The 72,089-nt window shown below is 35.9% G+C and overlaps 4 protein-coding genes across 8 annotated transcripts in view; 1 reads left to right on the forward strand and 3 right to left on the reverse strand.

The window, feature by feature from the left end:
• Window positions 1-10,242: 10,242 nt before the first annotated feature.
• On the reverse strand, window positions 10,243-20,329 carry LOC135615119 (protein PAT1 homolog 2-like). Of its 2 annotated transcripts, none has more exons than XM_065113209.1 (5): window positions 19,748-20,329; window positions 18,841-18,958; window positions 18,123-18,179; window positions 13,985-14,054; window positions 10,243-12,907 (listed from the first exon to the last, which is right to left on the reverse strand). In XM_065113209.1, the coding sequence occupies exons 2-5, from the start codon at window positions 18,952-18,954 to the stop codon at window positions 10,875-10,877; spliced, it is 2,274 nt and encodes a 757-aa protein (XP_064969281.1). In that variant the 5' UTR covers window positions 18,955-18,958; window positions 19,748-20,329; the 3' UTR covers window positions 10,243-10,874. The 2 variants fall into 2 exon arrangements, with proteins under 2 accessions (XP_064969281.1, XP_064969280.1); XM_065113208.1 differs by having other exon boundaries at window positions 18,841-19,004.
• A 5,300-nt stretch (window positions 20,330-25,629) lies between these two features.
• On the forward strand, window positions 25,630-27,004 carry LOC135615120 (protein G1-like1). Its single transcript, XM_065113210.1, has one exon. The coding sequence runs from the start codon at window positions 26,127-26,129 to the stop codon at window positions 26,823-26,825; it is 699 nt and encodes a 232-aa protein (XP_064969282.1). The 5' UTR covers window positions 25,630-26,126; the 3' UTR covers window positions 26,826-27,004.
• Window positions 27,005-57,651: 30,647 nt separating this feature from the next.
• LOC103988550 (tubulin beta chain) lies at window positions 57,652-63,444 on the reverse strand. Of its 4 annotated transcripts, none has more exons than XR_010487854.1 (6): window positions 62,960-63,444; window positions 61,127-61,396; window positions 59,747-60,489; window positions 59,326-59,471; window positions 58,850-58,964; window positions 57,652-58,384 (listed from the first exon to the last, which is right to left on the reverse strand). XR_010487854.1 is itself a non-coding variant. In XM_009407109.3 (3 exons), exons 1-3 carry the CDS (start codon window positions 63,351-63,353, stop codon window positions 59,816-59,818), a joined length of 1,338 nt encoding a protein of 445 aa, XP_009405384.1. In that variant the 5' UTR covers window positions 63,354-63,444; the 3' UTR covers window positions 59,645-59,815. The 4 variants fall into 4 exon arrangements, 1 of the variants encoding a protein (XP_009405384.1); XR_010487852.1 differs by having other exon boundaries at window positions 57,652-58,052; window positions 58,201-58,964; XR_010487851.1 differs by having other exon boundaries at window positions 57,652-58,964.
• Window positions 63,445-65,575: 2,131 nt separating this feature from the next.
• LOC103988551 (imidazoleglycerol-phosphate dehydratase 3, chloroplastic) overlaps window positions 65,576-72,089 on the reverse strand; it is a 6,693-nt gene continuing 179 nt past the window's right edge. Inside the window, exons 1-8 of the mRNA XM_009407110.3 lie at window positions 71,958-72,089; window positions 71,277-71,401; window positions 70,487-70,591; window positions 70,268-70,360; window positions 68,624-68,698; window positions 67,845-67,907; window positions 67,482-67,591; window positions 65,576-66,062 (exon numbers count right to left, since the gene is read on the reverse strand). The exon at window positions 71,958-72,089 is cut by the window's right edge and continues 179 nt beyond it. Coding sequence (XP_009405385.2) covers window positions 66,035-66,062; window positions 67,482-67,591; window positions 67,845-67,907; window positions 68,624-68,698; window positions 70,268-70,360; window positions 70,487-70,591; window positions 71,277-71,401; window positions 71,958-72,089 — 731 coding nt within the window. The 3' untranslated portion in view covers window positions 65,576-66,034. The remainder of the gene's footprint in view (window positions 66,063-67,481; window positions 67,592-67,844; window positions 67,908-68,623; window positions 68,699-70,267; window positions 70,361-70,486; window positions 70,592-71,276; window positions 71,402-71,957) is intronic.

Below are 72,089 nucleotides of genomic sequence, written 5' to 3' on the forward strand. Positions count from 1 at the left end.
GTGTCTAGATGAACATATGTTAGTGTTTCTCTATTTTAGAAAAAAAATTTCTATACTTTTCAGAAATTTTCACTTCTTGCACAGTATGTCATTTTTTAATTTTAAAAAATTTTAATTTTAAAAAAAATCATGTAGTCATGCAATAATTTTTGATATTTGAGCTTCTAAAAAAGTCATAATCATCTAGTAAAAGCTTGACCTTCAGAAAACATTTCCTTATATTCAATGCACTTTTTTTTTTGGGTCAAAATCCAAAAACAGTAAATCAGATAGCAGGACTTATTAGAATATCTTGAAATTTTAGGGATATCTTTCAATTTGATCCAAATGGAGATATGTCAGTGTCATTGTGTCATTTTTTTATTTTTTTTATTTTTTATTTTAAATTTTTAATTTTTTTTTACAAAAATATCATGCACTTACGTAAGTCTTTTGACATTTGACCTTTTAATTAGATCCCACACACCAAGTAAATATTTGGCGATGCATTATTTTTAGTCAAAATTATAAAATAGTAAATCTTATAAGGATTTGTCAAAATGTTTTGAAAGTTTTTAGATACCTTTTAATGGGATATGGATGGACAAATATTTGTTTTTTTCTTTTTCAGGAATCTTTTTCCTATAAATTTCAGAATTTTTCAGTTCTTACATAATGTTTCATTTTTATTTATTTATTTTTTTTTAATTTCTAACAAAAATATCATGCACTCATATAATATTTTTTAACATCTAACCTTCAAATTATATCCTAAACACTTGATAAAAATTTGGTCACAGAAAAAGGTTTTACTAACTAATATGCAATATATTATTTTTTAGTCAAAATACAAATATAGTGCATTGCATAGTAGGACTTATCAAAATGAATATTTTGGATACCTTTGAATTAGATCCAAATGGGCATATGTCAGTGTTTTTCTATTTTAATTTTTTTTAGTATTTTTCAGAATTATTCAGGTCCTTCACAATATGTCATTTTCTAATTTTCAAATAAATTTTCAAATTTCATCAAAAATATGATGCACTCGTGTAATTTTTTTTGTGCATTTAACCTTCTAATTAGGTTATAAATACTTGGTAAAGATTTTACTAATATGCAATGTACTATTTTTAGCCAAAATTCAAAGACAGTACATTGCATAGCAAGACATCCCAAAATGTTTTGAAAGTTTTAAGATACCTTTGAATTGGAATTGAAAATATGTTAGTGTTTTTCTTCTTTTATGAATTTTTTTTTTATTTTTTCAGAATTATTCAAGTCCTATATTTTATGTCATTTTTATAATTTTTAAATTTGTTTAAAAAAATATCATGCACTCATGCAATGTTTTTTGACATTTGACCTTAGAAGTTATGTCTCAAACACCTACTAAAAATTTGACTATCATAAATTTTTCACTAATATATGATACATTGTTTTAAAAATAATAATAATAAATAGTAATAAAGATATATGCAATGTTTTTATTGTAAAGCTCATTATTTTTTGCTTAAATGAAAGTATAATATAAAAATTGTTAAAACCATTCTCAAAAACAAGGCTAGAAGAGATGGGGAAATATAATAATACAAGATAAACAACTTACTTATAAGAGCTGGAATTTCTAATCACCTTAAAATTAGGGATCAACCATAAAACCAAATATTACTAGGAGAAAAGGGAATTTTGATATTTTTGTTATAGAATATGTACTTAAATGAAAAAAATAGAAGAGGGAATTCTAAATGCTCTGAACCTTTTGATAGAAAGAGGAAACCGAATAAGATCGGAAGGGCAAAGAATTTTTTTTCGTTTCGGAAAGATTTAATAGAAAGAAAGAAACCTACTCGCTATAAATGCGGGCAAAAGATTCATTACGCTATAAAAGTTTCGAAATAAACTATATTTATTTCAAATTTAAAGATGATGACAAAGAAAAGCTTGAACGAGTAATCCAAATTTAAAGAGTGCTTCCTCTAAAAGTCTACATCAGGGCTATTTTAAAATATGACTATAAGCCTATCTTTGCCCATTTAACTTTGTAATTTTAAGAAAAGCTATTCTGAAAAAGACTATATATGTAAGTAAAATTTAAGATTTTTTATGCTCATTTAATAGGTTTTTATTTAGGACTTTTTTTTTGTTAATCTAGATAAATAAAAAAATTTAATATTAGATTTTTGATGCCCATTTAATTGGTTTTTATTTAGGACTTTTTTTTGTTAATATAGATAAATAAATAAAAAAATAATAAGTGTGTATAATTCAGTAATTAAGTCAACTCAATCTTTTTGTTAAATCTTATATTTTAATTATCAAATCAATTGATAATCTTGATGAACTAACGTGCTTTTGAGATAATTGACACAAGAAATACTTCGATCGTAGACTCGAATCACCGAATGACTAAATATTAAGCTAGAGAGACTGATATAGTACCAAAAGGTTATCGTGTCAGAATTGGACGTTAAGTCAAAATATTAGTCAACATGTTCGAGGTAAGACTTTTTGTTATAGATTTGGGCATCGTATCGAAAAGATCAGATGTTATGTCAAAAGATTAGATATCATAAGAAAGCCAACATGTCGATGGAAGATCGACATATAGGAGGTTTGGGTAAAGTCCTAGAAGATTAGATGATATGTTAGAAGAGTTAACAATATATCGAAAACTTCAAAGATGTACCGAATGAGTAGTTGATAAGTCAATATATTGATCGAGGTCATTTTGGAAGGTCTGAATTGGTTTAAAATAGAGCCCATTTATCGGGAAAACTATTAGATTTAAAAAAGGGTTGAATTGAGGTCGTCAAAAGAAGGCCAAACAATATTTTGCTGTCTTAGTTACTACGCTATGCTGGGAACTCCACTATCAAGACATCCTACTAAAGCTAGGATAGAGGGTTAGGGAGTTATTGAGGCCATCGATTTGTTGGAAGGATCAAGGATGAGGCCTGCACTAGTTGGCAGCCCAAAATAGAGATGTTGGCGACTTGATTCTGGGCAACAATGCCTCGTCTACCTTCTCCTCTTGTTCTCCGGGGTAGAGCAGCCTCTAAACTGGTTGGTGGTCGAGGGAACTTGCTGGAAACACTTGAGGTAGAGTCCTTTATGACCGTCAACGAAAAGTATCTCTCGTTACTGTAGAATTTTGTTGTTGTAGGGTGTTAACAAGAGGTTTCTCCGATGATATAGCTTCTCACAGGGTTGGGTTTCTCTTCCATATGTTTAAGGTTACAATTCCCTTCCTTGAGTAGCTATGATTGGTTGGAATCCCGAAGAAATTGGGACTCCTTTGAGATTGGGTGAAGAGATAATCCTAAGCATGCAAGGAGCTCCATGAGCACGTCTCCTACGACACAACGCAACTTTGTTCTAGGCATATATATATATATATCTTTATTGGGTTCCAAGTCCTACTTGGATTAGGACTTGGCCAAGTGGTGTGCCGATATGGATAAGTCACCCCTTACTTCAATGGTTGAGATTTGCCTTGGTTTGAATGAGTTGCATCTTGCTTAAATGGTTGAGATTGATCTTGATCTAGACTCGACAAGATCATCGCTGATTACTACTCCCCCAATTAGGTGATTCACATCCCATTGTATCTTGTTTCGAGGCTTCTTATCTCTTTATCTATAGGGAGGAGGTTTTTCTTTGATCTGACGACGTGGTATGTGTCGCTATGCTCAATTATACTATCTATGTATGTTATTTTAATGGGATTCTCCTTATTATCAATCATCGTTAACTTGAGGACTTTCTTTTTGCTATTGTACCTCTTGGTTTTTCTTTCTCTTTTCTTATGTTTGAGGTAGACTTTAGTTTTCTGTATGCTAAAGTGAGAGCCATGAGCTTTCAACAAGCACTCACCATCCTTTTTGCTTGGCTGGCGATTGTCAAGTCTTCTGTTGAACCAATTGAATCTTGAATAATGAAAAACTTTCTTCTATCCTTTTGAAGTTAATACTTATGGGGTCAAAAAGTAAATAATATCTCGATTCAGGGCTCTCAAGAACGACTTAGCATATGTCAAACGGGACCATCTCACATGTCACTCGTCAATAAATTCTTTTGTGATGGTGAAGTATATCTTGTATTGCTTATCGATCTTTATTTTCACATCATCATAAAGCCGTCTAAGATGATATGGTTGCAAATGTGATGTTATCCCTACGCAGAGCTTCTTGATTGGGCTCACCGAGATGAGATTCTTTTGACACTTAGTGTTAAAAATCACACAAGTGATTTCTTTTTTCACTTGAATCTTTCTAGTGAAGAACTCTTCTTGAATATTTAGAGTGGGGTCAAACTCAAGTTTGTACCTTTGGTTTAGCCACGAATGATAGTATCAAATTCATATAAGGAATCGATGAAAGGTTGATGGAGTCATTGTCTATAATTGTGGCCACGATTTGCCAACTTTAATTGTTCTTCAACTATTTCCTCAGGAAGTGTTCTAGATGACCCTTCTAACACTTATGTATGGAGTGACATACAATTTTATAATGTTTATAAAAAAATATTTTACTTTGATGAAGAACTTTTTACTATTCTTAAAATTCTCTTGAACTTTCGGGTGGCTCCATTTGACCTTCTCCATACGCTTCTCACTACGGGTAAAATTCTCTCTCAATTATTATCATCGTGTTAGCTATCAAAACATCATATATATATATATATATATATATATATATATATATATATATATATATATATATATATATATATATATATATATATATATATATATATATATATATATATATATATATATATATATATATATATATATACTTTAAAGAAGCTCAACTCTATATAAATTTATATGCGGAGGCTATCGGTATATTTTATCGTCATCAAAGGAGATTTCTATTATCACCTCTTGTCATCAAAACTTGATAATGTATTTTATTTATCATTGACTGATCGTTTCCTTTGCGTTAGTAATGCTACTTCCTCCATTTGACTTTTCTTCTATATGTTCAACACTATGATTCCCTTCCTTAAATAGTTGTGATTGGTTGGAGTCACGAAGAAATCGAGACTCTTTTGAGATTGCGTGAAGAGGCATTCCTAGACGCGCAAGGAGTTCCACGTGTCTCCTACCGTACAGCATTGATCTGGCCATGCATCTTTGTTGGGGCCCAAGTCCTTCTTGGATTAGGACTCGGCCAAGTGGCATGCTGATGTGGGATAAGTTATCCCTTGCTTCCATCGGTGCCTCAATAGTTAAGATTTGTCTCGATTTGGATATTGCATTTCACTTCAATGGTGAAATATTACATTATGGACAAAATCATCATTCATGCAGACTTTTCACAGAATTGGCAACCATATATGATTTTGTGCTTTATGATGTAATTTTGAAATATTACATTGTGACAATGTATTTTTTGTTCTTTTTTATTTGCATTTTATCATCAAATTGAATAAAAAAACCTCAAAGCCATAATATGCAAATATTTTTGTAAATCATGCTTTAATTTGTAAATTTTTTAAAATTTCAGACTTTGAAGCTTATAAAAAAAAAATGGTATAACTGAGGTTAAAAACTATAATTTTCTAAAAAATACATTTCTAATGATACAAGAGTTGTCTTTAAAAAAAAATAAAAATCTCATCTTGAGTCCTCAAAATAAGGCCTAAAGTAGAAATTGCAAAATATTTCAGCCTATTTATGGCTGAATTTTTTTCCGAATTGATATACCAATATTTAAAAAAATAAAAAATATGATTATTTAAGTGTCCACAACTCATTTTCAAAATGTGCAACTTTAGTTATATTAATTTTTGAAGGGGGGGTTATATTATTTTTGGATCTCATTCAAAAATAGTATAATTAGGGTGATTTTTATTTTTATTTTTCACGTGAAGACTTTACGCAGAATCTATGATCATATTAAAGGGGTCTATGAAAGAATATTCGCTTGAATCCTTAAAATAAGGCATAAATAGGAAATTTTAGAAAAATTTCAACTTAATTTTCTCAAATTGATCTATTAATCTTTGAAAAAAATAGAAAGATGGTCATTTATAACTCTCTTTTTTTCACAACTGCTTTATCCCTCTCAAAATTTTAATTAGTTTTATCCGACTCAATCTTCCTCTTACTGTGAACACTCTTTATATTATTCTTTCGTTTTCTTCCTCATTTTACAAGGATTGCGATCTTTAGCCAACTTGTTGAATATCCATTTAGTTTCTGTTCTAATTTTTCTTTGCGACTAAGGAATTCAAATACAATATCCATTTTACAGGGATGCAGTTACTAATTCATGATCTAGCATGTATAGAATGAAAACTTTTATGAGAATTTTTATGAAAGTGTTTCATTTGCTTCTCTTCCATGGAAGTTTCATTTTCCCATAATGTATCCTAATTTTTGACCTAATTCTTCTTCTTCTGATGATCGATTCAACCTCTGATCAAAAGGATAGACCTTGGTTATATTTCATCTCTTCAACAAGTTTAGTAATAAACATAACGGTCCTATTATTCCGATGGAGAGAAGAATCTATAATTAGCTTTTTAGAAAATTTTCAAATGAATAATTTCAACGAAATCTTTCAACTGTATGTATTTCTCTATCCGTAGAGTACATTGAATGTACAGAAATGACTATAACAGAGTTTATGTATTCGACAATATCATTGTATCATTGAATGACCTACCTCCCAAAGCTTCTTATAATATCAATGAGATTGTTGTATCATTTGGAAGGTATTGTTGTATCACATAAAGTTGGCTTTGCTATGGTGACATCTTCGAGTGCAACATAAAAAAGGTGGATAATCAAGAGATGTTAAGATAATATACGAACACATATCGTATTGATATTTACGTGTTCAGGTGGGATCATAAATACTAGTTTGTTGATTGCTTTCCGATGCCATATTTAGATTGACCATTTCGATAATCATGAAGATTCTACATCAATTATCAACTTAAAGCTTGGCACATATGCTCACAAAATCACCTCTATCGAAAGCAAATGCAAATGCTAATATACTTGATGGAACCGATAGGGATCATATCATTTCACTTCAATAAATTTATCATACAAAATAATTCATTCATTATACCCATGATAGGCGTAAGCAACTTCTTAAATAATAATCGATAGACATCAATTCTTCCATGTCCTCGGATGAAGAAGAATAGAAACATTGAATACCAAGAATGATAAATTGACCCCATTGATCGGAAACATGTCATCTTCAAGAATGCATGATAAAAAGTATTCGAGAAAGAGAAAAATAAAATATCTATGAAATATTCAAATGGGGTATTTATTATCTTAGTAACATTATTGACACAAAAAAAATCTCTATTGTACTTAGTTGGTATTATTGATAGAAGATAAGATTTCCTCAACTATATAAGGAAATCTTATTTATTCTGTTAAGAAAAATTCTCTATTTTATTGACGAAAATCCTTCCTCTTAATCCTTATAAATAGCAGAGTGTAGGAGAGCGTTTAAGTGAAGTAGTTTGAATATATAAGTATGTCCCTCTCCTATTTATAGGGATTAGGAGGGAGGATTTCCTCAATAGAATAGAGAATTTTCCTCAACAGAATAAATAAGATGACCGGGTTACCATCCTGTTTGGATAAGATTTTTTTTTTCTTCTTTTATTTCTCTTCCACATATGATAATTTAGGTGGACATATGTACTACAAATATATGTTTTAAAAAAATTATAATAATATATACATATAAATATATATATATATATATATATATATATATATATATATATTTATATGTATATATATAAGAAAGAGTCAAATAATCAGATTATTTTATTATGATTGATAATATTAAATGATCAAATTATTTACTATCATTGTCAATAATCAGATCAATATTAAAAACTGGTCCACTGAGCTAATCAGCAATGGAAAGAGGAGGTTGGCTAATAAGTATCAACCAAAGTCAATTGGTCAATCAAGGGGGTATTTTCGTCTTTTAATAAAAAGGACACTGAGCTTTTGTGGGAGAAATTGCTGGCATCGTCCTAATTATTATGGAACTTATTATTTAAAATTCCTTCTTATTATTCACAAATTTTATGATTTATAATTTTTAAAATTCATTTATTATTTTATTATTTTATTATTTATAACTCCTCTAATTTAGTTTTTTATTTTTATTTTTTCCTATTAGGTAATTAGTAAAAGTTTGAAACATTATGAGTATAATATCTTCTGAATTATTACAAAATATATATAACTCTAAAAATATTAAATTATTATAATAAATATAAAAAATTATTTCTTATCTTCCCTTTTTCGATCTTCAATTTATCTTATTTTATTAATATTTTTTAAATTATATTACATAACTTTAGGTGATTAAAAGGAGGAAGAGGAGGAGAAGAAGAAGATGAGGCATAGATAAGAAGTAAAAATATTTTATTAAAATTAAATTATAAATTAAGAATATACATCTCTTTTTGCAAAGGATAACTAAGCATATTCAAAATGAATTCTAAACCTCGAAAGAAACTGGATTGCAATTGACTATCGCCTTCCGATTGCATTATATTCACCAACTTCATCTTTTAGCCAAAGGCATTGGCTTGTCTACCCAAACCTCCAAAGAGGAAGCAGTCGGATGAGCTATTAAGCTAAAATCTCATATGTAGTTCGAAAAAACTATTTGGATGTTCAATTCTCTTCTAAAACAAATAATGATCACTTTAGAATTAGGCCTTATTGCCTAGAAGTATTGCTCCACGTTTAAAGAAAATTTTTTAGTTCCTTTACATCCTTAGCAGTGACATCGGAGTTATCCCCTGTCACATATAGAGCTCATTTGAGCATTGTAATTCTTGTTATGAGATCAGCACTACTTTTTATATGTGTTGCATGGACTCTTTAATATCTTCTATCAGCCGATCGACTCAGGACTACATCTTGTTGATATAAGATTTTGTCTATTCTTATGGGTTCTCTACCTCAAAGAGTTGTCAATGGTGTTGGTAATATTTCTCTAAGCTTGTTTCGAAGAACTTGCATTGAGTTTCTCTAACTTTGTATTAGGCAAATCTGTGCACACTTTGTATATAAACTTATGCAGGGCCTAATACTACCTCAAAGCCCTATTCAAGGGTTTGAGATAACTAATGTTTTGCATAGAATCATAGAATATTTTTAGCCTAAAAATATAAAAACTGTAAAGGCTTAAAAGAGAAAACATAAAAACTAGGGGCTGAACAATTGTATAGGCAAAATGAAATGATAAATAGTCTGTGAAAACATTGTGGATGCGATAATTGATGACAATCAACATGGATATCATTAATTATATTACGTGGCTATGTCACAATCGGATTAATCAATATGGATATCATAAATATACACAAATAAAAAGAAAAGAGATTATTTAATTCTTTCTGAAATTATTCTGTAATTTTAATTGTGACATCTTCTAATTAAGATCGGGCAATGTAGGATTTGTGTGTGCATTATTATGACGAGGGAGGAGAATGAAACTTGCATAAGTGGAGAATGGACTCAAAATAAAAGGAAAGCGGTTCCTTGTTGATCTATATCTTCTTTTTTTTTTTTATTGCTAATATTACTATTATTCTTTCTTGCAATCGGGGGAATGAGGCCATTTGATGAGAGCTATATCTTCCTTTTTATTACTATTATTCTTTTAACATAGAACGCCAAGTCCAGATTGATCTTTTAATATAATATATGAGATCCAATTCATAAAGGCTATGAATTATTATGATACAAATTCTCCTTCGATACTGAATTCAGCATAAATAAAAAAATATAATATTAAAAAAAACTTTTACGTAATTGGAGAATATGGACAGAACCAACCAAATAAGTGTTTGGTTCAATTTATCTTATCAAACAAGACCAATTTAGATTGATCAGCAGGCTTGCTCATTTTTCATTTATATTTTACTAAGGTATAAACATCTAGTGATGAATTCTACTCTCAATTTATTTCTTTACTCATCAAAATAAATAAAAAATCATACAAAATTCCAAAAATATAATATATAATAATGATAATAAATAACTTAGTCTGGTAGCAATAGTAGGGATAGCTGAGGTAACATAAAGATGATAACCAGGATACAAGGAAAGCTTCTTGCAAGTCAACCAAATAAGCTTCATCCACCAGGAATGAACACACATCTTAAATATGTGATGCAAGTGGCAAGATTTGGATCAATGTGTGCAGCTGATATCCAAAACCAAGTGCAGTAAAAACCTGACCAAATGCCATCTAACCAGCCACTCAAAACCAATTAAATTCATATGGGAAAACAGGTAAATTATTCATGGTTTTCTCCGAACTCGAAGAACAACAAATGATCAAAAGCAATTTATGCAGATAAAACATAAAACAGTAGCATGGTTTTCACAACTCCCTCACGAGTACAGCTGAAGGCTAACTCCTCCAAAACAAGCAATTAAACAAGAAAAGAAGAAAAGGTTTACACGCCTCGCCTACGTCTACCAGAACCAACCTTGGACAACACAACGGCCGATGAGGAAATGCTTCCGAATGCAACAGAATCTGTACAATTTCCTATCCCTACTTATCTGGAGTTCCAATCCAGAGCACCAAAATAAGCTCCCCAGAAGAAGTCTTCCAGTCAAAACTCCAACAATGTTTTGGTTCATAAAAGCAAGTGCAATATACGAAGTAGTTCTACGGGTTTCTAAAAACAGCAGCGAAAGTGGAAGTTAAAAATAATAATAGGATAATAACACCGTGCGAATCTGCCCAACAGTCTTTTCCCCTTCCCCAGGCAACAGCTTGTCTTGGTTGTTTGGAGGGAGAAGAATGTCAAATAACCAACTGCTTTTTCTTCAAAGCATTATGTGGCACATGAACCCTGAACTAATTGATAAGTTAATGCCCATTGTTCCCCCCATCAGCATTGTGTTCGGTAGCAGGGATCGTTCTTTGAGCAAAATCAAGCAGTAGCTTACGCTGATGATCGTTAGTATGAGGGAGACTAGCTCGTAACAACTCCACAGGCATCTCCCTGCGTATAGCTCCGGTGACTTCTGGCCCAGCAATAGCAGCATTTGGAGCCTGGAGAGGTACAGACAGCATTATACTGTCATATTTACTAAGACAGTACTTTGTGAGAAGCCCAAAGAAGGCATCAAATGATGCCTGCCACATATTACGGCTAGGTATGCTATGGTTGGTAGCAGTATTACGGTCTGTCAGCAGCTCAGTCGCCTTATCAAGAAGGGATTTTATGATGACGGTGGCACAATCACCAGCAGAGCTTCCAAGTGGACGAAGAGGTGGCTGTTCCGAGGAACAAACAATGGCAGCTAGGCAAGCACTGAGAGCACTAAGGTCCATGCCATTTATGCATAAAGAAATAGTCTTTGCAAGATTAACTGTGCTTTCAGGTGAACTAGAATCCAATGGCAGGACCCCAAATAGAAATCTCAGGTGGCGGAATATAGCCATGCAAATGACACGGATTAGCTCACTACTGCTTGGGATTAGGAGTTGAAGGTACCGGGAAAGAAGCTTCTGGCCCTTTGGCAGAAAGACTAGGCGAAGAAACACAATATCATCATTTGGGGTTAGCCCAGAGTGGCCAGATTTACCAGGGCTAAATGGATCAACTAGCTGAAGTGATGCAACAAGCTCTTGTAAGAGGAATTCCCTTTTCCTCCTAAGTTGGGAGCCACCATCCTGTGGCTGGCTGAATTTTAAGAGGCGATCGATGTCATCTACAGCAAGCAGAAGGCAAAAGCCGTCCTCAATGGTGATTCTAGCAGCCAACATAGGTTCCTGCTCTAGAGGCTTTATAGGTGATTTCTGGTCGTAGATGTTATCCACTGTTGCTGATTGTGATTCAACTTCAAGAAGCGGACGAGGTCTACGGATTGAGGAGAAGGAAAGTCTTCCAAGAGCATCCACCCGGAGATACGCATGTGGCTCGTCCTTTGACCGTGCTCTAAAAGACAGATCCTTGGTGACATTTGGGCAGAAATGGTGCTTCATACTTGATCCAGCAGATTTTTTTGCTAGGCAAGCTTGGTGATAATAATCATCTATGTAGGGGTCATTGCAATGAGTTGCAGCGTGTTGCATTCTCAAAATATTTTCAAGCTCTTCAGTTGTCATGTACTTTGAACGAAATTTTGGCCACCCATTATCTAACTTCTGGCTGCCAATATCAGAAGACTGTTGAGAAAAACCAAAGCTCTGTCTCCCCCTGGACATTGGTCTCAATCTCGGGTCTCTAAACTCAGCTTCAAACCTATTCATCATCTGTGATGGGGAATGACCAGGGTGGAACTGCTGAGGCTGCATGTGGGGAAAATGTGAGATTGGAGGCAAAAGTTGGTGAATTCCATGTTGTTGTTGTTGTTGTTGTGTCAGCAGTTGAGAAGGAACTGAATTGTTTAACTGAGGCCTGTGATGCTGGGTGACATCAGATAACATATTTGAATTGTCCCATGAAAGGAAACTAGGTCGTTCTGACCAATGATTCTGTTGCCTGATATTACCGGGGAGCCCAGGTGGACAAAACTGAGCCAGTGCTGCTGAAGGACGAAGTTGGGATAAAGGATAGGGATTTGGCGGAGAGAAAGGCACCTGGACACCAGGAGGAGATGAAACCATTCCATGGTGTGTGTGATGTGGGAAAAACTGTGAGGGTGCACCAGGTGGAGGAAAGGAAATGTGATGAGATTTTGGTATATGGATTGGTTCACTAGGTTGGAATTGTTGTTGCTGCTGAGGAGAGGAGGATGTTCTGTACAGAGGTCTGGAGTCCGTAAAATGCCCTGAATGAGGATGTGGATGTGACCACCACCTTCTACCATCCTGGACATTTTCGACATCTAATATATGCTGATCTTGCCAGTTTGAGAATCCTGGCTCCTGTGCCCAGTTTGCTGTTGATGAACCTAAACAGAGAATATTAGTCAAAAAGTGTTCATTGACCAAGTTGTCGGACAGGTCAACAAGCTTGGAATATCAAATTCATTAAGAATTATGTTACCAAATTAAGTCCTAACAGGTATATGAAACAATTTAATTCACACAGAAAGTAAATCAACAATTTAACTTGATGCAAAGAAAAGGAGATCATAAGCAAGCAAACGAGTCGCAAATATGACACTATATATGCAAGGAGAGAGAATTTAATCATTACATCTTGGATGATACTCATTACATCTTATGTAGTTTCTAGGAACTTCTTCAGAAACTTACAAAATCTGAAAACACAGGTCTCAAGAGATGTGCCTGAAACTTATACAGGAAAATTTTGCTAAAGATCTTCAAAAGGAGGGGACTTCATGTAAAAAGTTACATCTTAGTTCTAGCATGCAAAAACCAGATATTGAAGGTTTCAAAGACAAGTCGTACATATCAAGCCAAGACAGGAAGCATAAGCATGTATCAGGTATTATGCCTCTATACAAAAGGCAATCACAAGACCCCTTAACATCATAACATTACTATTTTTCTACCAATCTTAACTGGAGTAGCAATTGGAAGCCTTGCTGTTACCCTTGTGAAATTGTAGTCACGGAATATACAGTCATCAAAAGAAGTTGAGAAGATGATGACTAAATGGGCAAGTTCCATTGCAATTGATATAACTCTAGAAGACACCTCTCAATAAGGAAAGAGGTAGCACAAATAGAATTATAGTCACGTTGTACCATTTATAACATCAATCATGCTCGTCCAAAAATTTGAAAACAATCAGATCCAGTGAAAAATTACTGCCATATATCTTTCAGCATGCAGTTTCCAATGAACCACAGCCATATATTTTTAACATGCAGTTTTCAACAGACCACCATGTTAATTAAGAATCATCAAGAAGTTTAGCCTATGACTTCTTATATTCTAATAAACCATGGCACACACAACTATAAACTGATGTTCCCCTTTGCATATATCTTCACAAAACAAATTTTTTTCAAACAAACACTCTACTTATTGGAATATCTTATTAACAGAAATAACCTTACCTTCCCTAGATAAAGAACCCCTATCACCAATTACCCCCGTGCTCCTCAGTTCAACAGTATTCTTGTTCAACTAAAAGAAACCAAAAATAAATATAATTAACAAAATATGGTGCAGCAGCATATAACCATGAGCATATGATACATGGACCAATAAATTTCCAGGTTTAACAGCTATAACAACAAATATAGCACAATAATAGACTACTTATGATCATGCACAGTGAACATATTTTCTACAAACAAAGTGTCAACCCATTGAAACTTGCAATATCAAGATGCTTAGAGTATTGCCAGAACAAACAATGTGTTTCTTAAACAGCTGCCTTTGCAAAAGTAATCATTCGAATGAAATGCATATATCTCATTGGTCTTCAAATCCAAGACAACTGAATGTAATGAATCGTAGCCTATCTGAACATGCCTAAGTTGTGCTAACTATATGGCACTAAAGAAACAAAAAAAAGGAACCAAAATCCACCAGTCATAACCATCAATTAGAACTAAACAAGGGGAAGAAACTTACAAGATAAAAATTTGTAGCAAATGTAGAAGTGGAGTACCATAATGCATAGTCTTTTTAAACCCATCACAATATTTTGCTAATATCCAATCATAGAAAAATTACCCACAATAGGCCTCCAAGGAACATAAATGCTTCCATTTTGAACATAGAAGAGTTGGAAGTACATGCATTGTTGCTTGTTTCAACATAGAATAGGTACATAGTTCTACATTTCTCCTAGACTGGTATGTCCTGTACGATAGACGGCATGGACCATGGCACATACCTCTTCAAATGTTCTCGAATCTTAAAAAAAGTTCTGTGGCATGTGCAGCATATCGTGTATCAGTATGCTGGCACATGCCGAACCTGTATCGGTCCATTTGGGGACAGGCATGGGCCTGATACCCAAAACATCAAACCATGATAGGTGGTGCCTTCTCATCCTCATAAAACAGTCATTTAAGCAAATATATAGCAAAAGAGGTTGTTCGTACAGTTTAATCTATAAAAAAAGCAAAAAAATTTATACAGATTATGTTGAAAAAACATTCCTCCTTCCTGCTGTGGAGAGCAAAATCTTTCAACATATTCCAGCTGTATTATCATATAATGGCCGCATGTTGTCATATAGGAAAGTCAACCACAGAAAACAATTCTAAAAAAGAGGATGGCCAAGGTATCACATCCAGTCTCTTGATAAGGTGAGATCTATGTCTTAAGCCCCAAACTCGTACAGTCTTTGAAAATTATATAAGATCATGTTAATAGAAAAATAACAGAGCTACATAAATTGCATGCTTAAGCTTATTTAATGACAAGAGCTTCTATAGCAAAAATTCAGAAAGCTTGGCATTTCAGTCCATAACAAGAAAGAAAAGAAATCAAACTTTCCCTCTACTGGTTGTGGAAGGACTATGTAACATATTTGTGTTCCATTTAAGGCATGAGATCATGCACCAGGCACACATCTAATGTAAGCATCAAGCAGATGCGTCAGGCCCTTGACTAATATGACATATTCATGAACGCCAATACATGAAAAATTTAAATCTTAAAGCTTTAGGAGAAGCAATATCTAAGGAGCCTTTAGTTGGAAGTCATAGATTCTAGAAACCTAGACCAAATTTTGGTCAACTGACAAAGCCTTAAGGTGTTAATTTTTAGGAAACACGTTACAAAAAATCGATGCCCTCAAGGTGAAATCTTGTAACTCTCAACTAGTCATCGATATTTCAAAGTCTGGTTTACAACAACACTAAGGCATGCTGAAAGCATCAGACTGCACCAGGTTATACGCAATCTTCACTTTATTAATTTTCGTTTACCAAAAGTTGCATAAGAATGAACCAATCATGAGAACTAAATATGGATGCATATGTGAGCATCTAATGCGGCAAGAAGAATAAAACAGAAGATACAACGACACTAAGGTACAATAACAACAATAGCAACAACAACAAAGCTATAAATCACAACTATTAGGGTCTCCTACATGGATCTTTTGCCACCGTTGAGATCTATAAAAAGTCATATGTTAACTTTAGAATACTTAATCTTTATTTATAATTTCTATTAAGCTCTTTTTAGGTCTTCCTCTACCTTTCCTCGTACCACTAATATTAATCATTTCACCTCTTCTGATTATGACATCCATATGCCTCCTAAGCACATGTCTATACCATCTTAAATAATTTTCTCTCATCTTATCCTCTATTAATACAATACAATGATACCTAATTATTCACGGATAAAAATATTTTCTTTATTATCTTTCCTAGTAACTTCACACATCCATCTCAGCAACACTAACTTTTTGTATATATTGTTTCTTAACTACCCAACACTCAAATCCATAAAGCATTGTTGGTCTCACAACTGTCTTCTTTCTTTTAATCTGAAAGGTATCTATCCAATGATCACACAAAACTCCTTACGTCCCTCGTCATCTTAATCATCCTATTTTACTCTATGAATAATATTTTATCGATCTCTTCATCTTGTTGAATAATTGATTCAAAATGCCTAAAGTCTTTACTTGAAGAAACTTCTTGTTCATCCAACTTAACCATATTCTCCTGTCCAAGGTCCGCAATACCGTACCGTACCGGAGTTTCGACCTGGGCTCGGTACCGGTACGGTACGGTATACCGAGCGATACACCCAGGTGTACCGCTCGGTATATTTAGGCGTGCCTAGCACTGTAGCATTGCTACAGTGCTACAGTGTCGAACCGGTAACAGACGGTCCACGTACCGGAAGCCTGTCGGACCGGTACGTACCGCCCATATCGGGTGGTACGGTCCGGTACTGCAGACCATGCTCCTGTCTATTCCTAATATTACTAAAATTATGTCTCATATATTCAGTTTTAGTCCTACTTAATCTAAAACCTTTAGTTTATAAGAATCATCTCCATAACTGAAGTTTATAATTAATTTCACCTAGACTCTCATCAACTAAGACAATTTCATCAGCAAATAACATATACCAAAGAGGTCTATTATGTAAATAACTAGAAAAGTCATCCATTATCAATGTGAAAAGGTAGGGACTTAATGCGAAACATTGATGTAATCTTATGCTAATAGGAAACTCACTAGACACACTCCCTTTAGTTCTAACACTAATGGTTCCATTATTATGCATATCCTTAATAACATTAATATAATTGATGGATATATCTTTTTTAAAAACCGATCATAATAAATCTCTATGAACTCCATCATAGGTTTTCTCTAAATCAATAAAAATCATATACAAATCTTTCTTTTTTTCCCTATACTTTTTCGTTAAGTATCTTAATAAATAAATAAATTCTATGGTTGATCTTCGTGTCATAAAACCAAATTGACTTTCAGAGATATTTGTTTCAAGTCTTATCCTGTTTTCAATAACTCTTTCCTAAAGCTTAATGATAGAGTTATCAGAATGCCAAATAATACCAAGAAACCAAGGTATATAGGAATTTTCAAGCTATTAATATGATACCAGCTAATGGCAGAATGTGAAATAATAGAAGATATAATAAGCCTCAAAATCCAAAATAACTTACTTCATGTCATGATGATAGGGAAAGCCACTGTAAGTTAATAGTAGATATTCTATAGGCAAACAGTCTAGCAAGCATTTGACTCAAGAATATGTAAATTCAGATAGCACTATATATGTCAATTATCCAGCAGAAAGATAGCACCTGTATTAAACCAAATGAGACAAATATGTGCCTCAGATTGGTACTTTATCATATTCTACCAAGACATTAACTGGACAATTTTCACTTATTGCTACTCCAATACTGTCATGAAATCATTAGTCATCACCAACTAACCTCATTAAAAGTCCTAAAATAAAATGATAAAAGAAAATATCTCAACTCCAAGAGGCATTAGCATGGCGGTCGATCAAGAACATGTATTTGATTCTTAAAGTTCAAGATAACATAGGTAACATGATGCATATGTCTTATGCATACTCCACACCTTCAAGCTTCAATTACTTCCCGTACCATCAAGGAAGCTAATAGCTTCCAGGCCCATTAGGTCTTTACTATATCTAGTAATTCTATAGACTTGTGATCCATAACACTTTACTGGAAAATATCTATATGAATAAAACATGGGGAAAAAAACTAACCTTTGAAAAGGTACTTGCAAGGTCATCAATATCAGTGATGGATCCAATGCCTTCCCCCTGTAAATATGGTAAGATTGTTTTATTAAGAACAGGGCTTCATAAAACCACTTCCATACTGTCAGAGCAAGATATGTGCTCAAATGAACCAACATCATAGGTGCAAAACTCATATATGCGATATTAGCATAAAAAAGTATATTCATGCATCTTTGCATGCAAGAACAATAATTCAGAAGAACAAGATAGGAAAAAGATGAATAGCTGCTTAATAGAGATTAATGGTTAAAAGGGAACAGCACAAGAAACAGGAAAGTTTGCTGATTAGAATGACTTTAACCAAAATATAACAAATTTAATACTCTGTCAGTTTTGATCATAATGTATCCAATGTTGACATAATAAAGATAAGCTAATATTGTATATTAAAGTTGCACACAAAACTATGGAGTGGAGCAGCAGCAAGCTTGAAAGCATGTACAAAGCAAAATATCAATATCAAGACATTCATGGTAAACATAAGAATCCAGATTGGTATCAAAGTGTTAACAGACGAAACCAAGCTACCAGATACAATGGAATAGATATGAGTGAAAATCAGTAGTGAAGATTGACTCCAGCAATGTTGATATAAACCAAATTAAAATAAACTAGGAAGCATAATTAGGATATGAATGATGACAATATCAAGTAATTGTGTATTCCTGTTGAAGAGACTTACTTCTACTCTATCCCCCAGGTAAGAAAATTGATAATCCTCATCATCAATCCCAAGAAAGCCAGAATCGTCACCAACATCATCATCTTCCAATCCCCCTAGCTCAACTTCCTCCATGACACTATTTCCAAAAAATGCATATTGTGAAGCATCAAATTGAGCTATATCTGCATCGAGAGTAAGAAGGCATGAGATGAAGTTAAATACGAACCAAGATTTATTAGCTAAACATAGCAATTTCAGTACCATCATCCTTGCTTAACAGCTGACGTAGAGTAAGGAACAGAATTCATGGAGGCATTACACATGCAAACATTGAAACTCAATGAAATCGTCAAAAATACGGGAAGACCGTGTCGCATGTGCCTTGTTTGAAAGATCTCGTACCTAGTCACAACTAAACGTTCTAAGTTTGAACAATTAGCTTAGTTTAATCACCATATACAAGAAGTCAGGTTTTCATGTCCAGGTGCCCACTAAGAGGGCTAGCTGACCATTTCAAATCCAAGGCCACGTAGACCAACAAGATCAGAGAGCAAGTACCCAGAGAAAGAAGAAACAGAAATCAACATCCGACTAAAAATAATAATATAGGCATCGTTTTCCTGATCCGATAAAAAAAAGAACAAGTTCGTCATTTTGGCATTAAGACAAAAGATGGATCCGCCACTAGAAGGCCAACCACTTGTCCAAGTCACTTTACGATCACCTGAAGACCTCATGCAAAAGATACAGAAGAAAAACCCGACGAGAAAGCGGCATCCCACATCCCTTAAACCCAATTCAACAGTACGACTCCATCAAGAACCAATCTTTCCACCAAATCAACCCACAAAACCAAATCTACAGCGCCATATAGTCCGAGATCTCGATGAAAAACGAGAAGAGAAAAAGAAAAGAGAGATCTCACCAGAGACACCGCCGCCGTGTCCTCCAATCCCATCACCGGCGCCTGCGTCCTCCGAGCCCCCGCCTTCTCCATCGATCACCGCCATAAACGAGAGCCCTAGTATCGGAAATCACGACCACAAAGACAAGGAAAAAAAAAAGCAAGGCCCCGAATTCGAATCTACCCTAAGGTTGTCTGGCGAGAACTGAGATCTGGCAGCAAAAAAGATCCAACCTCGATGGCCGGAAGACTTAAAAAAGAAGTCCGATGAAAAGAAATAATAACAGAATAAGAACCTAATACTACTCCAAAAGAAATATTTATAAGGAGAGTGAAGGTGAGAGGGTTTTAATGGGTATATAATTCTATGATCGTCTTTATGCAGCTTGTAATGTCCATCGACGGATGAACAGATATAAGGCCGTGGCGGTGGTGAAAGAGAGAGAAAGAGAAAAATATTCTTAATTTTTATTCATGTTAATTTAGACTAATGACATCGATCTTTGGATTAAACTCTGCCTCCCCAACAATCATAAGCCAACACTTGTGGTTTTAGCAGTAGGATTAATGATCGGATCCCAGAGAGAGAGAGATGTGGGATTATGTGGCGGAGAGGGTGAGGAAATCGAGTGGGCATGAGGCGTGAGGACAAAAAACCTGGTATAAATAATAATAATAATAATAATAATAATAATAATAATAGTCTTTTTTTTTTGGCTTTTTTGTTTTTTAGAGGTAAAGGAAAAAAGTGAGAAAATTGGGTTGTCCTATTACAAAACTTTTATGATTCCTTTTTTTTAAGGTCCTATAACAGTTTTCTATGTATATTCTTTTATATGTCATATATTCCTATATAATAAATTTTAACTACTATGGTAGCATGATATATATATATATATATATATATATATATATATATATATATATATATATATATATATATATATATATATAATTTTAAGTACCTAATTACATAATAATATATTAAAAATGGATTTATTTATAAAATAGGTATGATGGGTTACTAATTCCACCTAAGTTCTTTCTTATCATATCTCATATGTATTTTTAGATAATCATTATTGCGTCACCAAATTCGTTCAATTTTTGAATTCCTAAAACTAGTGTTTTTGGAAGAGAAGAAATTAAAGTATGATTTTTTTTAAGGAAATAAATCATAAAAATTAAGATACCATTATTTTATAAAATATTTTATATATCTCTAGATGAAGAGAAAAATAGTCTTGGATTTTCTCTACAGAAAGTGAGAGAAAAGATATAAAAGAATATGTATAAGCATATTTATTTATATTAATTGAATGAAATTTATAATTTAATATTCTCCTATGGGTATAATCTTGCACAGACTTTTTCAATTTAAATTTAATTATTAATTTCAATAACATAAATTTAAGATTTAATCAGTAGGATTATTTTATGAGACATGAGATAATCCACCAACCCAAGTATGGCCCTCTGCATCAGTCACTGAATTGGCTGCTGGCTTGGATCCAATCACTGGACAGATCCTACAGAATGTTTCGCTTGAAACCTAAATGTCAGATCCCAAAGTAAATGCCACTTGCTAAATAATTGCCTCTTGCCTACCTCTACTATTAGAAATGCATGCTTATGGAAGAAGAAGAAGAAGACAGATAAATCTTGTGGGCTTCATGGACTGGAAGAGGACAAGTCTATATATATTGGGTCGGTGCACTCAATGTTCTCCTGATGTCGCAGCTCAGGTCAACCTCCTGTCCACGACTCGTCCAGCGCAGGAATTGAGTACGGAAATTAAAGGAGATGCTCGGGAAGGAGGGCCCGAAAAGCAAACACCTGCTGCTCTAATCAACGATCATCGAGGTCTTCTCTCTTTCTTTAATACAGCTGAAGAAGAATGAATGATGGTTGAAGCAACCTTTTCTTCTCAGACTTTGCAGCAGCAGTCCATGGATATGAGACTTGGATTCATGGCCATTTGTCAACGATGGATCACATAAACTCTCTGACGACACGACTCATTGCATTTGGCAGATCGAGAGACGGAAGACTGGAGAAACTGTAGAGGAATCAGGTTCACCATCTCCTCCAGGGTCCATGCAAGATACACGCCACTGAACTCGGAACCACCATTTGGTGCCAAGTCGATCCGTTCGCCATTCTATTCAGCATGGATCGGCATGGTCGTGGTCCACTGCATGCATTCACGCGAGCTGAGCCCCATGGAGATATTGTCTTCAGCTAGTGATTTCATGCTCTATAAATTAATGGAAATTTAATATTATCATGTCAAACGAATCATAACAAATGACATCAAAACCGATCTAATATCAGAGGAGCCTGATTGAATCCTTGTGTCCAGAGGAATGAGAGTGAAACCAAAGAGAAAAGAAGCTACTTTCGTATTCTTGTTTGACTCGAAAAGTGATGCATGCTTCACAAGCCTAATGTCAAACCTTCCGACTTTTTGTCATGTTAGTATTTTTAGAAAAATAATTGATGTGGTAACATGAGCTAAATAGTCAACTTTACTAAAAGAGTCGAATGAATTTTATATTATATATATATATATATATATATAATAGTATGGCAAAAAAAATTATTAAATGGTTGTTAAACTCAAAGAGGATGATTTTGTTTCAACACAATAATTTCAGACAATCATGTGATCTTGTAATCTGAAACTTGGCTGTTGATGATCCATTGGTCAGCATCCATACTATTAATGTCAAATTTGATCCACATCTTCAATCCGATATATCAAAATCGATATGATCTTTTGTCCAAAACTTTTCGTGTTTGGTGGAATTCTAATCTTGATGGGTGATTCGGTCTCCGGACCTTAGATCCACTCTCAACCCAGTCTCAGAGCATTTATCTTTTCCTCCCTTCCTCCCTTGCAGTTTCTCCATTCTCTGAGTCGATGCTCTCACTATATTGCCATTGGCACGTTTAGATTGTTTATGACTGTGTTTGTTGGAGCATTGTGCAATCTATCATTCGATACGGAGTCTGTCTTTTGTGTTTCGTTAAGCAGAAAAAGACATGGATTGATAAAGCAGTGGATCCTCCTGCATGATTAAAGGGACCTGCGGCCCATGGAGATCATGCAGGCTTGCTCGGAAGAGTTAAAAGAAAGACGTTCAGAGCAAGTGCATGTCCACATGAAGTGAATGCTACAACTCATCCCTTCTCATGGTTGGGAGCCCCACCCAGAAACAAGATGTCTCTTTCAAGACACCACCTCACCTTGTTCACATCCCATCAGCTTTAATTATACGAGAACCATCCAGAAAGCAGCCAATGTAGTCTTGAGACTCGTGGGTTTATTATTATGTTCAGCGAGCTGCGGCGCTTATTTGACTCAGATTTTGCCCCATATGACGAATTTGATTTGATATAATCCTTTTTTTTTTTGGGATACTATCCCTTTCATGATTGAGAATCGAATGCCTCTGGATAAGATGGAATTGATTTTTTTTCTACTATCACTTTCTTAATGACACACCTTTTCAAGGTCGAATAATCCTACAAAACTACACTTGTATGCTTGTTTAGTTTGAATATTTTTTTTTAAGAAAATTATATTCTAGTAATGAGATATCCATGAAGGAGTGATTTTTCCTGTTATAGGATATAAAAATAAAACTAAAACTAGCAACATTTAGGTTTTATGTTATAGTGTATATATATCTGGAGAGACTCTTAGTTTGTAGGGCCTCAGGTGTAACCCCTATGTGTTAGCGCAGAATGATCTCCTTTTACATGTTAGGTTGATCGGGCACCCTTGTTAGGTGGCATCAAAACATCACCATACTAATAATTATACTTCTTAGATGGTGTTACGTCAGTGTCCTGACTAAGTGAACTCTCATAACCAACTTGACAAGACATGTCAACTCTTGATTGGTCGCTGTCAAATCTAACAATATTAGCTATTTGAATTGCTACATCAAAGGCGACGGAAAGAACAATTGATGGTCACAAGTGCAATGTACCATTTCTTCATATTACTGTGGACAACGTAATTAAAGCTGCATAAAAGCATACACTGCATGCAATTACAGAGGTAAGTCCTGTAGAACTTTGCGTTAGTCTTTTTTGGAGCTTTTCATGCGTTAAGATTAGTTAATTCTGATCTGATGGTGTGTGGATGAGACGATGATGATAAGATCTCGGATCAAGAGAAGATGATAGAACTGAGGCTTCCTTGCAGACTTTGATTGGTGTTCGAGCTGTTGGTAGTCATCGAACATATTTGCCCAGTTAAAATGATAAAGAATTATGAGAGCTGGGTTTCTGAAACAACTGCTAGTTGTGGAAGAATTTAAGGAGTGGCGAATGCCGTGGTCCTGTGGAGCTGAGCTTTGCGGGGAGAGTGATTGGGCTTGTCATTCTTCTACACTTTCTAACCTTTGTTACTACATGTCTTACACTTCCAGTTCTGCAAGTGTTCCCACAAATCTGTCTACATGCAACATAACCTGCATGCCGCTATGTGTTAAGATTCTGAAGAGATGTTATGGTGATGTTATGATGGAGCACCCTGGTTAAGTGGTATCATAACATCACCCTAGAATTCTGGAGGAGGTAGTTACTACCAGTCCAACTTTGGAGCTGCACTTGTAGCAGTCATGTTCATCCTGCTTAATTATAGCAGTTCTGCGAGTTACAGATACCAAATTCAGGGACATGTTCTAAATATATATTAGTAAACATACATCTTTTGGATTCCTATTGATGCACAGTAATGCATCAGTGGTTGAGCCAATTGCCTAATCAACCAGTTTGGCAGATTCTATCAACAAGAATGATTGGTGTTCGTGGATGATATATACTGTTATCACAGGATTTCTTGGGGGGGGTGAAAGCCACAGGAGTAGAGAGAGAGAGAGAGAGAGAGAGAGAGAGAGAGAGAGAGAGAGAGAAGTTGGCTATAGACAAAGAGAAAATAGCTTGGATCGAGCAAGGAGAAAAGGCCAAAGAGAGGTTCACGAGAGTTGGAGCTTGTGGGGGGGTTCTCCCACTCTGAGCATTCTCTGATGAATTGAGTGCAGCATGCATGTATATATATACGCACATTTATATGTCAACGTACGTACGTGCATTAACGTACATGCATGTAGGTGCATATATGTTTACGTATGTGTGCTGCGCCATCAGCATTTGGCTTATTCTACCAAAATAGAGGGTTAATTAATTTGGACTTCAATTATTTAACAGGCTAATCTTGACTATTCATTAAGATTAAGAACCTAACTGCCAGCCGTGCTTGATTGATTTCTACCTCTAGCTAACATATCAACTTTGATCTTTCCCAGTAATCTCCATGAGTATTCATATTATAACCTAAATTGCATCGTACCCTCGATATCTAGTAAGTGAATTGGGCACATTATTATTAGATTAATAGTTCCTAACACCCATTAATCAGAGCAAAAAGTGGGTTAGGCTCGGGGATGTCATAAATGCATCTACTTAACGGTTGGGCCGAGGAAGAAGATGCGACTGCACACCCAATGCGGGGAAGGGAAGGGAAGGGAGAAGACGACCTTTTTTCTCTTTGTGAAGTGAATCATCGAAATGCCATCACACCCCATCAGTTGTTGTCTCCGTTGAAGCCCCCACCACTTGTCTCCTCTCTCTCTCTCTCTCTCTCTCTCTCTCTCACAATTCATCCTTCAGCTTCCACACATTATTCCCCATCTTTTCCTTCACTCTCAGTAACTCTTTCCTTAAAAGCATTTGGTTATTTCCATGTTTTGGCATCAAAATAAGGAGGTTTTGCTTAACCATAACTTGGTATTTTAAGAGCATATCAGTTCAACATGTTGAATGGTTTCTACAGGTCCCATGTTTTGTTAGGGGCTGCACAGTGTTTGGTGTCTCTTTCTCAAGTCTCAAATGGCTACATCATCTGCCTGATGTACCCTCCCCACTTGCCCACGACCCCTTCTTCCTACCTCCCCTAAAAGCTCATGGTTCTCCTCATCGAATCAACTCTTTCTGGCTTTAGTTAGTTTCTAGCCATTTCCTCTTCCGGTGGCAAGAGAGCTTGAGCGAATTCTCAGATCTCTCCAGCTCTTTGAAGCTCTTCCTCTCTGCACCTTCAACAAAGCTTCTTCTCCCTTCTTTCTCTTTCGAGATTCTCTCTTACTATGAAGTAAGCTTAGATTTCTGTGTGTGCATCATCTGATCTAGGGTTCGCGACTTAGGTTTTTCTTCAGGACATCCATATCTATCTGAAACTAGAGATTGAGAAGAGAGGTTGTTGGCTTAGATCAAAGCACGTCTGCACAAACAAGAAGACCTAGGAACCTTGGTTAAGTTTTGTGTGTCGGAAGTCCTTGTGTTCTTCCTGTTGCTGACTTTCTGTAAGATCCAGGAAGCTTGTTTCAGTATGCCGTCGGCGAACTCGGATAGCTCGGGGAATTCGGGCGCTCTTGATGGCGGCGGCAGGCCGAGCCGGTACGAGTCGCAGAAGCGGCGCGACTGGAACTCCTTCAGACAGTACCTCCGCAACCACCGCCCGCCGCTCGAGCTTGCCCGGTGCAGCGGCGCCCACGTGCTCGAGTTCCTCCGCTACCTCGACCAGTTCGGCAAGACCAAGGTCCACGCTGCCGGGTGCCCCTTCTTCGGCCACCCGCATCCCCCGGCACCGTGCCCCTGCCCCCTCAGGCAGGCCTGGGGCAGCCTCGACGCGCTCGTGGGCCGCCTCCGCGCCGCCTTCGAGGAGGACGGCGGCCAGCCGGAGGCCAACCCCTTCGCGGCGCGCGCCGTCCGGCTGTACCTCAGGGAGGTGAGGGACAGCCAGGCCAAAGCGAGGGGGATCGCTTACGAGAAGAAGAAGCGAAAGCGGCCCTTTCCGCCGCTGCAGGGTTACAACCCGCAGCCACCGGTTCCCATGGCGGCGGCAGTTCCCGTCATCGGCTATGATCAGCCGGAATCCGACCTAAACTTGGTGAGTGGCGGATACCAACATCACCTCCATGGGCATCCGATGCTCCCCACCGTGGACGCCAGCGGAGACGAAGCAGCGGCAATGGCGGTCGCCGAGGCGCATTCCGGTGGCATGATACCGCTCTCGGTGCTCAACTAAGTACTGTTGTAGTTACAGTGGGATCTCATTCCACTATGAAGGTTAGTATGATCATATCCTGTGTTGTCTTGTTCATGAACATAGTGGTGGATGTGCTCTATGGGAACACACATTTACCTGAGTCTTTGAATGTATATCCTCTTCTGCTAATTATGACTGCGGATGTTGATTATGTTTGAGATCTTTTGGTAGTATGAATAGTTCTTCTTGGTGATGTGATTCAAATGGAAATTAACATGGTGATTGATATGATTGAATCAATGCTTCTTCTTCTTCTTCTTCTTCTTCTTTCATGGACTAGTAACATGGGATTGCCTGCTTTACTGAGTATTAGCTTCTCTTCATGTTCCTACCAAAACTAGCATAATGTTTTGACATTGTTGTTTTCCCAATCAAGATCTGAGACTTCTTTGCCAAATTCCCTTCTTTGATCTCCCATGAGTTCCATTTTCCCTCACCTGTGACTGCATTAGGTAACCCACCCAAAAATACTATTTCTTGTACATCAAATTCTATGCACAAACAAGCAAACAGAGAGAGAGAGAGAGAGAGAGAGAGAGAATGAAGGGGTTCTTTCTAGGTAACTTCATTAATGGAAGTATTAATTACTTAAAATTTCGTCTTTCACATTGCTAAATTTGGTAATTGCATGCCCTTTTGTTATATTATATTTATCTTTGGAGAGAGACATCTTTTTGGAAACTAAAGTTGGAGATAAAAGAATCCCACATGAATTGGTTAATTAAGTATCTGCACTTCTAATAAACTTTGAGAAGTTTTATTAGCCCACCTATCCATATTTATTTTAGAAAGTAGTACCACTTAATCTATGCGTTGTTTGCTCCATCAGATCTTATCTTTATATAATTATCTTGTTGGAAATAATATAGGTTTTGTGACAATAAACTCTCAATACAGTTCAGTGTCTAAAGAGAGGAACTCAGGTTGTTGCAGCAGCACCCAAGACAGAAGTCAACGAGTCAAATTAGATTTTTTCCATTAAAAAATCAAAATTAATCTTGTGGTAAGATTTGTTGATACAATTAATTAGAATTTGAAGAATGTTTATCTTCTGTTTCAAAAGGATTACACTCACTGCAAGATATAGATGCAAGTGTTAATGGTTTCCCATACCATTGTGGTGAAATATATGGTATTTCACATGCAGCAGCAATGGTTTCTTCTCCAATAATGACAAGCTAAGCTATTCTTGTCCATGGCAAAACTTTAAGAGGTAAACAAAGGTGGAATCATGCTGGTGTCTAAGAAATATCGCAATTAATCTTTTCTTTTCCTCTCTCTTTTTCTCTTGTGTGTGTTCATGGTATGATGGGTTTCCCACAAGAAGATTTGTTTGAAGCTAATCAATGACTTTGTCTGTCATGACCAACAGCCATGAAAGTTTTTGGGATTTTCCTCTAATTAATTGCCTCCATCATTTTGCATGACTGTCTCATATGCAGTAAGTATATGCTATAGTAGCCATGGCATGGTAGTAAAGATGCTAATAGTGATATATTAGCATGCAATTTTAGATCAAAGTGTATCTGAGTTACTTGGAACACTACATCAGAAACTGGCATTTCTTGTGTAAGGATTGAACACTTCCCTTCTCTGTGCCTGAAGAAGTTCATTGGATTGAAGGCAAGGATACAAAAAAAGATCCTCTTTTTCTGTTTACTTCCAACATGTGTGAAGTTGCCAAGATCTTCATGGGGATGACACAGCACATTACACTAACAAATAAGAATGTAGTAATAACCTAATCACAGATCATCCATGCATTGGCTAACTTGGTGACTTAATGTAGACCACCTCCGCCCTACACACACACATTGCCAAAGCCAACACCAGAAGAGGTGGAGGCATCATCATGCACCCCAAATGAAATGGGAAGACAACCATTAATTTCCCCTTAGGATTAGTACACTAATTGTTTGTCTTTCTTGATTTCTCCATGCTTTCATCACTTGCATTTTTAAATACAATCAACACCTAACACTTACTAAACATATTTGTTAGTACATATTCATATTAACAAACATATGCCTACCAACTCCATATTTTAATTGGAGAGATCTCCATGGCTTCCACACTACATTTACTTGGATCATAGTCTTGATAAGACAGGTCTCCATTGCGCATAGCATGTTGGAGTCTAATATAGGCAGACAAGACAGGGTGACCAAGTCATATCACGCTCTCATGAAAGCAAAATACATTCTTTTGGTAGATTGATTTTAAATCACTGTATTAAGCACAACTTAAGAGTCATTAATCGTAAAAACATGGTCATAAGACAACAGAAAAGGTATGGCATTAGCTTACGAGAGTGCCAAAATGAAGTTGATGTGGTGATTATGAGGTTGGATAAAACATTTGGCTAAAATTATCAACTTTTATCTATTCTCGTTTACGAATAAATCATATAATCTCCATCAAATTTATTTATCGAAAAAAGATGGACAAATTATCTTAAGTTAAATCATAATAATTTAAGTATGATCTTCTAAACAAGTGTTCAGTATCAACAGAACGAAGAAGATTTAAAGAAAATAATTAAAATTGAAGATAAGGAAGGGCATTCTTCAATGGAAGAACTTATGCAAATCTCTTGGTTATATATGCAACACATCTTATCCAAGCAATTTGATCGATCGATTTCCACTCATGGAATAAGGAGTGAGTTAAGAATGATTTATATGGTTCATATCACACTCCACCAAGCAAAGAAAACCATAAGATACAGAAGAAAACGCATGACAGAAGAATCCAACATGACTTTGACCGCCGTGGCTTTTATAAAATCCACCCACAACCATGGCTTTGTTTCCTCTTACGGTAACACCGCTCCCTCCCTCTCTCTCTCTCTCTCTCTCCCCTTCGCTTTCGAGGATGGGGAAGACGAGAGGTAAAATTGATAGGGTTTTGTTCTGTTCTGACGATAAGTCCCATCAAGTGCTATTCTGTCTTAGAAAAGTGGGTGACGACGAACAGATGTCTGCCCGTTTCATCACCGTCCTCTCTTTCTCTCTCTACAGAACCTTTTCCTCTTCGTCTCTGCTCTGCGTTGAGAATCGTGTCTTTTATTAATGCCGCTTGATTTGATGTGATGTGATGCGACGACGTACCATGCACTACCACGTGCATGGTGGGCCGCCTCGTGTCGGCGCTCCTGGATTTTTTTGGCCTCCGATTCACCGTTCTGGGAAAACAGCAAACAGCATCTCGCACCTCACAGACCAGCCGTCTGTGCCTGCTTTGGGAATATTAGGACCAACCCTGTGTTGATAGAAACAAGGGATCCTTGCATGTCTCGCATGACAGCCCTGTGGATTGTTTCTCTTTTTGGGTTTTTTGGGATGTTTTCGGAGGAAAGAAAAAGGCAATTTATCCCTAAAGATCCGCCTTTGAAATGAATGATGCTCTTTTCATAAATGAAAACTTGAGCTTTGGTTGCAGCCAAAAAAAATGCGTCTGTTGTGATGATTAAAGAAGACTCGTTTAATCTTCTGACATCTAATCGGAATCACTATTCACGATTGTTGAGAGAAAAAAAAAATTATAGCAAAAAGCATATTCATTTTCCTATCATTGATTTCGAGACTGATAGTTCCAGTGGCGGCAAACGGGAAGAAAAGGTGAGGTGTTGTTGTTCATGCTCTCTCGCCTGAAAAAAAAAGAAGGGCCAAGAATTGAGATTCTTCCCCAAATAATTCCTACCATTCATTCCGACCCATAAAACTTGTGGCTCAACTTCACAGGAATTGCATTTATTACCTACCTTGAGATTTGGATAAGATTCACCACTCAGCCTCCACTTTACATGGACATGGAAATGAGAATGAGCACAGGAACAAGATGTCTTCTATCTACTACCATTATTATGCAGGTGTTGACTACTGAGATTTGTTAGTAATAATGGAAATGCTGAGTCATTGTAAGGTCTAACATATTAAAAGAGATTTTAGAGAGTATGACAAGTATTAAAATGAAGTTGAACTTCCATGGTTTGTATGTTGCATTATTGATGCATGGTATAAACAAGAGGATAATTGGGGATTACGTATAAAATTACTTTGCTTGACATATTGTATATAATATATATAATAAATATGTACACATAAGACTATGGTGCAAGCACTAAAAGGGTAAAAGGTAGGCAGGCATCTTACTAGATTCTCTTGTCCATATTGTGATGGCAGTCAAATCTTGCCTAGACCAGGGGAGCTGCACAAAGATGGTGATGCTGTCTAAGATCTTACATGGATGAACTAAAACTAACCAAAATGAGTAAGATATCCACTAGTTTTAATTTACCCACATTAAAAGATGCATAGCCTATGCCATATTCTGGAAGCCTATCAATGACGAGGAGGAGGCTCGGCTACTCCTAGTGATGCTGTTGGGGTTGTTTAAAGAGGGTGAGGCTCCAAGTGCAAGTTGAAAACCACTTGCAGATCAACGGATACCATCATCTCCAGCACTAGAATTTCTCAAACACGATGGGAGGGGTCATAACCCCAAAAATAATGATGTCTGATTGGAGTGGAGTTCTCTATCATCAGTTTTCACTTGAAGTTAAATGGATACGACTTTAGTTACTAAAACCTTCCTCTCATTGATTGTACCGAACGATCAAGTTGAAGGGATCGCTTTCTTTGTTTTTTTGCGCCAATAGAATGGTCTCTTTGGATCATTTAGCATCGATGTTTCTGTAATTAAAAAATTATACCAAAATCCTCATGATTATAACATTATTATATTTAACTTTTTGTAATGAAGTCCTTGCGGATGTCGATTTAGCACCAAACATAAGTGTAAAATGGTTAATATAACTTTCCATATGTTTGCGTTGAGTTTTGTTTTGTTGAACTTAATACTCCGTTACTTTACTCGGCACTAATCCTCATCCAAAAAATTTTAATTAAGGTTTCAGAGAGGAAATGATCTGTTTGTTCCAATGAATTGATAAGGGTAATTATAGATAACCTTCTATAATTAATTATGATTAGCATTCTAATCCTTATACTTTAAAAAATAGCATAAGAGTCGTTATACTTACGAATTGTAAAATATTTAACCTAATTTTTTCTTATTTTATTAAATTTTTGATGAAAAAAATCATACGTATTGTCACATATAAAAAAAGACACAAATGGGAAAGATAAAAATATAATTTTATTTTTTAATTATTAAATATATATTCTTTAAAATACCTTAATTGTTCTTTCTCCTCTTCTCTTTCTCATGCTTGACCTGTGCTTTCGACTACCGTCGCTTTTGTACCACTTCTGTCGCCTCTCCTGCACCGCTCGTCACAGTCGCATTGGACCCACTTGACCATTGTCACACCTGCATCGCTCACTGTCACCTCTCATGCATTACGCATTGTCATCGTTGCTCTTGCACCGCTCGATCGCCATCTCTCCTACACCAGTCACTCATCGCTGTCACATTGGATTCGCTTGATTGTCGTTGCTCTTGCATTCCGATTGCCATAAACTTCTGGGTTGGTACCCTCAAAGTCGAAATTAGCTTCACCTTTCTAAGTGTCTACGTTGAAGAACTTCAGATGGATTGTAGAACCATCATCCACATAATCTTCTTCTTCAACAACAGCATATCCCTTTTCTTGTTCCACTCTAGCTTTGACCATCTCTCTCACGGCTTTTTTTTTTTTTTTTTTCTATATAACTGCAAAGTAAATTTCAGGTTGAAAATTTACTTTGGAATATCTGGTTGCGGTCATCATAGAATAAGAAACCATGAGTTAAACTCCTATTACAATGCCATCTATATAAATACTGATGCATTACTTTCGTTGATTGCCATGTTATTGCATATGTTGTTGACAAATTTCTCTTGGAATTCTGTTCAATCTGAAAGTATCAACTCTAAACCATTGTTGAGTACCTGTGCCATCTCCATCTAACTGTTCCACCAAATACATGTTGAAATGTAGGTCTTCAAGATCAGAAATCTTGACACAATAAAAAATGAGCAAGTTGATGAGATCCAAGCTTTATTTGACTTTCAATAGCAGATATATCAAAAGTATCACGAGAGTGACCTCAAGATTAAAGTTTCATAAGAACATATAAACTTTAATAACAACATGAAGATTAAAGTTGATCCATACTCCAATTCACTATCAAAAATAACTTAAGCTGTCTAAAATCAACAAAAACTATCCAAAATATCACTGCTTTCTTCTAGCCTACAATGAAAGTAACAAATAAAATATCATATGATAATAACAATTAGATCAAGAATAAATATATAATTACTTATAATTTGTTTATTGGAGGATGTTCATTGTCTAGAGTTGGCTAATATTAGTGTTCATTCTAGAATCCACCCTGCACTCAGCTGGGGTGGATCAACAACAACTAGTCGTACCTTTCTAGCAAGTAGTTATACTTCAATAGTACGCTGTTCAAACTATATTATTACTGAAGATACTTGTCTTTTCCTACATCTTTTTTTATTGTGACCAGGTTTGACTATGGTATTATTATGTCTTTTTAGCTCAAGATCCTTCAATGGCTCAAAAGGACATCTCCTTCTTAATTTTTTGTTATTTTTCAGGTTTTCTTTTAGGAAAACCAGGAGGCTCAAGTAGTTTATTATTGCTAATTGGCCACATCTCCTTGCTCTCCAAATAATTGAGGAGATGACTATAAACATCTAAAAAAGTAACTCTCTGATAACATTTGTCCACTTCCATCTCCACATCATGACAACAAGAGATATTATCTAAGTCTCATTCCCTATAATTATAAGTATGACAAATAATATCAATTATTCTTTTATCTCCCTCATTCTAGTAATCTCAAACTAATCACCACCATTCTAAGTAGGAATCTAATTAACAGAATCTATTTTATTCTCCTCAAAGATAAGATTTCCCCAATTATACGAGAAAATCTCTCTATTCTATTGAGGAAAATCCTCTATTCTGTTGAGGGAAATTCTTCCTCCTAATATATATAAATAGGAGAGGGAATATATTAATGTATTAAAGCATTTTCATTTCTTCAATAAAGCTTCTTCAATAATTATTCTTATCTTTGATTCTTTTCATCAGTTCTGACATATGATTTTGCTCAAGTCATGTGCCCTTGTAGCTTTCGTAGTTCTCCAAAATAATTTCTCCAATGCTAATTTCTTATGCTTCATCTTAAAATCATTGTATGAATATTTCAAACAAAATCTGTGCTCAGCGCTAGGAACCAAGTGTGCAATATCCCCCGATATATCTTTCTTTTTATTAATAATAAATATCCACTTATCTGAACTATTAATTGAGATATTTAAATCCTTGATCAGTAAGCCGATGAATCAATTCCATGCATCATTGTTCTCATATGCAAATGGATACATTTGATTATTTAGGTCAATTCCAACAACAATCAATAATATAACTTTTGATGTACAACTCAAATAACATCCATCAAGACTTATAATGTGCCTATACTATAGCAAAGCAGATGTAATTCTACAAAATATATCATTTTTGCTATCAGATCTATATTTGATGACACATGTGCTTCTTGAATTTTTATTGTATATCTCCTTATAGTAATTTCATAACAAACTATATTGTATGATTATTGTCAATACTTCGTTCTTCACTCTATACACTTTTATTCAAAGTATATTTTTGTTGGATTGTTGCCTACAAAGACTTAGCTGATCAGTTGAGATTCATTTTAATCCTATCACAATATTTATTAGCCAACTACTTAACTATATCTAGAGAATTGTTAAATTATCTCTCACATAAATATTCTGTACTCAAAGTTGTTTTACTTATAAGTTTGCTTGTCCTAGCATTTTTTATATGCATATCATCCGGTCACATCTAGCTTAGCATACCACCCTAATCCTATTCTTGAAGACTAACCACCTTTTTATAATGCTTTTTTTTTTTCATGGGTTTAGGAGATAACCCTTACAAGTCACTCTTTTATAAGTATTCCCTCCAACACCTCCCTTAGGACTAACTCTAAGCACTAGGAGGGAACTCAAAGTTTTGGTAGAGTTTACTCATTTTTTCCTTAGAAATTCTTGCTCTTTTCTTGCTGCCCAAGTGGGGTATTTATAGGCCCCAAATGGTTTCAAAAATGGAGCTAAAAATTTAAATTTTCGGATCTTGTACGGGCGGTACCACCGCCTACAACCTGACACTAGGCGGTACCACCACCCAATCTGGTAGTACCATCGCCTAACACACTATTACTGGGCGGTACCATCACCTAGTCTGGTGGTACCACTACCTGACAATCTCGGAGATCAGATTTTTCGAGTTTTCCAACTCACAAGTGATTTCACCGCTTGTTCTAGCGGTGCCACCGCTTGACCTAACTTTTGGGTCACTGAATGGGCCTCCCAATGAGCCCAAATCAATCTCAATTAAGGCCCAATTAGCCCCTAATTGAGTTAGCATAATTATACCAAAAGCTAACTCAATTAGGTCCCTAAATTACTTCGATCTTAGACAAATGATTACAAAGCATGAATCCTTTGTCTGGCATGTTATTGATTCATCCGACACTCGTTCGATCCTTCGGCACATCGGCACATCGGCCTCTTCTTCAGCATATTGCCCAATCGGTATGTTGACTCCCGCAACTTCCGATCTCTTGGGTGCAATGTCCGATCCTTTGGTCTGATATAACATCCCTCATTTTTGAAAATTTTATAAGGGCCTATTTGTAATGTAGGGACCTAAATATAAATATTATAAATATGCTATAATTTGTGAAAGATTTATATTAGGTTTTTTTAAAAAAAATGATGGACATGTGTCACTAGCTAACCTAAGGTTGGTGCCATCATAGGCTTCTTTCATGCATGCTTGTCACCTTACAATCCTTATATTAGTTAAATCTAATGCATTAGAGGAGAAATTAAAGGAGAAAAACTTAAGAGCTGCAGCTAACGTGGGTTTGAGAGGAGAAAGGAAGAGGAATTGAAGTAGAAGGAGAAGAAACTTTGCTTTGCTCGAGGTTTTGCATCAATTCCCCATGTTTGGGAATCAAACTTTTCTAAAGCAAGTGTTCTAACTCCTTTCGATAGAAATCTTAATATCTGATTTTATCTTAATTCTAAAAACTTTAGAAGATTTTGGCTTCATACTTGATTATTTTATCATTTGGGAATAAAACTGTGAATCTAAAAATTTTTTAGATTTGACTTTTCTATATTGTTCTAACCATAACTTTATGCACAGATTCTTAATTTTAGAAAAGCTAAATGCATCTGAAAATAGACTCATAGATTTTCTTTTGATACTAAGAATGGTAAATTTGGAGTCTATTTACCTACCGAAACTGTTATTTCAATTGACCCTATGAAAATTATAAAATAGAGACTGTCGGTTTTAACCTTTCAGTACTCTCTTGCTTATAACTCTCTGTTAAAAATTCTGATTTAGGTGAAACATAATTTATTAAAAACTAGACTCATTATTCTTTCTGGACATATCTAATTTGAAAGATTTGGAGCATAAATACCTATTGATTCATCTATTCTTTTTAACTCTATGAATTCTACAAAACAGAGATAATATTCTCTGACCTTTGGTTACTAAATTATTTCTAACTCCTTATTGGAAACTCTTATTCATACAAAACATGATTTACTAAAACTAGATTGATACATCTTTCAAATAAGCTCTATTTTGTGTAAATTTGAGCATAATTGGTTATTTAAATAATTCATGCAATGTGCCTCTTAAATTATATTAGAATTGAGCTTTGGTCGATTTCGTCTATTCTTGTTTCGTCTATTTTGGAAATTGATTTCAACTAAAATCCTTACTTTAGTTCAACTTTACTTTATTGGTTCAAATTTCTATATACTCTTGTCCTATAAGTATTTTTATATATGAATCTGTTATGTAAACTTTATGTTTGTATCGCAATGTTTCGTACAGGCACATGCATTTCGTTATTCTGCATGTATTTTCGATATGTGCCAACTTTATTGTTCATAATGCCCTTTTGTACTCTGGTGTTTGTGAGATTATTTAGACCTTTATTAGAAATAGTAAAGGGATTATATGGACCTTTGCCAGATATGGTAAAGGTATTATCTAGACCTTTGCCAGAAATGGTAAAGGGTATATGCTTAGAGCCCGCGATGCTCTGTCGACCCCCTCTAGCTTCATCCAGACATAGATGGATGACACTTCCAGACGTGGGAGATTATATTTGGGATCCCACATCACCTTCCATATGTTTGATATGATATCCAGAGCTTTGGTTATGTGCTTTGGATAAGAATGAGATGTGTGCAACGTCAAATGCAATGTTTGAGCTTCTGTTTTGTATTTATTCTTTGATATGCTTCGAAATGCTTCATATGCCATTGATATATTCCGAAGCATTTCATCTGCCATTGATATACTCCAAAATATTTCATATGCCATTGATATGCTCCGTAACATTTCATACGTCCTTGATATGCTCTGAAATGCTTTATATACCATTGATATGTTCCGAAGCATTTCATCTGTCATTGATATGTTTCGAAATGTTTCATCCACCATTGATATGCTCCGAAATGCTTCATATGCCATTGATATGTTCTGAAGCATTTCATCCATCATTGATATGTTTCGAAATGTTTCATTTATTATTAATATACTCCGAAACATTTCATACGTCCTTGATATGCTCCGAAATTCTTTATATTGTTGAATCTCGGATTTTGATGATAAAACTAATTGATTATGTTTAGATGTTTAACTATATTTTGAGTGATGCAAGTCTACTCGATCAGGATTAGACAATTAACGCAGGAGGAATTGACGTTGCGCCGGAGGAGATCACGTTAGGATATTGGATGGCATAAGGCTTCGGACGTCGGGCATCGAGCCAAAAGCGGAATTGCACCAAGGATATTGGGGTTGTGGAGGTCAACCGCCGATTGGGCAACAAGCTGCAAGAGAGGATGATGCACCGAAGAATCGGACGAAGCGCCAACCAATGATGTGCCGGGCAACAGAATGTCAATTTGCTTTGTAATAATTGTCTAGATCGGAGTAGAGTTTTGGCTTATGTGTGCAGGATTAACTACGATAACAACGAAGACATAAAACTAAACAAAGTGTCGGAGTCAAGCGCGAAGGATTTGTTGTGAGTTTGAGAGTTCGACGAAAGTCCGAAGGTTCGTCAGGAATGCTGCCGGAACTAGCCGAGAATAGGTAGGGAGCTTGCCGAAGGGTTTTTCGGAAGCTTGCCGGAAGGTTCGTTGGAAGTTTGCGGAGCTCACCGAGAAAGATCGGAGCTTGCCGAAAAAGCTCATTGGAACTCGCCAAGATCAAATCATGAAGTCTAGGAGCTTGCCGGGAGTTCGTAGAATGGTTCTGAGAGTTCATCGGAAGACCGTCGGAAGTTCGCCGGAAGCTCGTCGAAAAAAGTCTTGACTTGCGGACTTTGTAATAGCTTAGAAAATGTCTTTAAATTCGTAGTTAGCATGTTAATTAGGGTTAGGATTAGGTGTTAATCCTATAACTCAAGTAGAGGCCAATTGGGCCCGAGTTCGGACTGGTTTAGGCCAAGTTTGGAGCCCAACCAATGAGCTGAAATAGTGTAGGTGGTGGCACCGCCTAGAACCCGAGAACCAAGCGGTGGCACCGCCCAACACCCGAGAGGTCCAGCGGTGGCACCGCCAGTACACTGTCAATGTCAGACACTGACAGGCGGTGGCACCGCCAGCATCGGGAACCAAAGAGAATTCAAATTTTGGAGCCCAAATTTGAATCCTCTTGAGGTCTATAAATACCCCTCAATTCTCAACTGAGATTACAATATTTGAGAAGCAAGAGATTGAGATAAAAGTCTTAGCAAAGTCTTTAGCAAGTTTTTGTTTTCAATTGCTTGAGTGTTCACCTCCTTCTTTCTCTTTGAAAATTTGTAAGAGAGTGAACCAATTGTAAAAGGTTGTAAGAGGGATATTTGTCCTTCCCCTTCAAAGTGATTTGCTAGTGGAAGTTGGGAGCCTCATCGAAGAAGGCTTCGTAAGTGGATGTAGGTCGCATGACCGAACCACTATAAATCGGTTTGTGTTTATCTTATTGTCATTTATATTACTGCAAACCATCTTCACTTTGATGCTCTACTTCTTTGTCTCCTTCTTACATATCCCTTCAAGTTAAAACGCAATCGAAACGGTTTCAAACGAAATGTTGCTTTTATCATACGAAGTTTCTAAAAGTGTTTAAATCGTCAAAAGTTTATTGTACTTTACCGCTGCACTAATTCACCCCCCCTCTTAGCGCCGCTCCGATCCTAGCAATTGGTATCAGAGCCTGGTATTTCTCATTTCGGATTTACACCCGAGAGAAATGGCTCTTCATGGCTTTCAAGAGGGCTTATCGGTTGTTCGTCCACCGTTGTTTAACGGATTGGACTACACTTATTGGAAAACTCGAATGAGAGTTTTCTTGATTTTTATTAATTTGGATTTATGGAATATCGTTGAAAATGATTTTCAACTTCCCTCTAAACCGATGAACGAATGGTCGGATTTGGAGAAGAAGTATTTTTCTTTAAACGCAAAGGCTATGAATGCCTTATTTTACGCTTTGGACAAAAATGAGTTCAATTGGGTTTCTTTGTGCGAAATGGATTTCGACATATGGCACACTCTTGAAATCACACACGAAGGCACTTCTAGAGTTAAAGATTCGAAAATCAACATTTTAATGCATGATTTCGAGCTTTTTCGAATGAAGCCGAGCGAAACCATTGTTGACATGTACACCCGTTTTACGGATGTTGTCAATGGTTTACAAGCTATTGGCAAATATTTCTCGAATTTTGAACTTGTTAGTAAAGTTTTACGATCACTTTCTAAAGCTTGGGAATCAAAAGTAACGGCAATACAAGAAACAAAAGATTTAAATATTTTTTCACTTGAAGAACTTATCGGCTCATTGATGACATATGAAATGGTGCGCAATGCACATGATGAACACAATCAACACTTAAACCACCTTCCAAAGAATAGGAAGGATTTGGAACTCCAGACAAATGAATACCACTTGAGCGATGACTCAAGGATGAGGACAATGATGAACTTGAACTTCGAACACTAACTCTTAATAAGTCCATTAAATAAAAATCTAAAATAAACAATGAACTTGAACGGAGGAAGAGGCCAAAGGAAAGGAAGTCACCCAAGGATGAATCAAGTACTTCCAAAGGTGAAACGGCGAATTGGGCTTTGACGGGCTTCGACTATAAGGTAAGTAACTCAACTCTCTTGAATTATTTTGAAATTACTTGAAGTTTTTCATGAGTGCTTAATTTAGATAGTAGGAATAGGAAATAAAAAATTGTTTTTCAAAAATTATATCATATTTTTCTTTTTAGCATCTTTGAAAAATTAAAAAATTTAAGCATGAAAAGATAGATTCACCTAAAAAGAAAAATGTATGACTACAATAAATAACAAAATGATTTTGTTTGAAAATGCCTTATGCCCAATGAAACCATCATTGATGAATATGCTTTATATTTAATAGTTTCTTTGGCTTATATGCCTTATCATGATAAACGTTTTGAAAAGTTTGTATCATACTTGATGATTGTTATACATGATGATTTATTGGTCTTGAAGTTATTCAATTTTGATTAAATAAAATCATCTTTGACTTGAAGTAATGAGTTGAAATAATTTTTTTTTTGAATTATGTGTTGCACTTTTTTATGATTTTTGATCTTTCCATTTTAAATGATGATGCATGGATTTAAAAAAAAAAGAAAAAAAAAGGACATGCATGTATGGAATCAATCAATAAGTTGAAACAAAAGGAGGAAAGAATTTTTTATTAAAAATTTTCTTTTTCTCTATCTTATTGATTTCTACTTAAGAGACCAATAAACTTATTTATTCCATTTTGAATCTCTTGAAAGAAATGTTGAGATTTTGACGATTTGGATGATTTGAATTTAAATGAGTTTTATCCAAATTCATGATCTTGATTCCGTGATATTTACAAATTAAGATTTATTATGAATCAAGATTTTTTCATTAATCGATCTCTTAAGATTTTCTTTTGATTATTTATGAGTAGGTTTTTCAAAAAGAAATCATGCCTTTTGGTATTCACATGTTCTAATATTTCATGATATGATTTTTATGCAATTCCTTGTATTTATGAAATGTTTATTGCATCACCCAATTACTTTCTTCTTGATATTCCTTATGTGGTGATATAAAATTATGCATGAAATACTCTTGATATTATTTTGATGCATACAAATGAAAATTTATGATCATGAATGGTAGGATGAAATTTGACAAGTTAATACCATCATGATTTGAAACATTTATGATTTGAAATTATGCATGCAATTGTTTTTTATTGTGATGATATATGCATATAATATGTATCATGAATACTTTATTATCATACATGAAAATAGTGATAAATATTTTGAAAATAAATGTTTGTATCATGATTTTACATTTTGTGCATGATGAGTTATAGTGATGATTGAAACAATGATTGAAATAATATGAATGATGATTTGGAATCATGCATATACTAATGAGTTTATATGTTTTAAAAATATATATGATGATTTGGTATTATGTATGTAATACTTTAATGTACAATAATGATGCACACAATGATGAAATATTCATGATAAAATTATTATTTTGATATTCATGACTTGAATCTTCCTTTCTTTTTGCCAATGACAAAGGGAGAGAAAGAGTTGCTAATGTGTTATCTTTAATTGATGTAAAGGGTAATCTCAAAGATAAATTAGCTATCTTGCACAAGTCAAGAAAATACAAAAACTTGCTTACTTTATTGCACATCTAAAGAAAAGATACAAATGTAACACTTGCCAAATTGTTTGCTTGCCTCATGTAAAACATGGTCCCTTGCTAGTTTGGTATTTTGCTAAGGAAGCAAAAATGACACTTCTCAAAAGAGAAGAAAGAGCTTACTTTCTTGAACATCTTTAATATGCTAGTTAGCATGATGTACAATTTGCTATCTTGAACAATACAAAGAAATACTATCATGCACATTGCAAAGAAAAGCAAATATACCAACTTGCACATCTTTAAATTTGCTAGCTTGTATGTAGTAAAACTTGCTATCGTAAAAGTTGCTAGCTTATAGAGAAGCAAAGAATTGCTATCTCGAAAGAAGCAAAAAATGCAAAACTTAGAAAACTTGCAATATAATTGCTCTTGCCATGCTTTGTATCAAAAATAGGTTGATATCCTTAAAAGCATCGCATTAAATTTTTTAGTATTGCAATGTATCACATGTATTGCAAATTGAAATTTTTGAGACTATTATCATATCATGTTTAACAATTGATGTCTTTCATGACATAATTTCTTTGTATTTTTGTCTTGTATATATCATGTGATGATTGAAATATTGATTGATGCAAATTCATAATTTATGTAAAAGTCTAAATCATTGGTTCATCTCCTTCTTTTCGGCAATGACATAGGGGGAGAAAGATTGCTAGCTCAAGGCAAATGCTGGCTAGCTTGTACTCTTCCCTTCTTTTCGACAAAAACAAAGGGGACAAAGCTTTTGCTAGTTAGAACATGCAAAGAAAAGCAAAGTGCAATCTTGCACAAGAAGCAAGTGTTGAATTGCCATGATTGAACTTAAGAATCTTACTATGCTTTTGTGCTTATATGTTGTGATGAAAATCTAGCTTCATGTTACAAAAACTTGAATATTTTTTAAAATAGCTAGAGCAACTTCTCCTTTTTGTTGATGACATTGGGGGAGAAGTATATTGATGACTTCATGCATTGAATTGAATATTTTATATATATTTGCATGATGGTTTAAATGTTTTTCATAACATGTGATGAATGTTACTTGGATTTGGGATAATCCAAGTGTTCTATCAATGGCATATTGATAAGGGGAGTTTGGTTAAACTCCGGTAAGTTAAGGTTAACTCCATTAGTCATCAATTAGTTGTCATCATAAAAAAGGGGGAGATTGTTGAATCTCGGATTTTGATGATGAAACTAATTGATTGTGTTTAGATGTTTAACTGCATTTTGAGTGATGTAGGTCTACTTGATCAGGATTAGACAGTTAACGTAGGAGGAATTGACGTTGCGCCGGAGGAGATCACGTTAGGATATTAGATGACAGAAGGCTTTGGACGTCGGGCATCGGGCCAAAAGCGAAATTGCGCCAAGGATATCGGGGTTGCAGAGGTCAACCGCCGATTGGGCAACAAGCCGCAAGAGAGGACGATGCGCCGAAGAATCGGATGAAGCGCCAACTAATGACGTGCCGGGCAACAGAATGTCAATTCGCTTTGTAATAATTGTCTAGATCGGAGTAGAGTTTTGGCTTGTGTGTGCGGGATTAACTACGATAACAACGAAGACATAAAGCGAAACAAAGTGTCGGAGTTAAGCGTGAAGGATTTGTTGTGAGTTTGAGAGTTCGACGAAAGTCCGAAGGTTCATCGGGAATGCTGCCGGAACTAGTCGAGAATGAGTAGGGAGCTTGCCGAAGGGTTTTTCGGAAGCTCGCCGGAAGGTTCGTTGGAAGTTCACGGAGCTCGCCGAGAAAGATCGGAGCTTGCCGAAGAAGCTCATTGGAACTCGCCAAGATCAAATCATGAAGTCTAGGAGCTTGCCGGGAGTCTGTAGAATGGTTTCCGAGAGTTCGTCGGAAGACCGTCGGAAGTTCGTCGGAAGCTCGCCGGAAAAAGTCTTGACTTGCGGACTTTGTAATAGCTTAGAAAATATCTTTAAATTCATATTTAGTACATTAATTAGGGTTAGGATTAGGTGTTAATCCTATAACTCAAGTAGGGGCCAATTGGGCCGGAGTTCGGACTGGTTTGGGCCAAGTTTGGAGCCCAACCAGTGAGCTGAAATAGTGTAGGTGGTGGCACCACTAGATTAGGTGGTGGCACCGCCTAGAACCCGAGAACCAAGCAGTGGCACCGCCCAGCACCCGAGAGGTCCGACGGTGGCACCGCCAGTACACTGTCAGTGTCAGACACTGACAAGCGGTGGCACCGCCACCGACAGGCGGTGGCACCGCTAGCATCGGGAATAAAAGAGAATTCAAATTTTGGAGCCCAAATTTGAATCCTCTTGAGGCCTATAAATATCCCTCAATTCTCAGCTGAGATTACAACCTTTGAGAAGCAAGAGATTGAGATAAAAGTCTTAGCAAAGTCTTTAGCAAGTTTTTGTTTTCAATTGCTTGAGTGTTCACCTCCTTTCTCTTTGAAAATTTGTAAGAGAGTGAACCACTTGTAAAAGGTTGTAAGAGGGGTATTTGTCCTTTCCCTTCAAAGTGATTTGCTAGTGGAAGTTGGGAGCCTCATCGAAGAAGGCTTCGTAAGTGGATGTATGTCACATGACCGAACCACTATAAATCGGTTTACGTTTATCTTATTGTCATTTATATTACTACAAACCATCTTCACTTTGATGCTCTACTTCTTTGTCTCCTTCTGACATATCCCTTCAAGTTAAAACGCAATCGAAACGGTTTCAAACGAAACGTTACTTTTATCGTACGAAGTTTTCGAAAGTGTTTAAATCGTCAAAAGTTTATCGTACTTTACCGCTGCACTAATTCACCCCCCCCTCTTAGTGCCACTCCGATCCTAACACATATGCCATTTATATGCTTCGAAATGCTTCATATACAATTGATATACTCTGAAATGCTTTATATGTCATTGGTATGTTTCGAAGCATTTCATCCGCCATTGATATGTTCCGAAATGTTTCATCAGCCATTGATATGCTCCGAAATGCTTTATATGTCATTGATATATTCTGAAGCATTTCATCCGTCATTGATATGTTCTGAAATGTTTTATTTGTTATTGATATGCTCTGAAACATTTCATACGTCCTTGATATACTCCGAAATACTTCATATACCATTAATATGCTCCGAAACATTTCATACATTCTTGATATGCTCTGAAATACTTCATATGCCATTGATATGTTCCGAAGCATTTCATCTGCCATATATATGTTCCGAAATGTTTCATCTACCATTGATATGCTCTAAAATGCTTCATATGCTGTTGATATACTTTAAAACATTTCATATGTCCTCGATATGCTCTGAAATGCTTCATATGTCATTGATATGCTCCGAAATGATTCTTTTGCCATTGATATACTCCGAAATGCTTCATATGCCATTGATATGTTCCGAAGCATTTCATCCGCCATTGATATATTCCAAAACGTTTCATTACATCAATGATTTACTCCAATTAGTCTTTACTCCCTTGTTATAAATAAAACATGCTTTGAATAAAATGACATTGTAATTTTGCATTCGTTGAGCGGCTATCTATGAACTCTTGTATCCCCGCCTTGTATTTGATACTTTATTTGCTTTGAAACTATCCTTTTTCGTTATTGATATGTTAGTCACTTATTGAGCTCTATATGCTCACCCCGTTGCTATTTAAATTTTTCAGGATAGCTTGTCGCTCGGTAGAATATTTAAATTGAGCTACGATAGTGGAGAGCTAGAAGACTTTGGGCAAACCTTTAGTGGATGATATATTTTTGTTATATAAGTACACTAAGTGTCTAATGGAATGTTGATGGTAAATATGAACTTATGAGTTTTGTAAAAGTTTAAAGAACATCTCATGTTTAGGATTTTAGAGTGTTAAGTAAATTTGTATAATGATATGAACATATGGTAAACATTAGTTTTTGTGATTGTATAGAATACCACACTTGCGGATTTATGAGGTGGTTATTGTCTTGGTGAGTTGGCTTTATATTTTACGATTCATCGAGTAATGTGGTATATGATTTTAAACTGCATGGGTCTTATGAATTATGAAATTATGGATGTGACTTTAATATTTTCTCAATGTCCTCAAATGAGTGTTTGGATCCTAGAATGAATTATTGCTGAATTTTAATATTATCGATTCGCGAGCAGGGGCGTGACACCCGATGCCCGAATTCATGGCATGAAGCCTTCTGTCGACACGTCGACCGATCCTTCCGCCCGATGTCCAATCTTTTAACATGTTCACTCTGACCTAATATTTGATTCCTCCTACTTTAATCAATTTGCCTCTTCTTGATCGAAGCTAGTATTGCATCACTCAAAACACAGATTAGATTACAAACTTATCAATTGAATTCATCATCAAAATTCGAGATTCAACAATCTCCCCCTTTTTGATGATGATAACCAATTGATGACAGAGTTTAAACTAAACTCCCCCTATCAATATGCCATATTGAAATAAGGCATCATTCAAATAAATGATGTCATTTTAGTCCAAGTTGAAACTATTTTAATCACATCATATGTAATATATCATATACATTCATCGTAATAAAATTATGAGTATTGCATGCATCATTCCAAAACATAATGTATATTTTTAAAATAATCATTACATGCATGATCATCATACATAATTCCAAATTATCATTTTAGGCATGCATGATTATTATCATATCTTCTCCCTCTTTGTCATCAACAAAAAGAAGAAGTCTATCTAGTAAGTTTTTGAGATATACAAGTTTAAGATATATAAGCTAACAATAATTTTGAGTTATGCAAGTTTACAAATTTAGCTTCCTTTTTTTTTTAGATAGCAAATTAGCAATTCTTAGTGATGTTCAAGATAGTAAGTTCTTTCTTCTTTTTTGAGAAATGCAAACTAGCAATTTTTGAAACATGCAAGTTCTACTTCATTATAGAATATGCAAGCTTAGCAAATTTTACATCATTTTAGAACATTCAAGCTAGCAATTTGGTAAGTGTTACTTGTCTTAAAGTATGAACGCTAGTAAGTTTTTGAAAAAGAATACAATATAGTAAATAGCAAGATAGCAATGCATCATTTTAGAATATGCAATCTAGCAAGTTTTTGCCTTTTTTTGAAATGTGCAAGCTAACAAGTTATAGTTTTTTTTTTTAATTGTGACAGCTAACAGATTTTATCTCTCCCTTTGTCATTGTCAAAAAGAAGGGAAGAATATAATTTTGTAATTATTTTTTCCTTTATATCAATTTTCGTATCTTGACAAAGATAAATTTAAAATAAATGTGATGAGGTATATAATTTATAAATACAAAGAAGTATCATAAATAAATCATGTCATGAAAAATATAATATCAAACATCATTTGAATACCAAAAGATATGATTCATTTTGATAAATATCTTCTTTCGTAAATAGCAAAAAGAAATATAGGAATGATCTTGATTTAAAAAGAACACTCAAGTCGTAAAAATCAAGAAATCAAGATCATGATCCAAAAAATATATAAGAAGAGTTTAGGCATTTGGGAGATTTAAGTTTATCATTTAAGCTAGCACTTTTTGGTTCTTTTTTGCAATGTGCAAGCTAACAATTTTCTTCTTCTTTTATAACAATGATTCAATCATATCATAAGATATACAAATCATAAATATTTCAAATCATGATGGTACCAAAATATCAAATTACATTATATCCTACCATACATGATCATAATTTCTCATTTGTATGCATCAATATAATATTATGAGTATTTCATGCATAATTTCATACTATCATATGAAGAATATCAAGAAAAATTAATTAGGTGATGAGATATACACTTCATTAATACAAGAGAGTCATGAACCAAATTTTAAATTATGATTATAAAAAAATCAAGAGAAAAATTATGATTCTTTTTTGATGACTCAAATATTAAAAGAAGAATCATTGTAAATGATCTTAATTCATAAAAAAAATCTCATGTTATAATTTTAAAAAAAATCAAGATCATGTTATAGATAAGACTCATTCAAATTCAAAAGCATCAAATCATCAAAATTATTTTCAAAAGATTCATAAAAAAAATTGATAGATTCATCAATCTCTCATTTTTTTCATTAATGATTCAGTTATATCATGAGATATACAAATCATAATTACAAATGAGTCATATAAAAATCATGACATGAAAGATATTAATATGAATGATCAATTCGTGAAAGATTCATCTTGACAAATCTCATTTTTAGTAAATAACGAATAGAATCATAGGAGATCAAATAAGATATCTTGATTCAATTAAATTTCAAATTATTAATGTCAAGAATCAAGATTCATTTGGATAAATTTTTTCTTAGACAAGTAAATTATACGTGAATCAAGAAAAATATTTAATATAAAATACATCTCAAGTCACAAACATCGATAAATCATTCAATTGGATAGATAATCTCATTGTTAAAACTAATCATACTAAAATGAATCCAAAATTATCATCAAAATCACTTTTCGAAAAATTCAATGAAAGCAATGTAGATAGATTCCTATAAGATTAAAGATAGCTTAAGTTCTTTTAGTTCCAAATTTTGTGATTGATTTCATGTTCAAGTCTTTCATACAAAAGCCATGCATCATTATTTATAATCAAAAAGTAATATAAAAATCATAGAAATCATCAAGCTCAATAAACTATAAATTGCCTAAAAATCATCATTACTTTAAATCATCATGTATAATTATAAAATCGTCAAGCATGATATCAAAACTTTTAAACATTTTTATTACATTATTACATCATTATGCATCATTAAATCATCAAGCATGATTTCATTAAACATGAAGCATTTTTAGTCAAAATCATTTTGTTTGTTGTAGTAATGCATTTTTCTTTTTAAGTGAATTTAACTTTTCATGCTTAGTGCTAAGAGTTAATTTAATTTTTTAAATTTTTTTACTAACTAAATTAAAAATAACTCATGAAAAGCATCAAGTAATTTCAAGATAAGGTATAGGAGATTCGTTTGAGTTGTTTACCTCATTGAAGATAACTCAAAGCGAAGTTCTCAACTTCATCTTTGGATGCACTCGTTTTATTCTCCACTATCACTTTGAGTGCTTTCTTCTTTAATTGCGAATATTTGCTTTTGAAGTGCCATGATCGATTACGTTCTTAGCAAGTTATTTTATCCTCTTTAAGTTCATTTTTATTCTTTAATTCTTATTTTATAAACTTCTTAAATTTTATTGTTAGGAGTTCAAGATCATCATTATCATCATTATCACCATCACTTGAGTTTTCTCTCAAGTGGTCTTCTTTTGTTCTAAGTGCCAAATTCTTCCTATTCTTTGGAAGGTAGTTCTCATGTTTATTTTGTGTCATACAACTCATTTCATAGGTCATTAAAGATCTAATAAGTTCTTCGAAAAAGAAATTATTCAAATCCTTAGCCTCTTGAATGATTATTACTTTAGGGTCCCAACTCTTTGGAAGGGATCTCAATATTTTATTCATAAGTTTAAAATTAGAAAAATATTTACTAAGTGTTTTTAGACCATTGATGACATCCGTAAATCGGGTGTACATGTCTCCAATGGTCTTGCTTGATTTCATGTGAAACAATTCAAAATCATGCATCAAAGAATTGATTTTCGAATCTTTAACTTTACTAGTATCTTTGTATGTGATTTCAAGAGTATGTCAAATCTCATAACCCATTTCACAAATAGAAACTCGATTGAATTCATTTTTATCTAAGGCGCAAAATAGAGCGTTCATAGCTCTAGCATTTAAAGAAAATATTTTCTTCTCTAGATCGATCTATTCGTTTATTGGTCTAAAGGGTTTTTGAAAGACATTTTCAACAATACTCTATAGATTTAAATCCAAAGAAAGCAAGAAAACCCTCATTCGAGTTTTTTAATAAGTGTAGTTCATCCCATTGAAAAGAGCCATTTCTCTTAACTGTTAAACCAAACTAGAAAAAACTATGACTCTGATACCAACTGTTAGGATCGAGTCGGTACTAAGAGGGGGAGTAAATTAGTGCAACCAAAAAATTACATCGGTTTGAAAATCTTTATATGGTAAAAACTAATTTTGTAGAAAATCGTTTATTTGACTCATATAAGTTTGCAAGTGAATAGAAAAGAGGGGATTGAATAGTTTGCAATGAAGTAAAGTTGAATGTAGTAAAGAGAATAAGTAGTAAGGAAAGAACACACTGGAATTTATAATGGTTCTAACATAGTGACCTACATCCACTTCCGATTCCTCCTCCGTTGAGGTCACCAGCATCCACTAAAGGTCTTCCTTCAATAGGCGAAGACTAACCACCTCTTTACAGCATTTTCTACTTTTCATGGGTTTAGGAGATAACCCTTACAAGTCACTCTTTTACAAGTATTCCCTCACACGCCTCCCTTAGGACTAACTCTAAGCACTAGGAGAAGGGAACTCAAAGTTTTGACAGAGTTTACTCAATTTTTTCCTCAATAATTCTTACTCCTTTCTTGCTGCCCAAGTGGGGTATTCATAGGCCCCAGATGGTTTAAAAAATAGAGTCAAAAATTTAAATTTTTGGGTCTTCCGAGTACGGGCGGTACCATCACTTGCAACCTGACACTGGACGGTACCACCACCTAGTCTGGTGGTACCACCACCTGACACACTATTACTGGGTGGTGGTCTAGCAGTACCACCACCTGATTTTCTCGGAGATTGGGTTTTTCGAGTTTTCCAACTCACAAGCGGTTCCACCACTTGTTTTTGTGGTGCCATCGCTTGACTTGACTTTTGAGTCACTGAACGGGCCTCTTAATGAGCCCAAATCAGTCCCAATTAGCCCTTAATTGAGTTAGGATAATTATTCCAAATGCTAACTCAATTAGCCTCCTAAACTACTTCAATCTTAGATAAATTATTACAAAGCATGAATCCTTTGTCCGACATGTCATTGGTTCATTCGGCGTTCATCCGATCCTTAGGTGCATCATCCTCTCCTTCAGCGTATTGCCCAATCAGCATGTTGACTCTCACAACTTCCGATCTCCTTAGTGCAATGTCTGATCCTTCAGCCCGATGACCGAATTCATGGCACGAAGCCTTCTGCCGATACGTCGATCGATCCTCCGCCCCGACGTCCAATCTTCTGACATGTTCACTCCGGTCCAATGTTTGATTCCTCCTACTTTAATAAATTTACCTCTCCTTGATTGAAGCTAGTCCTGCATCACTCAAAACTAAGATTAGATCACAAACTCATCAATTGATTTCATCATCAAAATCTGAGATTCAACAATCTACATGGTAAGAGCTACGAAGACGCTCCTCGAATAGCTACTAAAATATCCATATGCCCCTACTAACTAAGGAGGAGAAGGGGAGAGAAGAATAAGATGTGACAGCCAAAAGGGCCCAGCCTATGGCCCTTTAGTTCCCTTCTATTTGTGGAAGCTCCTTGTCAATTTATCTCTAATGGATCCTGTCCGATTGGATACTGGATCTCTATCCAACTACCTAAGCCTCTTAGATTAGTGGTTCTCTACCCAATAACATATTATTGGCTCTTATTGGATCTCATCCATATGATCCACTAATTCATAGGCATATTGGATATCTATTAAGATAGATGCTCCAACGGATATCTCATATCCAAAACTTTACTCGTTACAACACCTACCATATATGTATGACCCTCTAGGCCTAATATCAAGCTAGCCGTGAGTCATACCTATCATAATTCCTTCTAGCTTAATGAATTATTATCTCTACAATAATTCACTCAACTTATCGACTATAAACGTACTAGACCACTACGTCGTAGTCCCTAGATGGTATAGAGGAATCCAATTTATTAGACCTATCTATCCTCAGTTATCATATATCTATAGTCTCTTATCCATCTAATATCCCAAAGATCGTATACCAAACATGATGCTATCAGGCCTATATGGTTTCTACTTTAATCTCACTCTAATCAGATTTTCTCGGATAACTCTTTCTCTCTCAATTCGAATGATATTGGCTAAAGATTTGTCTAAGCAAGAATACATGGGATATTTCTCTCATGACAATGAGAGTAGATGATCATCTATTGATACTCAATAGCCCTCACAAAGTTGGCTGCCACTCCCGATAATCGGCTATACTAGATCTGGAACATCCAAACCTATAAGTCTAGTATCAAAGGGTGGAGTACTCATATAAGACATCCTTAGTGTCTCAAGTTTAAGGACCAGATATACCATTGAGATGATAGAATCGTTGTCTGACAATGAGGAATCATCAATCATCCAACATTTCATCAGTAGATCAATCAGTAAACTCATTCTCCAATGAGCACCTACACTATATCCCTAGTGTCCCTACATGAATAACTATGAGATTAGTCGCCTCCATTATATGGACGAGTATACAGTACACTAGTCTATTCGATTATCTTGATGTCCCTCTCGAGTAACCTATGATCGGGATTATTTAATATATATGTTTAAAAGCGAATCAATCTCATTATCATGATCTCATCACAATCTATCTGATTCCCATTGCATAGATCCATAGATATCACAATATATATATGTAACAAACAAGATAAAGTAAGAAAATATAATAATAATAATAATAATGTATAAAAAGAACATGTATCTTGTCATACGTATTATCACTCACCTATTGGTTTGCAGGGCACCTATAACTAGCATCTCATCAGTATTGTACCGAACGAGAGTGCCACGACATTCAAACTTGTGGAAAAAGATTATCTTCTAAGAAGAGGGAATTGTTAACATGCTTCAAACACTTAGTTGGGATGAAAAATCTAATGATTTCCCAGGAACTCGTTGACTTTAAGACAATCTTTCTTATCTTCGAGCCCAAATAGTAGCAAACTAGAAAGGCATAACTCTTAAAGAACTCATCGATCAGTATGGTTTCGAGACTATCCAAGTATATATGTCCTTTGTATAGAAAAATGCTAAAGTAGTCGTGAAAGTGAAACAAGAAAAGGGATATGCTATTATTAAATAAGAAGATTATATTTATGATGGTTCTACAATCCACCTGAAGCTCAGCATGGATGCCAAAAAATGGTGAAGCTAATTAGTGCAAGAGTGGCGACGATCAAGCGGATCCGATGTAACGATAACAAATAATGCAGGGGAGGTGGTGGTCGGGAGAGGTGAGTGGCGCAGGAGAGGTGGCAGTTAAGCAATGTAGGAGCGACAATAATGAGCAATGCAGAAGAGGTGATAGTGAGCGGTGTAAGTGCGATGACGATTGAGCAATGTATGAGTAGCGACAATCGAGCAAGTCCGGTGCGGTTACAATGAACATTGCAAGAGAGACGGTGGTCAACAGCGTATGTCGAGTGACGACGGTCAAGAGCGCAAGTCGACCGTGGGAAAGAGAAGAGGAGAAAAAATGATTAGAGTATTTTAAAGAATATATATTTAATAATTAAAAAATAAAATTATATTTATATCCTCTTCATTCGTGCCCTTTTTGCATGTGACAACATATACGATTTTTTTCATTAAAAAAATTAATAATATAAGAAGAATTAGGATTAAATGTTTCACCTTTGTAAGTATACGGACTCCAAAACTACTTTTTAAAATATAGAGATCGGTATGTTAATCATAGTTAACTATAGTGAGTTATATATACTTATCCCGAATTGCCAAAGAAGAGTGATATCGAATAGGATTCGAGAGGGTTAGGGTTTACGATTATTGCTGTAACAAATGAGGACCGAGGTTCAAACCAAGATCAAGGCAAAGAACCTATAGTGGAGTTGAGGACTATGTGTAAGGCAAAGAACTTGTTATGGTATTGTCCAATAATGAAGTTAAGTTGGATGAGTGTTTTTTTTTTTAATCATACTTTAAATCATTGTTTGAATCAATGGTGTTTCTGTTTAAATCATAGTTTTGTGAATTTATGGTGTTTTCGAATCAATATTGTTTCTAGTTGAATCAGTGGTGTTTTTGAATCGCAGTTATGAATTATTACTAATGTTCATAGTGTTAAATCATTGTTTTGAATCATACCAAAGAATCTTTATTTTATATTGTGAATCATTATTTTGAAACCACACTAGTGGTATTTCTATTTTTGTTATAGATGATCAGTAGTGTTTTTGCCTATTGTTTTAGAACATTTTGTCGACTTTGTTGATAATAGTTCTGATGAGTATGATGGTGCTCCATTACTACTGAGTGAGAGGTAGAATAAAAGGAATAAAATAGTACAAAAGATGGGGCATAAAACAATATAAGGAGAGGTGGTGGAGAATGATCAAATGATCAACAGTCTAAAGTTGATGAAATGCTACGATTCAGGAGCAAACATGCCTTGAGTGTTATCTACAATTGTACTGCTTAAAGAATCTGCAGCCAGCCAGGTTATCAACAGTCTAAGATGAAGAAAGAAGATAATGAAAATGGTAAAGACACTACAGCTGATTACCCAAGCAAAAGATGAAGCATTATATTCCATACTTTAATATTGGAGCTGACATGAATAACCCTGATTTCAGTTAGGGCTGTGTTTTGTTAATGCCGAAGAGTTTTGATTAACCAACATGTCATAACAATGGGAAACAACTCAAATATATTAAAAATGATAAGTAGAGAATTAGGGTGATATGTTAGGATAGACATGATTAGATGATATATGTATCAAAAAAGTTAGGAGAGTCATCTCTATATATTTATTTATGTGGGAGATCATTTGATAATCTTCTAGTCACCGTTAAATGATTGGCCAATTAATACTATGATAGGATCAGAAGGAATCCCACATGGCTAAAAAAATCATTGAAATCAATAATTCAAAAAGAATATACTTTGAATATCCATATATACAAAGTTTATAGAGTAAAGAATAAAGTATTAAACATGATCACAAGCAACGAGAGGGAAGGGAAGAATATGCTTTATTATTGAATTATTACGAGGAGATTTGCAATCATGAAATTCACATTTGCATTTGCTTTGCTATACTGATGGGGAAAATGATATATTTCCTAAAATTTACATTTGCTTTGTTACAGGGACTCCTCCAATGTAGGCAGATTATAGACCTCGATGAATGTCATCTGAGTTGTGCATCCAACGGTGTACTATTGATTGCTGTGAGGATTGACCAAAATAAATTAAATGTTTCCATTTACACATGCAATAGTTTAGAGGGAGAACAATAACGTATGGAATTAGTCCATCCTTTTATTGGTTAAAGATTTGAACATCTTAATCACTAGTTTAGATGAGTGAAGATTTGCACATTTACTTCTTGATATTGAGCATAGATACTATTTGAAACAATAATTTTAGGGAGAAGCATAAGTGATTTTTGGCATTGGAGAAATTATTATAAAGAACTAGGAGAGATATGAGGGTTCATGAATTTGAAAAGGTTGACAAGAACTTATTCCCTTGGTTGACAGATAGACCAACTATAAATTATGATATTCAAATGAATAACTTATGTGAAAACCTCAATTTTATGATATTAAATGCTCGCAATAAGCTAATTATCATGATACTTGAGATGATCCGAATCGGGCTAATAGAGAGGATCTATATATAACGAGATTCATTTATTCAACTTAATGGACTACTTTGTCTCAACAAAAAGATCATCCTTAATGAGAATAAAACAGATTATGCCAATTGAATACTTGTATGGAATGGTGGGTGGTAACAAGTTTGAAATAGAGAGTAGATTAAAGAACAATTGATCTTGATTGTCATAGTTGTAATCCTAGGAAATGAGAAGTATCACTCGTTATTATATAATATCATGTTTAAATTACTTACGAAAAGATATAAAGAGTGAAATGGATAGATATTATTGGAGAATCACTTTCTTAGATGTTTATAGTTATGTCGTTAATCTTTTGATGCTACTGTTGTTGTTGGAAATTGTTACATGTAAGAAGAAGATGCTGCTACTGGAGAGATCAGGCTACTTACTACTAGAGAGACCAAACTGCTGCTGTACGTTGACGAAGTTGCTACATTCATCTAGACAGAATACTGCATTGATCAAAGTATGTGATAGGGAATATTCTTGCATCGGATCGGTCACAGCCCGCTACTTGGCCGTCATCGAGGAGTTGACGTGGAAAAGACTTGACCTAGGTCATCCCTTCCACGACCAACAGTGGGGGCAGCGACTTATCGAGCAGACCTGCACCCTCTCTAGTCATCCTCGACGGGTGATAGCCCACAAGGAGCCATCCGACTCAACCATGTCAACTGTCCAGGTTGCTAAGCATCAGCCCCTCTATCGTCCTCTAACGGCGATATACTGCTAGGGTCATACGGACCAATCACCCACATAAATGGGCCACAGAAGGACGTACAGATCCGCTGTCCTTCAACCACGATCCCCTCCTTGGCTTCCTAGATATAAAAATCAGGAACAAGGGTAACAGCATTGATATGAGTAGACTACATTAAATTGTTTCATTAGTACAACATTGGGAAGCCATAAATAAATGCTACTTCCAGCACAAAGTTCTCATATATCAAAGCATTCACCAATTCAACAACTCACCCAAAGCTGCTGCTGGCAAATGATATATTGGCCTTGAAGCAAGGTTCGCCATACCGATGCGTACCGCCCGGTACGGGCGGTACGTACCGGTCCGAGAGGCGACCGGTACGCGGACCGCCCTATACCGGGCGGTACACCGAATTCAGTATATATCGGGCGGTAACGGTCGAAATTTCGACCGTTACCGCCCGGTACCATTCGGTAACGGTCGATTTCGACCGTTACCGCCCGATACCACTCGGTAACGGTCGAAATCGACCGGTACCACTCGGTAACGGTCGAAATCGACCGTTACCACACTGTAGCAGTGCTACAGTGCTCCAACGGTCACACTCGTCCGCCCAACGTGCAAAGGCAAAGGGGAAGGCAATAGCATCAGTTGCATCGTTGGAAAGAATCGAGTCGGGTGACGAGACACCTTCACAATCACATTCTCTTTCTCGTTCGGTCCAGAGACATGACAGCAACACGGACAGCAGTGCCTCAACAGATGATGGCGGTGATACCGGGCAGTCGTTGGTCTCGTCTGCACAACTTGAGGGTGGTGAATGGACTGAGGAGCAATATTTTACACATGCCACTCAAGATTCAGATCATGGAACTCGACAAGGTACTGGTCAAGTTTATGCGCGAAAGGGAAAGGAGAAGGGGAAGGGGAAGGCAGTGGATGAATATGAACAAATGCGACAAAGCATACATGATATAGACACAGAAAGAGACTCATCGTATTCACAGCCATCGTATTATGAAGAATCATATGGGCAACAACAGTATGGTGATAGTTGGTCATCCTTCTCTGAGCAACAGCATGATACAGAACAACACCAATATATGCCTCAAGAGCTGCCTCGGACAAATATGATTTATGACGATCAATCTACGATCAGTACCACATTAATGCATCAATGGCATACGGTGTATCAATACACTATGTCATGGGATCAATTTCATGATTGGGTCCAACAAACGTATCATATTGATATGTATCGGATCGAGGACCCCGATCCACCACCCGTGGAGGCTCGTCGTTCGTTTTGGTGGTAGAATTAACAATCAGGTATATCTAGATATATGATTATTTAATTTATTTAAATTTTAGAGTTTATATTGTAACAAAATAGTCTAACAATTCAACTGATTTTTCTATAGATATTTCAATCTATAACGAGCTGAAATACGAACCTCGAACAAGACTACCTCAAAGCCCGAAAAAGATATGTGATGCTATTTTTATCTAATTTACATTGATTTTGCTAAACTTATACTATTACTATATTTATTTGTAACTTGAAAACTCTATCCTAACTTTTTTTTTAATTTTCAGGTATTTTCGGAGGGATAAATCGGTAAAATCAAGTGTACCGAGCGGTACACCTCGGTATACCGCTCGGTACGCCGTACCGTACCGTACCGAGCCGGCGTCGAAACGCCGGTACGGTACGGTTCGGCGAACCTTGCCTTGAAGCATCCATCATGTAATGAATAATCCATTCATTGCATTTCATCATTTAAAGAGGGGGTACAACAAACATTCAGACACTATCCAAATTTGCAACTACAAAATTGACATCCATTACACATATAAGTGCAACCTTAGACCCTCACCTAACAATGACAAAGACAAAGAACTATACATAGAACTTAAGAATTGAGACAAACCCAACCTACGCCAACACACAACATTTTATCGGCAGATGCCTTCTCGGTTGGACCAGCTGTTCAAATAAGGTACATTGCAATCCAACAAATGATCAAAGCTTCCCAATATAATTTCTCAAGGATGTTTACTTTTCACAGCAAACATGAAATTTATTTGTTTGCTCGTTTACACATAGGTGGATCAATCCAAGCAAAAAATTAGCATCCCCCATATTTCTGTTACAGCATAAACAAGGACGGGTTATCAGCATTCACATGGTCACGCATAGGTGGATCAACAACTTCCAGTCAAAAAAGGCCAGCTATGCAACTAATAAACAAAAAGATCAGAAGAATGGCAAGGATAATTGATCGTCGAACTCACATGTAGTATTTGACATGAAGCAAACCGCCTCCAAGGGTTCTACTCTGTCCAAGAGATCATCACCGCAAATCGCATACCACAATAGCATAATCCATTCGTATTCGAACTCAAGCTAGAACTCTGACCTGGCATTGCGATGTTCTAGAGGAGGATTTGTTGATTGCGAAAAGATTTGCTGCAAACCCTGGGAGAAAGATTTGGGGCAACATGGTGAAGTCAACACAGGGCCATTCAAAACTACCAGCCCCTTTGTACCACAATCGTATTCCATGAAATGATCATTTTGCTCTTCACTTAATCGTTGAATCAGCACATGATATCACATGCAACAGCTTCCATCAAAGAAATAGACATCGTTGTTACAAACAGAGTCAAATACAGTAATTTCATGGCCATTGGGATTCTAGTGTAATTTTTTCCAAGTACAGAAACATCGATGCTAAATGGTCCAAATTATAAGAGGAAATATGTAAGTAGCTCTAATCCCAAAGATTGTTACTACGTAAAGGAGCATAAACAAAGAAAACTTTATGAGAATTAATGATATCTGATTTGAGTTCTCTCACATAAACAAAGTTAAATGGATATTGCTTTATTTACTAAAACCTCCTCTCATGAATGTACTCAAAGATCAAGTTGAAGGGATCACCTTCTCTATTCTCTCTCAGCTTTAGAATGGTCCATGATTGTGTTTCCGTTGCATGAGGAGCACTGATCACTAAGTGCATGTCATTAGCTCACTGATTGAGATCCAAACCTGCCTCCTATTACAACATTAATCACATTGATTAAAATACTAGCCATTACATGGTAAAAAGTTACTTGAACAACGAGTCTGGGAACAATGCATTTGCTGCCGAAGTTCAAGTATGAACAGCTAGTCTCAGAAAATAGCTCAAGCAGCAACCTTATCATCTGTCACTTTTTTGTCAGATGTAGTTCAGATAAGTGTGAGATTTACAGTTTAAATTCATAATTTTCATTGAACGCTGTATTTAGCTCCTACAAACCCTCTATGAATGTATATATATTGCTAGTCTATAATTTATGAATGCACTTTATATAATAAATAATAGTACACTGCTACGGGAAAAAACAGAAGAAAGTTTGCACAATGTAAAATACCTTCTTGGTGGAGATGCATGCTAGAAGTTCTCTTTAGATTTGCACTAAGCTCTCTGCCAAAGAAATTCATCGTTGTCATCAATCCTCCACAGCCTTAGTCTTTGTAATCGAAGTACGCACACCGGTCCGACGCCAATCCAGTGTTCCTGAAAGTTTGGTTGAATACATTTCAGATTAGCTGACATAACCAGTAAATTAACAATCATGAATGCCAAGAAGAATGCCTGAAAAGAGATGTAAGGTTCCTTTAAGGAGAATTTGAGGTTACCTTATCCAAGAAATCAGACAGACAAAAACTTATATCAGATAGACAAAGCTATGAACAAAATTTAGATCAAATGGCATTCAAACAATCACAGCGCTGCAACACACAAATTTCACATGAATACAAATATCCATATGGCAGCTAAAAGAGACATACAAGCATGTCCTTCATGGTACAAACATAACCAAGTCCATCTCAAGCCAAGCTGGGAAAAAGAGAATCAGCTCAAGCTTCCTCCCCTTCCTCTTCCTCTTCCTCATAATCTTCCACATCAGCTGTTGCATCCTGATACTGCTGATACTCTGCCACCAAGTCATTCATATTGCTCTCGGCCTCAGTGAACTCCATCTCGTCCATGCCCTCGCCAGTGTACCAGTGCAAGAAAGCCTTCCTCCTGAACATGGCGGTGAACTGCTCGCTCACCCGCCTGAACATCTCCTGGATGGAGGTTGAGTTCCCAATGAAAGTGGATGCCATCTTCAGCCCCTTGGGTGGAATGTCACACACACTGGATTTGACATTGTTTGGTATCCACTCGACAAAGTAGGAGCTGTTCTTGTTCTGAACATTGATCATCTGCTCATCGACCTCCTTGGTGCTCATCTTTCCACGGAACATGGCTGAGGCGGTCAGGTAACGGCCGTGACGGGGGTCGGCGGCACACATCATGTTCTTGGCATCCCACATCTGTTGGGTCAACTCAGGAACAGTGAGGGCCCTGTATTGCTGGGAGCCCCTTGATGTCAGTGGTGCGAACCCCACCATGAAGAAGTGGAGGCGGGGGAAGGGAATCAGGTTCACAGCAAGCTTCCGGAGGTCAGAATTGAGCTGACCAGGGAACCGGAGGCAGCAGGTGACACCACTCATTGTAGCAGAGATGAGGTGATTAAGATCTCCGACTGAAGTATAAATTAGATGATGAATAAATAAAAGTGCAATAAGAAGACTAAATTTAAAGTACTGATACCATTATTCTTCGGTACCATCAAGAAGATTAGAATTCCGAAACAATTTTATTTTCAGTTATTCAATCTAAAAATCAAGTATTAAGCAATGAAGAAATGTAACTTCATGTTCCTATAACTGACTAAAGTAAAGAGAAACTACTGAAACACTATTCGAGGTTAAGGACTCGTGATATAGTTAGTAGAGTTATCAGATGTTCTGATGGATGATGAAAACGAAACACTACTGTGGATAGAAAAAAAAAAAAATTTGTAGAACTATACAAGTGAAGGACAAGAAAAAAGGTACATGCATCACAAGACAAAGGCATGCATGCAAAGGGCATGGAGATAAAAATTGGCTTATGTATTAATATTTAATGTAAAACAGGATATGCTAAATTCTAGAAATTAAAGGGAAAATGTACAATAGTTTCTTAAACAAGTTATAAATTAAAGTTACAAGATAAGATTAATTAATGGGAGAGGAACATGTACCACTGGTTTTTCAAGTTCCTTAATATTAACATATGGGGATTCTTTGTGCAATAACCATTAAAATGATTTAATTTATAACATAGTTTTCACTTACAGGTTGGGGTTGCAAGCTTTAGTGTGCGGAAGCAAATGTCATACAGTGCTTCATTGTCCAGCACCATACATTCATCAGCATTCTCAACAAGCTGATGCACTGAGAGAGTAGCATTATATGGTTCCACAACTGTATCAGAGACCTTTGGTGATGGAAAAACAGAGAATGTCAGCATCATGCGATCTGGATACTCCTCTCTGATCTTGGAGATGAGAAGTGTGCCCATGCCAGAACCAGTACCTCCTCCTAAAGAATGGCAGACTTGGAACCCTGCAGAACAAGTTAACCAGATGTAGCAGGTTCACAGAGAGCAGAAAAAAGGTGCCTTTTTATCTTGCTTTTCTTTGCCTTCATGAGGAGTAAGATAACATGTTTGAAACAGATTTGATTTTATATATGTGTGTGTGTGTGTGTGTGTGTGTGTGTGTGTGTGTGTGTGTGTGTGTGTGTGTGTGTGTGTGTGTGTGTGCCAAAAGAACTATATTTAGTATTTAACCATCTTGTAACATGTGCGCTGGTCTCACACAAAAATTAGTTCAACATAGCCATATGTATCTGCAGGTCGAAAGCTTTGAAGTTTGCAAGGAAGAACAATATGAAAAAGCAGATTGTACAAATCATTTGAAATCTTCAAATGGTCTTTATCTGAAGTATTCATTTACTTTTTCTTTTGCAGAGAAGACCTTCTGAGGTTGGCACAAGTTGGACAATGAATAACTAAGTCTTAGACTTTCAATAATTCCTGCTACAAACATCTCCAGCTTACAATAGTTTATACTAGATCAAGAATTAACGTTACAAGAATTTTGGCCAAATGTTCATCATCCTAGAAAGCTGAAGTATTGGCTAAAGAAGAACGCCACAAATCTCAATAATTACATCTAATTAGTTTTATACAACATTAACATAGTGCAGGAATTTGCTTAAAGGAACTGGATGAACATCTTATAATAGTTTATGCTAGATCAAGAATTAACTTTAGAAGAATTTTGGCCAAATGTTCATCATCCTAGAACGCTGAAGTGTTGGCTAAAGAAGCATGCCACAAATCTCAACAATTACTTCTAATTAGTTTTAAACCAGCATTCACATAGTGCAGGCATGTGCTTTAAGGAACCGGATGAACATCAACAACTAGAATTAATTTTTATCTGTGCGTGAAATTTTCAGCACAACTACACATGACAAAATATTAATTGTTTAACTCTACAATTGTATATACTTCGTGGGACCATATAAACATATACAAAAGAGTTGAAGTCTAAAGAGCAAAAAGATCAAACCAATTAGACCAACTGGGAGTAAGATAAAGATCAAGGGACAATATTTTCCTTCAACAGCGAATACAGAGCAGAAATAATGAATTCCAACACTATTCTGCAGAAAAAAATCCTTGTTCGAATACTCAAACCATACCCAGCTCCAAGAAGTATACCGTAAGCAAAACAAACAAAAAGACCTCAGATTCATTACATCAAACAACCAGATACGACATTCACAAAATAGATTAAAAAAATAGTAAAATTCCAACATCCCTAATTTCTCCAGCATGAAGATGAGAACCACAACGTTTAATGATGCATTCGTTAACCACTAATGCAAGGTCAGATCATTCATACAGAGAAGTCGAGCATGGAAATCAGACAGGGGTAGTTTAGCATTCATTTAACTCCACAAGAAATCACAAAAATAGGATTTTTTACATATAAGTTAGCAATTATCAAATGAAATCTTCCATATGCTTAGCAGAATTTGAACAATAGCTAATAAAATCTTAAGAATCAAGAAGATTTTAGAAAGGATCTGGTCTAAATATGAACCATGAAACCGTACCTTGCAAGCAATCACAGTTCTCTGCCTCCTTCCGCACTACATCGAGTACCGAATCAATGAGCTCCGCGCCCTCAGTGTAGTGGCCCTTTGCCCAGTTGTTCCCGGCGCCGGACTGCCCGAAGACGAAGTTATCCGGCCTGAAGATCTGGCCGAACGGCCCGGATCTGACGGAGTCCATCGTGCCAGGCTCGAGATCCATGAGCACCGCCCGGGGGACGTATCGACCCCCGCTGGCCTCGTTGTAGTAAACATTAATCCGCTCGAGCTGGAGTTCAGAGTCACCGTTGTACCTGCCGCTGCCGTCGATGCCATGCTCGTCGCATATCACCTCCCAGAACTTAGCCCCGATCTGGTTCCCACATTGCCCACCCTGGATGTGCAGGATCTCCCTCATCGTCTGAGATCTAAATCGTCGGAGATCTAAATCTTAGGGTTCCCGGTGGCCGGAGAGGAGGACGAGGGGAGGGAGAGGTGATGGTTCAAAAGTTCGAGGAGCCTTTTATAAAGGGATCGGCGAAATCCCGTCACCGAATCAGTCTCACCGAAGGTGATTTTTCGAAGGGTGAGCACATCGGGCTTCAGAAACTGGAATGCCGGTGTTAGGTGCTCTCACCGCGGGCGTCGATACCGCGATGGATGGAGCCGTTTGCGCTGCCTTACGGAGACGGAAAGTGGCGCGTCCGTGAATTGGACGGTGGAGATCGATCCGGAGGGCGGAACGGACGGTTAGCATGTGAAGAAGGATGTACTGGGACGACAAGGCGTAGGTTTCGGCGGTTTCGTAGCTGTTACCACCGGGTGGTTGGCAGAGAGACGTTATTCCTGTCGTCTGCATGTGTATTTTTGGTGGGGGGTCGTTTGTATGCCTTTTGGTCGTGTATTGAATGGAAGAGTATGGTTTTGTCTCTGACAATAATGAGGTTGGTGAGCTGTTTGGTTTTGCCTTTTGGTGTGCTCGGTATTCATTTATGTATATATAAACTTGTAATGAAACTTGGTATTCATTCATTTATGGGGTAGGACTTCAATGTCCAGTTTGCTGTGGTGCCTAAATTCATGGATAGACAGACATTGATGTGTTGTCGAAGAGCTTTGGTTTGTGATCTGTTGATTTCTGGGATCATGTGTGCACCATCAGCAAGGGTTGGAACAGGAGATACAGGACAGAGTTGCATGAACACCACTGTTTGCCAATGGCCTGTGAAGCTTCCTTTAATGCTTTTTCTAGATGGATGGATCAACTTTGTGGCATGCAGCTTTTGGTTTAGAGGGAAGGTTAGAACGGAGGCTGAATCTGAAGTTGTGAGAACTCTTTCTTCTTCTTCTTATTCTTCTTCTTCTTCTTCTTCTTCTTCTTCTTAGTTTGCACAGTAATCATTGCTTCTTCTTCTTCTGTTGATGGTTTCCTTGAAGTGGAAGGAAATGAAAAGACTCCCAAATAAATTGAACTTAGGAAAGCAGCATATCAAGGAAGAAGAAACAGAAGTGAAGAATGAGATCCAATCCTGGAAGACTGTTGTCACTTTGCTCAGTCGTTTTCCATTGCTTACAGGGATGTGGGATGGATTCCGAGAGATATTTGAGCCTGTCACCAAGCACTAGTTGGGACTGACACAGCAGTAGTTGGCATGTCCTGCTGCTCGACTGGGCTGCACGCTCTTCCACCTCTCATCTTACGATAATCCAGCAAATATAGAACAAAAAACTTTGCCTGATTGCTGACACTTGAGCCGATTGTTCCATCGTCACAAACAGCAATTCACTAGATTGCAAAATATTATCGACACTTGCTCCTCACCAACCACTGCCTTCCCTAATCTTTGATGCATGTCTCATCCTCAACAAAGATCCAAGTCTAGAATATAAATATATATATATATATATCTCCTAATGGCATGGAGCCAAAAGGGTTGTGGGCCATAATAACAAGTCCCATGATGGAACCAATGGTTCACATGGACCATACAGAGATCTACAGCTTTTATTCATCTGCTTGCACCCTTACAGCCAGATGAGACCTCTTTTTGCTTCCTGCCTATCCAAGCAACTTTCCTACAGTTGAACAAAGATGGAGCACTTGCAGTCTCTTTACTTATATCCGTAACTGATGCCATGATGGTTTGAGGATGCTTGTCAGATTCATCTTTCTTGGAATGTGAAGTTTGGTCTCATTTTTGGACTTGGCTCTAAGCTATCTCCAGCTCAAGCCTCCGTATAGTGTCTTGAATTTGCACATTTTTGGTGATGATTTATGTGCATTCTTTTTCTCTGTGTTCTTTTCAGTTTCTTCTTTTAACTAATATTTCAACCTTGTGTATCAAAATGAGTAGTAGATAAGTCAGCTGGATAAAGCTTTTAGCTCCAATTTAATCAACTGCAGTAGAGATAAACCTATTACAGAAATGCTGCAAGAGAAAGCAGCTAACATTCAAGAAAAATTTCAGTTGGAATGGTCTGGTTCAACCCACCATTGAGCATGCAGAGGACAAACGAGTACCGGTTGACAATTGAAGGATCTGCCCCTTTATCAGCCAGCTCTTGAACAATTTGCATGCTATTTTCAATCCTGTATTCAGACTTCATAAGAAAAGAACTTGGTTTTGAAGCAGATAGACATAAAGCAATTATGAGAGAAATGGATTTCAAAATCAATAAATAACATTGTTCAAAGTGACATCGTACAACAAGAAGATAAAAAGACAATCTTAAACATTATTCGGTATCAAATACGATGATGTAATTGGATGACAACCCATCATAAATAAGTCAATTTACGGAAGGGTACATCGTGTGGCATGCATATCAACATACAGAGATGTGGGTCTGACCTTACGCCAACATTCATATTACTATTTCCACTAGTTCTTCAAAGCATTGAACGGTAGAGAGAATATGCAGGAAACTGGAGATGCAGTGAACCAGATGCTGCATGTCTTCATGCCCTTTTCATGCTGGAGTGGATAAGCCGGAAGCTGATATTGAACAAATCTTCTTGTCGCTTTCCAGTTGACCAAATTAATCCTCACAGGCCACATAGGATTTGAACAAAAGTTGACTCCATAAGTTTCCAAAACCTTAGGAACGTGAAAGAACTCCTTTTGAGCTGTAATCATCATATGGCAAGAAAATCAGCTCTGGGTGGTATATGATAGTGTTTGTTCAAATTCAATTGAAGATATTAGATAAATTGTTAGTATTAGAAAAAATCAAACTAAGAAAGACAAAGATGAAAAATTAACAGGCATAGATTATACCAACTCCCCATGTAGTCAACAACAATTAACCCATTTGGGGGTTACACACAATGCAGGTGAAAATAGTTCCCCTGGAACAAAGGTGCTCCGAGAAAGCAAAGTTAATGAATGCAGCCAAATAAGCTAACCCACAGACGGAGGGCTAGAACAAGGAAACAAGTGGTTTGAGGATGGTTGTCTGTTAATTAAGGTTGCCATGTAAGAGGAAAACATAACATCAGGGATCAATAGTGAAAAAACTCAACATCATCCTTATTAAATTGCATATTAGAGCAGCTTGTAAAAATTTGAGACGATAATACTTGTTGGTGTGTTTGTGTTAGTGTGTGTTATATGGGTACATGAGGGACCAAATGAGCTCCAGGCAATAAGTTCGTCTCAAAATCAAATTTGATTTCTAAACCTACAATCAAGAAATATGAAAAGAACTTGCATAATATGAAGTGCCATGCTATGCTATAGAGGCATCACATGTCAAGACACCTTAACAGGAAAACAAGTGATGCCAATGATAAATGACCACATACCCTGCATGTCAGTATAAGCAAATACATAAGCTTCATGCATGCATGCCCACGTATTGCCTACATGGGATGGACCGTTTCATGCACACAAACACGGCTGTCGATGACAACTGTCACGATCAAAGTATCTGCCTCAATTCAGCTCTTCAGAGATAGACCTTACCAAATAAATCAGTCGGCCACTTGTGTTTCTTCACCAACAGACTCATGTCACATGCTCTAAGATAGTTTTAATTTATGAAGGTTTTGTAGAGTCAGGCATTTAGTATCATGTTTGATCCATCTCAGTATCATCACTAAAGAGGACATGACCAGCACCAATGAGTAAGCTTCCCAAGATGATAAGTGATGAGACTTCTCTTACAGCGATCAATTACTGGTTACAATAGAGATCAAATGCAGGGTTATGGAATATGGATCATAGCAAGATCAGCTCTAAGTTAGATGGGAGAAAAGATCTCCATGGGAACATATGTTGCTCAAATTCCATAAGTTTTACTAATTGTTCTTTATCAACCAGTTAAACCAAATAATAACAGGATTTCCTTGAGAAGAATAATAATATAATACATTCGCCCATAAGGTGCAAGTTTTTCTGTCATTCAACTTTCTAAAAATAGAAAACGGTGCTAATTACAGTATAGAAATGTCAAACTTTCAAATCTCAAAACAACTTAAATCAACTCGGACGCTTCTAAGGTAACACACTACCACAGTTTTGGAAGGTTCAAGAAAAATACTAACCTGGGGACACTCCCACCTCGACGTGAATCATATTCTATTGCTTGGCGAAGAGCTCTTGCAAATGCCTTAAAAGTTGCCTCGATAATGTGGTGTGAATTTTTTCCAGCAAGCTGCACAATTACTAAGATATTAAATCTAGATGAAAGAAATGTGAATCAGCAATTCAGCTTACAATCAAAATCTTTATCCATTTAAAATTACAAAAAAAGATGTCAGATACAAAGTTCATGTAGAATGACTAGATGTTAACACACAAATCAACTTCGCAACAAGAATCCAAAGTCACAACTTGTTTACGTGGTCATACATACACACTATCCAACCAGTTCTAAGAAAATGCTTGAACAATTAATTATATAATACCTGACGGATGTGAAGGGTCATCCCAGAGGTGTTCACAAGAGATTGAAAGAAATGCTCCACTAGCTAATCAACATTACAATTGTGTATTAGTACAGCTCAAGGCATTATATTCACAAAATTTTCACTAAAGGAAAGCAAACAACAATTACATAACAACTAGATACAGTGATAGGTGAAAATAAATAATTTAACAAAAAATGAATAAACAATTACCACCTAGAAATGTCTAAGTTACCAAGGTTACACTCTCTAAATTCAAAAACAATATATACTGAAAATTATCTTGTCTATTTGACTTTTGAAAAAAAAAACAAATATGTGATTTAAGTGAACAAGTTTCTAGCAGTATATAAAATAAAGCTCTTAGTAAAAACTTTATTTTAGCCATCATGTACATGCAGTTATGTTTCCCGAATTGTGCTATGTGCCAGTAAGAATCAAGAAAAATCTTAATCTTAAAGTTTGATTTAATCCACTAATTTTGGTATGTTAATTCATCAGAACCAAATAACAAATGATTTATCAACTATATAAAAGCTGAAGAAAGCATATCAGTGCTATGTTGCCCCACTCTGTTCCAATCTGAATCAGTGATAAATGAATCAATCTCCAAGAGAAAAAAAAAAGATGAACGGGAGCAAGCAATACCATATAATTCCCAAGTATAAAGATGATGATCAACTATGATGATGAAAAGTACAGGAGTTGCTTGCATTATGTTTTCACATACAACATCTTATAAATACACAATAACCAGTGCAAAAGCAGCTCAGGGCTACCTGGGTGTCATATGTCCCAACTCTTTCAGTTGGGATGATTAAATCATAACTCAAGTGAGGACGACCAGATAGATCCTGAAGTAACAATCACAAAATCTAGATCAGCAATTGTCAGTATGGAATAACAAGTACTTTGTTCCTAAACTATAGCAAAAAGCAGAGATACTACACAAGGTGTAAGCCCATAGTAGCTCCTAGAAACCCCTCAGAGAGTAAATAAATCGATGCTTGATGGTACAGGTGAGAACAAAAATAATACCAAAACTAAGAAAGATTTCCTAAAAGTATGTGTCAATTTTGAAACATTATATGAGATATTCAAGAAGGAAAATCCACAACATGTTAAAGCCAGCAAAGGTAGCATGTAGTCTAAGAGTGAACCTCACAATTCAAACAATTCTTCTTTCCAAAATCTAGCAATTCATTTCTTTTTTCACAACTAAATCCATGCAAACAAATACCAATATTTTTTCAGGAACTCGTAGACTCTAAATAAATCTAATTTTGGTAGATATAATGCATAATTAATTTCAAATAATTAAGAGCGATGTCACCAAAATTTAAGTTCAAGAAGGGCCTGCTGCAGACAGAGAGCAAGCAAATAATGAGAGACTAGATTCGTGCACACAACATATTCATGCATGCAAAAAGAAGCAGGGTTAATTACATAATTCTTACCAATAAAGAGAAAGGAGAGGGCAACATCAATGGCATAATAAAAAAACATGGCAGCCAAACCATGTCCAAAAAAAATTATAAACAATAGGGAGAAGAAAGATGCAAGCGAGAAGTAATTCAAGACAAAGCTTATGAAATATTCCATAGATTGCTAATTCAAAAGCCCTTTGAACCTTTAAAATTCTTTCATCTTATTTAAAAGAATAGCAGAATAATTAAGATAACATATTCACTGGGAGATACAGAAACAGTTAAATCATATATTCATAAGTTTAAATTTTTAACGGTAGCAGACATCTTAGTAAATGCAGCCGGTAAACAAGAACAAGACGGAAGTAACTGAAATCTGAAAATGGTTCGAAAGTGGGAAATTCAAAAAATCTTTAAATAAATAACTTTGTTCAGTTTATTGAGTTTGGTCAGTTGTTTTTAGAACAAACAACTCAAAACTTTGTTTTTCAAAATTGAAGAGAACGAAATAAACTGAAAAACCAAACTTATTTGACCAAATGGAATCAGTTTGTTTAATGACTAAAAATTAGCAATGCCAATCAATACAAGAAATGCTGATTTCTAAGTGTCTTAAACCAGCAACATGGAAAGAAAAAAGAACTACTCTTATGAGGTCAAAACGGAGACCTTGAGACCCGAAATCTATGACTGAGCAAGAATTAGAAGAAGTTTAGTCATTGTTGGGCCAAATCTCAAAACAAACATGTTTCTCGAATTCACCAGCTACAGTGCACAGGTTGACATCTAGCATAGTCATAATAATCCGTTACAAGAAAGGCCTCTATCTTAACCATTTCTCAATAAAATTACAAAACCGAGTAGGCTACCAGCAACAGATAAATGCCATTGTCGCAAAGCAACATCACTATACGAATGCAGATCCAAAACAATACTTTTAGGTAACCTGGTGGCTATGGAAACACACCTATTCCTAGTCAAGAAGAAAAACTATACCAGTATTACTTCAATGGCAGCCTCATCAAGTGGTGCTGCAAAGTGTCCAAACCGGTAAATTCCCTTTCTATCTCCAAGTGCCTGAAGTAGTGCCTGCCATCATGATGTGCAAGTATTCAAATTCTTGAGCAGAATGAATATCACAAAATGCAGAAGACTCAAATCAGAATTATAAGAATTTATTGATAGAGAATTATGAGGGGTTTTCCTAGTTCTAACCGTTCCAATTGCAAGAGCAACATCTTCATTTGTATGGTGGTCATCAATATGGATGTCACCAGCAGCCTTTACATGCAGATCAAATAATCCATGTGATGCCAGTTGCTGCAATTTATAAACACAAATAATCAACATGGAGAATAGTAAATAACAGATGGTCAAAAATAAAAAATGGTTCCCAGTGCTAATCTAATCACAGAGTAAAGAAAAAATATTTATGGTTTTCATAATCTTAGTAATATGATTATACACCGAACTTGTGAAACAAATACCCTTAAATACATACAGTTAATTTTTGTTCAGTTAAACTTTTTGAAGAAGGTTCAGGCCTTTTCATAATTTAATCCTCTTAATTAAAGCTTCATTACCATAAGCATCTTTAGTTTTATTACATTTCTGCTTAAACTTATTGACTTATGGAGACACATATAGTACCTTAGCACTTGTAATCACACCTACAAATGATGAGATTGCAAATTAAAGATTTTGATGTAAGTAATTTACCATAATCATTCTGCTACACCAACTGCTTGCTTATTGTAATCATTAAAGATGGCCAAAAACTATACAATTCAAACAATAAAAACTCTGCCGAAGCTTGGTTATGCTTGGGCATACGTTCCATCTTATTTAGATTGCATTAATAGCTCTATTTCCGCCAAATATATGAAATTATTCATTGAAGTTCCACTTTCTCTTAGCTTGTCCAATAACAGAAATGATCAGAAATTTTGCACTTTGAGTTGTACCATCCTTCAAATAACATGACAAACAGTAATCTACTGCTTACGTCCAACATGTGATCTAGAAAAGGAATCCCAGTATTGCAGTTGGCAACTCCAGAACCATCCAAGTTTATGTTTACGTACACATCCGTCTCCTTTGTAACCCTTTTAACATCTCCAATTCGACAAGCTGCAAATTTTAACCACTTATTTTAGGAGGAGAAGACAAAGCCAATGTTTCATTCAAGCAGATAACAAGAGGCAATAATGATAAGAGTTCATTTGATTGCACCCAATCCAACAAAAAATACATAACGATAACAGCAAATATCGCCCTTCATAAAGCAAAAAATGCATAACAGAATAGATTTTCATCAAGAAGCTTATTTTACCGCACAAAAACCAGAAAAATACACAAGAAATGGTCTCTCGAAGGGGTCAGCATGAACCAAATGTCCACATTGGGTTTCAGTCTGTGGTCTTAACAAGAAACCCACTTGGCGCGAAATAAAACGTCAAATCTGATACCTAACAAACAAAATCGACGCTTTCGAGGCCCACAAATGTAACTTGCATCCGAGAGCACTGATCAAAGCACTGCCCAAGGATGATCTAAACGCATTTCAAAAGAAGATAGAACATAGGAATTACAGATGCCAACAACTCAGCAAAGACAGCTTTTTCAAGTGCAAACATGAAAAAGAACCAATCTTGGAGTAAAAAGACCACCAAGGGAGAAGAAGTACGTGATTTGGGCGCGGCGACAGGAGCGCTATTTTCCTGCGGCAAGAAGGCCGCCATCGAAAGCGGAGCTCGTCGGTAGAAACGCGGAGGCCCAAAGCGGCGAAACCTTGGATCGGGAACACGGGATCGGTAAC

The sequence above is a fragment of the Musa acuminata genome, chromosome BXJ2-6 (assembly GCF_036884655.1).
Source record: "Musa acuminata AAA Group cultivar baxijiao chromosome BXJ2-6, Cavendish_Baxijiao_AAA, whole genome shotgun sequence".
In the NCBI taxonomy this organism is placed as follows: Eukaryota; Viridiplantae; Streptophyta; class Magnoliopsida; order Zingiberales; family Musaceae; genus Musa; species Musa acuminata.

Coding starts and splice junctions, on each gene's coding strand:
- LOC135615119 (XM_065113208.1), bottom strand. CDS start 19,832: ATGGCGGTGATCGATGGAGAAGGCGGGGGCTCGGAGGACGCAGGCGCC. Junction 19,005..19,747: donor ACACGGCGGCGGTGTCTCTG/GTGAGATCTCTC, acceptor CTCTCGATGCAG/ATATAGCTCAATTTGATGCT. Junction 18,180..18,840: donor ACCTGGGGGATAGAGTAGAA/GTAAGTCTCTTC, acceptor CCATATTTACAG/GGGGAAGGCATTGGATCCAT.
- LOC135615120 (XM_065113210.1), top strand. CDS start 26,127: ATGCCGTCGGCGAACTCGGATAGCTCGGGGAATTCGGGCGCTCTTGAT.
- LOC103988550 (XM_009407109.3), bottom strand. CDS start 63,353: ATGAGGGAGATCCTGCACATCCAGGGTGGGCAATGTGGGAACCAGATC. Junction 61,397..62,959: donor GAACTGTGATTGCTTGCAAG/GTACGGTTTCAT, acceptor CTTGTTCTGCAG/GGTTCCAAGTCTGCCATTCT. Junction 60,490..61,126: donor AAAGCTTGCAACCCCAACCT/GTAAGTGAAAAC, acceptor TTTATACTTCAG/TCGGAGATCTTAATCACCTC.